We start from the raw sequence: 69,403 nt of genomic DNA, 5'->3' as shown, positions 1-69,403 counted from the left end.
AACCTCTACGTCCTGCTTTTGGTGTATTGTATTGATCGAGATTACAGAGAAGCTATGAAGCTATGATGCGCAGATAGATCTGACGTGTGTGTAGAGGTCCCCCCTTCCCGACTCCCCTCATCAGTTAGCCCCCGAGTCCCTGTTCGAGGTGCAGCCTTGGGTAGGGACTCAAGAGTTTTTTTTATTTCAGTTACTTGACTATACGTCAAGATGCAGATAGTCTTCTTGCTTTAACTGTTCACAATCAATTGATTCGAATGTTTATCAGACCCGAATTAAGGGAATTCCTGACTTGTGACTCGGAAGCCACATAGCGTTTCTGTGATTTGTACTGATACTGTGTGGGATGGTTGCATAACGTGCCTGAAATACTCGATCGGTCGAGTCCAGTTAATTGCCTCGGGGCAAAAACTCTATTAGCATACATCAGCACTCGAGTTCCTTGGCTCGAGCCTTGATAACCGGCGGTATTCGAGTCAAACCTGTCGGGGGTTTTACAGACTCGAAATCCAGTGCCGTAAGGCGATCAACCAACGCGTCCTTTGGGATCTTTCCTTCATGCAAGCGCATGGATAATCTGGAATCGCCTGATGATGCTAATTTCCAGGCCCAATGAAAAACCATCGGGTCTGACCTTCACGTTATGAACGTGGCTTCGGGTTTATTTCGCAGTCTGTGCGACCCAGATATTGCTGTCGAGTGCCCTTGAGTGAGGTACATTTTGAGTTCCTGTACCGTCGGGTGGCAACCCCGAGTCTCCTAGAGCTTGACATGACGTCTCAGCTGATGCTTTGATTAAAGAAATGGTATGGGCAGTCGATGGGACGTACCTTATGCTTTATGCACGGACTGAATTGAGTACTGTGGATGTGGTCAGTTTGATTTGACCATACGACGTGCGCAAGATTTTAGGCGCAATAATAGCTGTCGTGGGTTCCTGAACCGACGGAAGGAGAAACGGTTCGTTTCCGCTGGGGCCATGCATCATACATGGATGCGATACACGTGGCATCGTCCTAAATCATGCGGCGGTGATTCCGCTCCTTCCCGTTATCAATCGTCTTCTTCCTTCCTCATTTCACCCCTTTGTCTCCCAGATTTCACTGCATCTTCCTTCTGCGCTCTGCTCCCTTGCCCAAACCTAGCCTCCTCTCCGTCGCTCATGCTTCCCACTTCCTCCACCACTGCCATCGCATGATTCCCACCATGGGCAGGAAGAAGATCTCTACCGCCGCCGGTGCCAGCGCCGCTGCTAACGGCAAGAGGGCATCTTGCGATGCTCCCACCGCCTTGGACAAGAAATCCAAGAAGGCTGTTGACGCCGCGCCCGGCGGTGACAAGAAGACCGGGGAATGGAAGCGCTCTGGGATCATGGCGCGTCATTTCTCGGTGATGCGGAAGCACGGGCTCATTCTCGACGAGGATTCCGGCAAGGTCCGCGTCCCGGGCAATGAGGTAACTCCCCGTCCCAGGCCTGGGGAGCGAGTTGTTTTCTATGATTTCGTTATCCACGGCCTTTCTCTCCTCGTCCATTTCTTCTTCCATGCGCTGCTGCTAGCGTACGGGCTTCAGATGCACGATCTGACGCCAAATAGCTACCTGCACATTGCGTGCTTCATCACGCTCTATGAATGCTACTTGGGTGTGAAACCGCACTGGGGTTTGTGGAAGAAGCTATTCATCATCAAGCGGCAGGGCAAGGACGACTGGATCTACAAGACCGGCGGGACCAACATCCACGTCTGCGGAGATGTCCAATACTTCTCCCTTCATCAAATCGAGTAGGTGCAGCAGTGGAGGAGTTGCAAGCCAGTCGACGGCAAGGACTTCAGCCTGCTCGAGTTCTCCGCCTCTGCTCAAGTGGGAAAACTGAAGTCTTGGAATCATGAGCTGACAGCTGAGGAGGATGCAGAGGCTATTGTTCTGTTGAAGCAAGTGGTCGAGCTTCAATAGACTCCCAAGAAAGAAGTTAGCCACTAGCACTAGCAAAGGATAGTAAGGAGTATCCAGTCAAAGGAAGAGGGTACTCGGGAACTTACCCGGCAACTTGTAAACGCTTGATTTTAAACCAATACCAGCTCAGACAAGCAGGACGTAGGGTTTTACACCTTCGGGTGGCCCGAACCTGGGTAAAAACGTGCGTGTGTTTGTTCTTGGATTAACGCGCACTTTCAGTACTTCATCTTGCCGGCCCCGCAGGGCCACATCAGCAGTGCTGGCGATCGCCGGGGCGAACCCCGACGCCCCTACCGAACCTAAAAGGGGGCCGTGACCGCATGCCCCCGGTGTCGGAGCACCGTGCGACGACATCTGGCGCGCCAGGTAGGGGGCGCGGGAGTAGAGCTCCTCGGTAATCGCCGGCAGCAGCGTTAGCATCGACGTCGGCCCCGCCTTCTTCGCCGATGGGACCAGCCACCATGACCCCCAAGCGGGCTGGTGATCCACGGATGGACTCGCGTGAAGCCCCAGCGGCACACACGCGGTCGCACGATGTGCGACCCGAGTCAGGGGCTCAGGAGAACCCCGAGTCCCCGAGAGTTCAGCAACCACAGCTGCCTCCCCCGCCTCCTCGGCCGTCTGCGGACAATCGGCCGAGGGGACCGGTTGCCCCTAGTGCCGGGGCCAGTCGTGCGAGCGGGCATGGTGCCGCCCGCGCCGGCCACCGAGTTGAGTCGCGGGCCGAGGATGCTCCGCGACAGCGGCACCAGGAGCACACCGCATCGCGGGCAACCCTTAAGGGTTCGCACCCTGCGCACCCGGAGGCGTTCGGGGCCAGAGCGGGAAGCAGCCGCTCGGGAAACCGGCTGCCCCCCGCACGAACCCCGGCGGAAGCCATCATCGCCGCGCGCATCATGGTGCGGTGCAAGCCGCAGCAAGGTATGCCGGCGCACGAGACGTGGGGCGAGGAGTTAGAAGTGCTTCTCACCCTGGCTGCCCAGCGGCCGCAAGGCGAGGGCGCCCCGGTAGGCTCCGGCCACGGGCAGAACCCGGAGCGCGGGGACGCACCACCCGCCTCGCGACAGGGGGAGAGTCCTCCCCCTCCGCAGGGAGGCCAAGGAGATGGGGGCCCGGAGGGGTCCTCGAACTCATCGCCCACCGTTCAGGGGGGCGATGCACGCGGCATCTTGAATGCCCGCCAGCAGGAGGATTTGTGCCAGCGCTTGGAGTGCCGGCGCAGGTGCGAGGTAGAGTGCCAGCGCCCACAGGAGCAGGAAGACGCTCCCATGGGCCCCGAGGACGGTTGCACCGTGTTCACACGCGAGCTGCGGCGGGTGACGTGGCCCCATAATTTCCGAGCGCCCGCGCTCGGTACGTACGACGGGACCGCCAACCCCAAAGATTTCCTCCTGACCTACAGATTGGGCATGCATGCCATCGGCGCCGATGACAAGGTCAGGGCAAACTGGTTCCTGATGGTCCTGAAAGCAGGAGCGCGAACCTGGTTGCTCAACCTGCCCGCTGGGTCCATCGCCACTTGCGCGGACCTGCGCGAGCAGTTCGTGATCGCGTTCCAGGACGGCTATAAGCGCCCGGGAACAATGGCAGAGCTGCACACTATCGTCCAGAAGCCGGGAGAGACGGTTCGGGCCTTCGTCAACCGCTTCTCCAACCTCTCCTATTCCATCCCAGAGGCGGAGGCGGCGGCCATCATCAACACCTTCGCCATCAACGTCCGCGATCCCAAGATTTGCGAGAAGCTGAGCATGCATCGGATCCGGAGGATGCAGGACCTGTACGCCCTGGCGCACAAGTGCGCCATGGCCGAGAAAGGACGCCTAGCGCCCGAGCTAGCAGCTAAGGCTGCCGCGAGCCCTGGCGAGGGCTCACAGAAGAAGGGTTCCCGCAAGCGCAGTGGGAAGCACGTTCTCGCTGCGGACTCGGGGGCTCCTGCCACGAGGCCCGCGAACAAGGCCTCGCCGGGTGGCAGGTCTAGCGGGAAGTAGGGCGACGCGCCCCGCTGCCCCATCCACAGCAACTCCACCCACGACGCGCAGAACTGACGCGTCCTACAGGGGATCAAGCAGCGGCGGGAGCAGCGCCACGAAGAGCGCCGCACCGTCGGCGCCTGCTTCAACTGTGGTGACATCGGGATCTCTCTCTCGACTGCCCGAACGACCCAGGGCGGGGCCAAGGCCTGTCGGCGGCGGAGCCGGCAGGGATGAACCCCAAGGGGGGCACGGTTAGCCCCGCGCTGGGCGGGAACGCCCACCCTGAGGACGCGACAGGGCATGCGCTGAGGAGCAGCGCGAGTCTGACTGTACTGGCGGCGATGAGCCGGGCTTCCAGGAGCATCGCGGCGTCGCCTGCATCCATGGGGGAGCTTACGCTCTCTCATCCCACACCGCGGTGAAGCGCCTCACCCACGACGTGTGCGCACCGTTGCCGGATGCGGAGCCGCAACAGCCGCTGAGGTGGTCGCACGTGCCGATCACCTTCAGCGCCGACGATCACCTGGCACGACAGTTGGGTTCAGGGGTAACACCCTTCGTCGTCTCGCCGATCATTAGCAATATGACGGTGACCAAGGTGCTGGTGGACAACGGAGCGGGGGTTAACCTCCTGTCCGCTAGGCTGGGGGAAAAGCTCTAGCTGCCGGTGGAGCAGCTGACGCCCACCGACCCGTTCCGGGGGGTGAACCCCGGGATCGTGCGTCCGCTGGGACGCATCACGCTGCCGGTCACCTTCGGGTCCCAGGAAGCGTTCAGGACCGAACACATAGTGTTCGACGTGGCGCATACCCCGTTGCCTTACAACGGGATCCTTGGTCGGCCAGCGCTGATTAAGTTCATGACGGCCACGCATTGCGCCTATGGCGTGATGAAGATGCCGTCCATCTATGGAGTCCTCTCCATCAGGTGCGACCTCAAAGATGCGGCCTGGTGCGTTGGCGAAGTTGTCCGGGCCGCTGCCGTAGTTGACGCCGGCGACGAGGATGCTGTCGGGGACGACAGCTCGCCGGGCGATGCGCCGGCAACGAAGAAGGCTCGCGCTACCCTGCAAGAGCTTGCCGGGGAGGCGCAGGCTAGAGCTCGCGCCTCGGCAAGGGGCAGGGGCTTCGGGAGGAGGCCGCCAAGGTGAAGAAGCTGCCCCTCCAAGCCGGCGACAAGGAGCGCACCGTTACCGTCGGTGCGAACCTTACTGCCAAATAGGAAAGCGTCCTCATCACCTTCATCCGGGATAATGCCGAGTTGTTCGGTTGGGAACCATCGGATCTTACCGGAGTCCCCAGGGAGGTGATTGAGCATCGGCTCGCGGTGCGCCCGGATGCGCACCCCGTCAAGCAGAAGATTCAGCGGCAAGCACAATAGCATAAAGATTTCATCAAGCAAGAGGTGGACAAGCTCAAGGCTGCCGGGGCAATCAGGGAAGTTCTGTACCCTACTTGGCTGTCTAACCCTGTAGTAGTGCCTAAAGCAGGGAATAAGCTTCGCATGTGTGTAGATTTTACTGATCTTAACCGCGCATGCCCCAAGGATCTCTTCCCTGTTCCCCGTATCGATCAAATAGTTGATTCTACCGTTGGTTGTGACTTGCTGAGTTTTCTGGATGCTTTCTCCGGCTACCATCAAATCAAGATGGCGGTCGAGGATGAGGAAAAGACAGCGTTTATCACCCCTGTTGGCTGTTATTGTTATACGTGCATGCCTTTCGGGTTGAAGAACGCGGGCTCCACATTTCAGCGCGCCCTGCACGAATGTTTGGGGCCCCAGCTAGGCCGCAACGCGGAGGCCTACATGGACGACATCGTCATCAAATCAAAGCGCGGAGACTCACTGATTGATGACCTGCGGAAGACGTTTGACAACCTTCGCAGGATCAAGCTCAAGCTGAACCCCAATAAGTGCACCTTCGGTGTCAACTCCGGGCAGCTTCTGGGCTTCTTGGTTTGACACAGGGGGATACAGGCCAACCCGACGAAGATAGAAGCCATCGAGAAGATGGAGATCCCCCGCAAGGTGAAGGATGTCCAGCGCCTCAACGGTTGTGTTGCTGCGCTGGGACGTTTCATCTCCAGGCTGGGCGAGCGTGCCCTGCCTTTCTTCAGGGTGATGAAGAAGAAGGGTCCAGTCGACTGGACTCCCGAGGCCGAGGCGGCGTTCCGGGAACTCAAGCAGTACCTAAGGTCGCCGCCCGTCCTCGTCGCCCCCAAGCCGGGTGAGCCGCTGCTACTTTACCTAGCTGCGACTGACCAGGTGGTCAGCTCGATGCTGGTTGCCGAGAGGGAGGAAGATGTCCCGGGGACTGGGGCTGCGGGGCAGGGGGCTGAGCGGCCCCCGGCAACTGCCTCGGACCCGGGGACCACCCCCGAGTCGGCAACCTCGGCACCGCGGAAGCGGTTGGTGCAGTACCTGGTGTACTTCGTTAGTACGGTGCTGCGCGACGCACGGAGGAGGTACCCGCAAGTACAGAAGCTCCTTCTGGGGATTCTTCTTGCGTCCCGCAAGCTGCGCTACTACTTTCAGGCGCACCGCGTCACGGTGGTGTCCGGGTTCTGCCTTGAGCGGGCCCTCACCAACCGTGAAGCCACCGGGAGAGTGGCCGAATGGAGGATTGAGTTGTGGGAGTTCGACCTCCACTTCACCAACTCTAAAAGCATTAAGAGCACAGCCTTGGCGGACTTCGTCGCGGAATGGACGTCCACAGGCGTAGAAGAAAGTGAACCGGAGACCAGCTTGCCCGGCAAGCTGGGCGGGGACCACTGGGTCCTCTATTTTGACGGTGCATTCAGTCTTCAAGGAGCAGGCGCTGGAGTCGTCATCGAGTCACCGACAGGGGACCAGTTGAGGTTCGCTGTCCAACTCGACTTCGCGAACTCCACCAATAACACGGCGGAGTACGAGGGCCTGCTTGCAGGGTTGCGGGCAGCGGTCGCCCTCGACATTAAGCGCCTAGTTGTTCGCGGCGATTCCCAGCTCGTGATCATCCAGGTGAACAAGGACTACGACTGCCCCAAATGGCGCCGTACGTGGAGGAGGTCCGCAAGCTAGAATGAAAGTTCAAAGGCTTGCGCTTGGAGCACGTCAAGCGGAAGGATAACTTCGCTGCTGACGAGCTGGCCAAGATGGCAGCAGAGCGCCGGAAGCCTCCGGCGGGGGTGTTCTGTCAGAAGCAAGCGGCTCCTTCAGTCGCCCCCCAGGCGGCTGCCGGGGACGCCCCTCCGGCAACCGAAAGAACCCCTGCGGCAGCAGGGGTCCATGCCGCTGATATAGCGGCATGCGTTGGCAGGGAGATTCCCCCCTGGGCGGAAGAAATCGCCCGCTACTTGAAAGGGGAAGCTCTCCCGGAATATGACGTCGCCGTGGAGCGAGTAGTGCGGCAAGCCAAGATGTACACTGTGGTGGATGGGAACCTCTACCGCAGGCGTGCGAACGGCGTCAAGCTTATCTGCGTGCCGCAGGATGAAGGGCGCGCACTGTTGGAGGACATACACCGGGGCACATGTTCACACCATGTGGCCTCCCGGGCTTTAGCCAGCATGGCTTCTACTGGCCCACGGCCTTGGCTGACGCGGAGCGGCTGGTGAGGACGTGCGAAGCGTGCCAGTTCCATTCGAAAAAGAGCAATCAGCCGGCGCAGGCCCTACATGTCATCCTGTCCTCATGGCCGTTCGCGGTCTGAGGGCTCGACATCGTCGGCAAGCTACCGAGGGCGGTTGGCGGTTACGAATATTTGTTCGTGGCCATCGACAAGTTCTCCAAGTGGGTAGAGGTGGAACCAGTGCGAAAAGTGACCGCCCAGGCGGCCATCAAGTTCTTCAGAGGCATTGTGTGCCGGTTTGGTGTGCCTAACAGCATCATCACCGACAACGGCACACAGTTCACGAGCGCGGCGTTTCAAGCCAATTGCGAAGACATGGGCACTAAGCTGCACTTCGTATTCGTTGCTCACCCGAGGAGTAATGGACAGGCGGAGCGAGCCAACGCAGAGGTGCTGCAGGGGCTCATGACGAGAACCTTTGACAAGCTCAAAGGCCACGGGAAACACTGGGTCGAAGAACTCCAGCCCGTGTTGTGGTCCATCCGAACCACACCTAGTCGGGCAATGGGCGAAACTCCTTTCGCCCTTGTCTACGGGGCAGAAGCGGTGCTGCCCCTCGAGTTCAAGCACGGATCTCCCCGGGTACGCGCGTACGGCGACACTAGCCAACACGAGCAAAGGGTCGACGATCTCAACTTCATCGAAGAGCTTCGATGCCGGGCTGCTGTGCGAGCCACGCGCTACCAGCAGGGACTCCGTCGTTATCACGACAGGCGAGTCTGTCCCCGGGGGCTCGAGAACGGAGACCTTGTCCTGCGTCGGATACAAGGAACGAAGGCCGGGAACAAGTTGACTCCGAAATGGGAGGGCCCCTTCCAGGTAGTGCAGGTGACCAGGCCGGGGGCTGTCCGGTGGAAACCGAAGACGGCTTGCCGGTGCCCAATAGTTGGAACATTGAGCACTTGTGCAAGTTCTACCCGTGAAGTTCGGAGCCCGACCCTCAGGTGATGCCGCCGATGCATACCTCTCGAACTAGTGTAGCCGGGCAGCCCCCGTGTGTAAACCACTAGTTATTGTGAATAAAGATAAGTGTTTCGCTCCTGAGCTTTGAATTTGCCTTGTTTATTCACATGTTTCTCCCTCTTCTGTCTCCTGCTTTAAGTGCACAAAGGTTGTGAGCAGGGGGCTGTTGGAACCTCGAAAACATAAACCCGTTGCCGGATCGTTCCGGCACGGGGCATGCAGTTGCCGGGTCTCCCGCAACGTGCATCACTGGACATGCGGTTGCCGGGTCTCCCGCAACGTGCATCACTGGACATGCGGTTGACGGGCTCCCCGCAACGCGCATCACTAGACATGCGGTTGACGGGCTCCCCGCAACGCGCATCACTGGACATGCGGTTGCCGGGCTCCCCGCAACGTGCAGCGCGCAGTCGCTGCGCCTAGGAAGTGAAATGCTCACATCCAAGTTTGGCATCGACCCCTTTGTGCCTGGGGGCTGGGAGGCAGGAGGAGTTTGTCTGTGTTGCTTTGTGTATTTTTGTGAATTTTGAAATTTTTTGCAGCACCTCGGGCCTGGTAAGAGTCTAACCTGTAGGAAAGGATGGAATCTAGTGCACTGTGATGCCCATGGGCTGTCCACGGGTCGCGCCATGCACCGGAGCCTTGTGGTGCAGGGTGACCGCAACACAAGAGGCTCACTGCACTCCGAGGCTTCTGACTCGGGAGGGCGCCGCCACGTGTACCACAGTCGCTTGGCATGCGTGGTGGCGGAGACTGTACCGCGTTTCGAGGGAGGGGTGCCACGGGTGCTGCACGGGTCTGTCGCGCGCGGTGGCAAACCCCCCTCCCGCGCCTATAAAAGACATGCCCCAGCCATGGAACGGCTCAGAGCGAAGCCGGGCGAGGGGCCGTTAACGCGGGTGGTGCCACGGAGGCGCGATGGTGGTGCATCCCATCAACGCTTAGCGCCGACGGCTGCGCTGCCATCGCGCCCCTGCCGCATCACCCCATCGAGCCCGCCCCGAGGGGCATTGCAGAGGCACGGTGGTAGTGCATGCCATCCGTGTTCTGCGCCGACGGGTGCATTGCCGCCGTGCTCCTGCCGTGCCTCCTCAAGCGGGTGGCTCCTGGGCGAGGGTCGCCACAGAGGCACTGTGGCGGTGCATCCCAGCCGCGTCCGGCGCTGACGGGATGCATTACCGCAGTGCCCTTGGCGCGCCCCTCCATAAGACACCTCCGCAAGGAGCAGGGGCTGCCGCGGAGACTGTATGGTAGTGCATGCCATCCGCGCCTTGTACCGATGGGTGCACTATCATAGAGACCCGGCCGCATTTCCCTTGAGAGAGCCTTTTTTTTCGGGCGCGGGTCGTTGCGAGGACGCTATGATGGCGCCGGTGCCGGCGCCCGCCGCCCGTTCCGGCCCATCACCGTGTCCCTGCCACGGCCCTCGAGCAGTTTTTCTCCCGGGCAACGAGGGCAGTTACAAAAACTTTAGCCGAGTCCCAAGATCTAGCCGAGGTAGAAGGCCACGAGGATTACCACTAGACGCGCAGTTGCGGATTATCGATGCGGCGCCTTGATGCAGTGCAGTCCCTCGATCCGATCCAACCGATTCAATCCCGCGATCGTCGAAGTGCTGAACGTACAGCACCTCTGCCGGTATCCACACGTGCGAGGAAGAGCTCCGGCGGCGGACTGCTAGGTCCGGAGCGACGGTTGGACTGAATGGGGCTAGGGTTCTCAACGCATGAGAGTGGAAAAACCGTGCCCCTTCATCCCACGCCCCTGCTTATATACCGAGTGGAAGTGGGCTCCAGCACTTGTGGCCCATCCACTCTGCGAGTCCAACTCGCATTGTCAGCCCAATTCCGGTTCGGATCCAACACGACCAAATACTTGCTCCCGCTCTTAAGTGTGTGACCCCGCAGGCTCATGGCGACTTGGACACGATTGGAGTCCGACTCTCAATCGATCAATCGGTAGCGGCTCCTAGCAGAACGTGCCGACTCTCAAGTACCATCGAGTCATGACGACGTACCTTCCAATGTGACATACGTCTTAGTCCCTTTTGCCTCACGATATACCTTGTCAAACTATAGGCGATTAATCGTCATCCCTTTAATAGTTCAACTCTCTTCTCGATCTGTGATATACGATTCATCCGACTAACTCTTAGTCGATCGACCCGGTTAACAGTTAACCGAGTCGCGCATGGCCATGCTTTCCGAATCATATCACTCGAGAGGGCCCAGAGAATATCTCTCCAGTCGGAGGGGCAAAATCCCATCTTGGTTATCCACATCACACAGCTTGATTCTCAGTCAACCCGAACTCTGCCTTTATAACTGCCCTGTTACGGAACAACGTTTGACAGAACCTAAGTTGGTGATCCACAACTCGGATTGTGCGATAACCTCAGGTCTAAGGATTACATTGATTGAGACATCCAAACGACGACCTACTCGTTGCATCTCAATATGGGTCAGTCCGACTCGCTAAACTCTTTAGCCGAGTCCGTGTAAACTGGAATGACATCACCATGCTCATGACTAGTGGAACCGAGTCATCAGCCAACTTTCACATTAGTCTAGGTTATGTGTCCAGCACAACCTCAATGACTAAGGACAATTTAGTATGAACAACATGAATACATAGTTCCACAATCAAATCACATATTCAATGATACATATCAGATGTTCAAACAAGGCAACTTAATAATATTTATGAATACATTGGGAATTACATTATACATGATTGCCTCTAGGGCATATTCCCTACAGTTACACCCCTTGGGACGAGCTCCCCGGAAAAAACCAGGTCTCCCCAGTTGCGGGGGCTGTCGCCGGGAGGCTATAACTTCCTCGCCACCCGTGCCCGCCGCTCGGGGTGGGGCGCAGCTGGCGGCGAGGACGTTATAGCCGTCTTGCTGCTGCTCCCGGGGCGGAGTCCTCCTAAGCCAGGGTTCCTCCCTGAAGGCGAGGGTTGCCACATGAGCGTGGTGATAGCATCGTCGTCGGCGGTTGCCGCTGGCGGCGATCCTGCCCCCGCGTTCCTGCCGCATCCCTCAGGAACAGTTTTCCTTGAACAGGCACCTGAGGTGGATCCTTACCAAGGCAGTGCTCCAGGTGCTCTCTTCCGCCAAGCGTCACGAGGCATTGGACTGAACGGAAAAGCTAAGTGTCTGAACATGAACGCTGAACTCGCTAAGAACTGAACGAAATTGAGCACTGTCTCGTTGGGTGTGGCCCCAAATCCTGCGCGTAGCCGGAGTGTTAAAAGGACGCTTGCGGGGGGAGTGCGCTCCCCGTGTGGTTTCGCGGGTCCGTCCCGGAAGGGCACGGCTTGGAGTAGTTACCCCGCAAGTGGAGTGGCTCCTCGCTGCCGCTTGGCCCTAGGTCGGCACCGCGGGTTCGTCCCGGGTCCCTGGTCTGGTCAAGGGTGAGGCGCGCGAGTCCCCCGCAACACAAGGCAAAACACGCAAAGGCTAAAACGGCCACCCCGCTAGACAGCACTGGGAACAATGAACATGTCGAAAAACTTAATTGACTAAGAGTCGAACTTGCAGAGAAAGCATGGGCTAATCCGAAATATGATTGTTCAAATGGCGCTAAGCGCCATACTTGCAGAGAAAGCAAACTAAAGAAGATACATTGGGAGCAACGAGCACGGCAGGGGGCTGCGGCAACTAGTTGTCGTTGTCTTCGGCCGGGGGGTCGGCGGGGAGATCAGGCTCCAGCTTCATCTGCATCCGCTCGACGTCCTCATCGATGAACTCGCGCACTGCTTGGGTGTGCGTGGGCTCGTCCTCGCTGTCGGACCAAGCGTCCAGCAGGGACTTGAAGGGAAACTCCGGGTCCCGAAGATGAATCCGCGGGAGGATTGTCCCGGCAACCTCCCGGGCTTACTTGGCGACTTTGTTGACGCTGTACCGGGCGATCCAGACGTCGAGCGCCCCGAGCTTTCCCACCAGATCGGAGAAGAAGGGGATTAGCGTCGTGACATCTATCCCGTCCACTTCCGCCACCTGCAGCTCGAAATTTTTAGCCTCGATCTGGGCAATCTTCAGCAGCTTCTCCGTCTCGATCTGCCGCTGCCCGATCAACGTACCGTGATGGAGTCGAGCATCATGCGCGGCCTTTTTAGCCTTGCGGACGTTGCCTTCCATTGCCGCGAGCTCCGCGGTTTTCGCCGCGATCTCGTTGCCGGCCTTGGCAAGCTCCTCCCGGACGGCGGCCAGCTCGGTCTCAAGCCTGGCCGCTCTGTCCTTGGCGGAGTTGAGCTCGGACCCGTGCCGGGCCGCCGCCCCCACCGCATCCTCGATGGCCTTGACTTGCACCTCCAGCATGACGCGGAGGCCTTAGATTTCGCCGCGGTAGTTGGCAATCAGGACGCTTTTCTCGTCCAGTCGGGCCTGGGCCGCCGCGACCACCTTGGCATGTTCCTTCCTGGTCGCCTCGAGGGTGGCCGCCGAGCTTCCTTTGAAGCTCCATGCGCTGGCCCTCTAATTGCCGGTGGAGTTCAGCCTCTGAGACCACCAGCTCCCGGGCATCCTCCAGGGCTTGCCGGGTCAGCCGTGCCTCCTCTTCGGCGTGGCGCGTCTCCTCGCGCAGCCGGGACAGTTCTCGCCGCTCTCTCTCCACGGCCTCCCGCACCTCGCCGAGTTGATTTTTGGCGGCGGTGTGGTGCTCCCTCACCTCGTTGCAGGAGGTGACGAAGGCCAGTTGCTGGTCTCTAACGGCGTCCAGGAACCGGTGCCCCCACTCGAAGATGCTCGGATCCCAAGTAAGGGGGTTCCAAGCGACCCCGGCGAGGGTGCCGAGGTCGGTACCGAGGAGAGCCACCGAGGACAATGAAGCCCCTACTGCCGAAGTGGGGATGTGCGCAGGGTCGCCAGCCTGCTCCCGGGGGTCTTGCTGTCCTTCCCCGGCAACTTCCCCTGCGCCTGCGCCCAGGGACCCCGGGGTTAGGGAAGCCTCCCTGCTCTCGGCCGGGGCTGCCCCCTGCTGGGCGGCAGGTGAGCCCGCGCCAGCCGCGTCCGCAGCGGCGGGCGCGGTCACGGCGGCGGCGGTGTCCGCCGCGCCGCTGTCTTCGCCGCAGTAGGGCTAGACGTGAGAGCCGGTTCCGGCTCCACCTCCGCCCCCACAACCTCGGCGACCGGGTCAAGATCGACCACGGTCGCGCCTGTTCCGGGCATGGGCGCACTTGTGCCTGCAACAATGAGAAGCATGAGGATCGGCGAGTGATGCAACTATCAAAGACGGACAAGGGTGACCAGGATGGTTACCTTGCGTGACAGTCGGGCTTGCCAGGGGAGCCTTCCCTACCTCGCCTGCGCCGGCGGGAGTGTCCAAGAGGCTTGCTGCGGGCGAGCTGCTGCTCACTACAAAAAAAAGGTACGTTCATGAGTTTGGCTAACAAAAATTGCAGTTGCAAAGGAGTAACGGAGACGTACCGGCTGCCGGCCCTGCCTCCGTGGGGGCTGGGTCGTCAGGGGGCGCGCCCGCGTCGCGGCCAACCCCTGCGGCGGTGGGGTCGGCGGCGCCGCCGGCATCAGCGCGCGCCCTCTTGCTTGGTGTGCCGGGCGGGGAATCACTTCTTGCCCTCTTGCTAGCACCCGCCAGTGAGTTGGACTTTGGGGGGTTACGCCGGAGCGCGAAGCCCCGGAAGACCCCCCGAGCAGGTGGCGCCGTGGGCGCCCGCGGGGTCGTCGTGACCCGGAGAGCCCCGGGTGTCGACGGTGATGCCGCCGCGATGCCGGGAGCCGAACTTGCGAAGGCCGTTACCGGGGCACCGGCGACTCCTGCAGGCGCAGGCGCTGCCGGAGTACTGGCGGGCTCCCCGGGACCGGCTGCCGCCACGGTGCTGGCGGCTGCCACTGAGGTCGAGGCCGCCACCGAGACACCCGCGGCCCCTGTTGCCGCGGATGCCGTCGAGGTGCCGATGGGCGCCCCTGAAGCGGCCGCTGCCGCAAGGTTGGTGGCCGCTGCCGGGGCGGACGTTGCCGTCAAGGAGATGGCTGCGGCCGCTGCAAACGCCCTTGATCTCCTCACGATCAGGGGCTCGCTGTCGCTGCTTTCTTCGTCGTCGTCCACGGCGACGACCTCCGGGGACGCAGCCGCCTGGCCCGCCTCGTCGTCCAGTGATTGGAGGGAGGGCCAGCTGGGCTCGGATCCGCCCCCGCTCTCCTCGAGCACCTGCTTCTCGCCACCCGCAACTGGTAGGACTCCATCAGTGCGTGGAGGAATAGGGAGAAAGATGGCACCAGGCCGCAGAGGAGGAAGCGCGCGAACACCCGGAAGTCGTGGTCCTGGTGGTCGACGCCCGCCGGGAAGATCCGCGTCTCCCCATGCTCGTTGAAGATCGAGGCGACGGCGTGCCGGAGCTTCCCCAGCGCCTCGCCGTTGTAGCCGGGGAGGAAGAAGCATCTCCCGCCTCTTCTAGTCCTTGGCGGCGGCCGCCTTGATTGCCGCCTCGCTCTTGCTTGTCGCAGTCTTCTTCGAGACCTGGACCTCCTTCCCCTTTCTGGTGGTGGGGGGCGCCATGTAGAGTGAGGGCGAAAGCTAGCAGGAGCGCAGGGATGCGAGATGCGGAAGGGGATGGAGACGAAGGCTATGGGGGCAGAGTGTTGTTCCCCACTTGGCAACAGTGGTAGCTTTATAACACCCGGCCATTTGGTAATGGCCGGTTCCGTACCCTACGGGTGCGCGGGGATAACTTCTAATCATTAGGAGTAATGCGCGGAGTGGCCTTAACTTCCCTATTTAGGAGGGAGGGTTAGGGCGGAAAGCACGCGCCCACTACTCTGTTTGTAACGGCGCCGTACACAGGGCAGCGAAGGGACGCGGGCCCACGGCAGGTCGGGGCCCACACGTCAGTTAAGGGCGTAGCCCGGCAACCGACCAGGGGAAGACTCTTCTGGGAACGTGTGATGCCGGCCCCCGCCCGGGGGCTACTGTCGCACCAATGGCACCCGGGGTACCACCGCTGCGCGACGCGTGGGTCTTGTTCCCGAGTTCCCGGGAAGGTTTCATCCCGGGCAGCGCCTATGAGCAGCCCGGCAAGCTACTAGCCCGGATGGGGCTAGCGGGGCTTCGGGGAATATTCCTGCCTGGGCACCTCCCGGGAAGCTGCTTCCCGAGGGAGGTTCCCGGGTGCGTTGGGCCCGGGCGCTTCCCGGGAAGTGCCTTGCCGGGACAGGGGGTTCCCGGGCGCATGCCCCCTCCTCAGGCTTGGGGCCCGGTAGCCAGATCAACAGCGCGTGGCGGGCGTGGGATGCGCGGCCCCACCGGGGCAAGGAGTAAGGCGCACGGCTCATTAAATGAGCCAACCGACGGGGCGTTACGCGTCCGATCAAGGGAACAATGGCTGTCCAATCCTACTCTAGGGTTTTAGACCCCTAGCGGCGGAGGTGGCATCCATGCGCGCCACCAGCTCACCGGGGGGAGTTGCATGCCTCCCCGCTCGACACTTGTAGCCCATGCACCGTGGCACCTGTGGCATCCCCTTGAGTATAAAAGGAGGACCCTCGCCAACGGTCAAGGGGTTCAGAAGGTTCGGAAAAAAAGGTTCAGCTGAGTTTGACCAGCTCACAGTTAGCCACTAGCACTAGCAAAGGATAGTAAGGAGTATCCAGTCAAAGGAAGAGGGTACTCGGGAACTTACCCGGCAACTTGTAAACGCTTGATTTTAAACCAATACCAACTCAGACAACAGGACGTAGGGTTTTACACCTCCGGGTGGCCCGAACCTGGGTAAAAACGTGCGTGTGTTTGTTCTTGGATTAGGGCGCACTTTCAGTACTTCATGCTGCCGGCCCCGCAGGGCCACATCGGCCGTGCCGGCGATCGCCGGGGCGAACCCCGACGCCCCTACCGAACCTAAAAGGGGGCCGTGACAGCACACCCCCGGTGTCGGAGCACCGTGCGACGACATCTGTCGTGCCAGGTAGGGGGCGTGGGAGTAGAGCTCCTCGGTAATCGCCCGCAGCAGCATTAGCATCGACGTCGGCTCTGCCTTCTTCGCCGACGGAACTCAGCCGCCAGGCTTCCCGAGACGGCACCGACTCCGACTATTGCGCAACCGTCGACTTCGGCATCCCAACTTCGTATTGGGGCTTTGGCCCTGGAAAACCATGTGAGTGTTCTCCCGATGGGAGTGTCGAGTGAAACAATTTTTCGTGCTAATAGCTTTCACTTGTGCTTCTGTCAATTGCAGCCTTTCGTTGAAAGGTTGGTGGATCTTGGCGACCGCTACCTAATACTAGAGGAGGAAAACCAGCAGCTGCGCCTGCAACTAACCCAAGCGAAAGAGGCCTCTTCTCCCGCCCATGGTATGAGCTTTAACTGTACTTAATCCCTGTCCATACTGTCTGCACGGACTTGATGCCTGTTAACCTTGCCTGTTTTTGCAGGGTTGACTGAACAGGCCAATCGACTACGTGACGTGGCGGTTGGTAATAGTCAAGACTGGCGGTCGAAGTACGAACAGCTGGTTGCTGATTCTGCCAAGGAATTGGAGGCTGCGTGCGCCGAGGTGGATGCGGCTGTCAAGCAGGCCAAGTTAGAGTCACCATAGATCATTAGGCGAGTGGCACCGCATGCTTTTGCCATCCGCATGCCCTGCAACAGAGCTTCGTACTCGGCTTCATTGTTGGAGGCATTGCGGAAGTGCATCTGAAAAATATAGCGCATCATGTCTCCTTTTGGTGAAATCAATATTACTCCTGCCCCGGCACCTTCTTCCTGTTTGGACCCATCAAAATACATGGTCCAGGCTTGGAGTCTGCATCTCAGTCCACTCGGCGATGAAATCTGGCAGCACCTGCGACTTGATTGCTTTCCGACGCTCATATGTGATATTCTTGAGCGAAAGCTTGATTCCCCATTGGGCGACCCGTCCTGTTGCCTATGGGTTATTGAGAATGTTGGCGAGTGGAGCTTCACTTACTACGACGATCGGGTGTTGCTGAAAATAATGTTCCAGCTTCCGAGACGTCATGAATACTCCGTATGCCAGTTTCTGTTAATGTGGATAACGCTGCTTTGTGAGAGACAGGGCCTCACTAACATTGTATATTGGCCTTTGGACTGGCTGCGCTTTCCCTTCTTCTGCTCTTTCTACTACCAAGGCCGTGCTGACCACTTGATTTGTGGCGACGACGTATAGCAAGAGAGGCTCATTCTCGAGTGGGGCTACAAGGACCGGTGGAGTTGATAGCATGCGTTTTAGATCGGCGAATGCGTTGCTGGCTTCGGGTGTCAACGTGAATTTGTCCCCCTTCTTGAGTAGCTGGTAGAATGGTAGGGCTTTTTCTCCCAATCTACTAATGAAACGGCTGAGGGCTGCCACTCGACCTGTAAGCTGCTGTACTACATGGATGTTTGTTGGTTCCTTCATTGTTACTATTGTTCTGATCTTGTCTGGATTGGCTTCGATTCCCCTTGCAGAAAGAAAATAGCCCAGAAGCTGCCCTGCAGGTACTCCGAAGACGCATTTCGTCGGGTTAAGCTTGATCTGATACTTATCAAGATTCTGGAATGTCTCCTGAATATCCTCTAATAAAGTATCTTCAGTCTTTGTCTTGATAACGATATCGTCGATGTAGACTTGAACATTTCTGTCAAGCTGCGCCCCAAGACACGCCTGCATGCAGCGTTGATATGTAGCGCTTGCGTTTTTCAATCCGAAAGGCATAGTTTTGTAGCAGAAAACTCCATAAGGCATTATGAATGCTGCCTTGTCTTCGTCCTCCTTCTTCAATCGAATCTGATTGTATCCATAATATGCATCAAGGAATGACAACCGGGCACATCCCGCAGTTGATTCAACAATCTGGTCAATTCGAGGCAGGGGAAAATGATCTTTCGGGCAGTGCTTGTTCAACGAGGTGAAGTCCACGCACATGCGCAAAACTTTCGTATTCTTCTTCGGGACAAGCACGGGGTTCGCCACCCAGGTAGCTTGTTTTATTTCCCGGATAAACTTTGCATCGAGCAAACGATTGACCTCCTCACCAATGGCCTTTCGCTTTGGTTCTGAAAAACGCCGCATCGGTTGCCTGATGGGTTTCACATGCTCGTCCACATGCAAAGAGTGCTCGGTGAGTTCGCCGGGAATACCCGGCATATAGGATGGTACCCAGGCGAAAAATTTCCAATTCTCGTGGAGGAAATTAACGAGCGCACTTTCCTATGCAGGAGGAAGACTCGAGGACACCAGCACTGTTTTACTAGGATCCGTCGGGTGTACCTGATGCTCCTTCGTGTCGCTCTTCGTGCTGAACTCCATCTGCTGTGGCGCTTTCTTCGTCATGGGAAGTACGTCGTTATCCGTCATTTCCTTCAAAGAGACGAGTTCTGTCTGCATGCCGAATGCCTCAGCAAGTTTATGGAATTCTCTGTCACAATTGTCCGATCTTGTAAAGCTTCCTCGGACGGTGATGATGCCGTAGGGTCCACACATTTTCATTATGAGATATGCATAGTGGGGGATGGCTATAACCCTGGCGAGTGCCGGCCAGCCCAGAAGCACATGGTATTGTGATTTCCAGTCGACTACTTCAAAATCGATCTGTTCCTTGTGAAAATTAGCGGGGTTGCCAAAGACGACGTCGAGGCTGACCCGGCCCAATGGTACTGCCGGTTTTCCCGAAACAATTACGTGGAAAGATGTGTCTGTAGCTTGAAGATTTGTTAAAGATTTTTTCATCGCCCTTAGTGTATCCGCAAATATGATGTTAATGCCACTGCCTCCATCTATGAAGACTTTGCTCATCTCATAGCCTCCCACCTGAGCTTCTAGGACTAGTGCTGACTGTCCTGGCCTCGGGATCTGAGGTGGGTGATCTGCCCGCGAGAATGAAATGGCGACCTCGGACCAGTCGAGGTATTCTGGGGTGGTGGGTGGTGCGGCTACAGCTAGATGAACTTGTCGAGTGATAACTTTTTTTATGTCGGTTGGACGGCCTTCCTTTCTATATCATGCATATATTTTCCAGAGGCGCGGATACACGTTAGCGGTAGCTGGTGTTTCTGATGGCTGTGGCGCAGGCTGCGTGTGTTGCACGGATCCAGCGAAATTTGGTGGCAATGGAGGGGGAGGTGGTGCATGGTGCACGACCATCCCAGCTCGAGTGGCATGTGGCAGAGCCAAAGGATTGGGATTATTCCTCGTTGATTGCTGACCTGGCCCCCGAGCGTAATCCCTGCTTGCCGTTGAATTTTGAAACTGGCGGCATGTGTCCTGCAACTCGTGAAAACGGCGACACTCGAATAGTGTGTGACCGCACCTTATATTTCCATCGACATCCCTGGTACCATGGAAGGGGCAGGGAGATGACAACTGCTGCGCCAATGATAAAGCAGGTTGCCCATCTCGCCGCAACCTCCGAGGCTGCCACTGCTGATTCTTGTTGCTATCCCGGTAGTTGCCATGATAGTTTCTATCCCGCTGCCCTTCATGATTTCCTTCACCTCGTCCATTGCCGTTACGGTCGAACTCTGCCGCTATGAACTCGGGAGCATTAGGTTCCCGCTCCTTTCGCTTCTTTCGTCGTTCGGTGTTACGGCCGTGTCCTCTCTCGGCTTCTTCATCATCGGGTAGTGCATTGTGCTCATTTCGAATTGAATCTTCTCCATCCGCCCATTTATTTGCTATCTCCATCAGATCTGCCATTGTTTTTGGCCTGCTCCGTCCCAGTTTTTCCTTTAAAGTGACGCGTTTCAACCCACGTTTGAAGGCGTCGACTGCACTTTCGTCTGATATTTCTCCTGCTGCATTTTTTAGGGATGTCCATCATTGTATGTATGAGCGAATGGACTCACTCGACCTATGGGTGCACGCTCGGAGTTCCTCCAACGAAACTGGCCTTTTATATGTTGCCCGAAATGTGCGGGTGAAGACTTGATAGAGCTCGTCCCACGAGCCGATTTCGCCCTCCAGCAGACTAGCCAGCCCCATGTGCGAGCGTGCCCCTCGAGCTGCAACTGCAAGCATTGCATGGCCGTGTTCTTCGTTCCTCCCTGCAGTCGCACCATTGTGAGGTAATCTTCTAACCAAGCTCGCGGCTCCTGAGATCCGTCAAACTTGATTGTGCTCGACGAAACTGAAAAATTGTGGGGCACCTTCGAATTGCGAACGCGACGGCTAAAGCAGGCCGCGCTGCAAGGTTCATCCTCTTCTTCTCTGATGCGGTCAGCACGGGCTGACCGCTCGCGATCGATTCTCTGCTGAGTAATAATATCACGAGCATCTCCTAGCACGAGGGTGTTGCGGTGGCGATTAGAGTGTTCTTCCAGTCCCCATCATGGAGGAGTCGTGCGATTGTTTTGCCGTTGGGAACCGTCATCCCTATGCCGCCGGGACTCCATCTGGTTCGAGTTGGGGCCCATGAGGGCATTCCCGATGAGGCCTAAGCCGGCCAGGACCTACTTGTGAATTGCCGCCTTCGGGTCGTCATCCGGTGGCATAGTGGATAGGAGGTACCTATTTGCAGCAACCACGGCTCCTTGTGGCGTCCGGGGGAGCACCTCCCCCTGGGTATTGACTGTCATCAATTCATCATCTAGACCGCGTGTCATGCCGATGCGATCTCGCTCGGGAATATGGTTCAACCGAGATTGATAGTGCGGCGCTCTATATCTAAAGGTGCTTCGGGAGCAAGCACTGCGACTCTACGCTGAGAGCTGTCTGCTAGCACTCGAGGCGTCGGCGATCTCTCGCCGTTGCTGTAGCTCTGCCTGCTCATCTCGCAGTCGAGCATGCGTAGTATTTAGCGCATGATGATATGCCATCATCTTGTTGCGCGTGGCGTCTGCTGGTAGAGGGGTAGTGCCGTTAAGAGCGGCCTCGACCCGAACTTCCTCTTCCGGCATGAGAATGATTGTTGGGTGATCATTGGTCACGTCTCCTGCGCGCGCCTCGGCGAAGATGGTTCTGTCAACGCGGTGTCCGTCTCCACTGCTCTTGCCTACTTCCGTTGCGAAGACTTGTGCTAAGGTCATGCGAGGGATCGCGATTGCATCATTGGGGTTGATTGCTGCACTCAAACAGGTATTGACTTTGTAAGGAGTGAGATCTTCAGCGAACACCGAGTGATGTGAATCGCACCCGGTGCAAAAAAATTTGGCCAAAATTGGCCCTGTTTCACCCAGCGAACGCATCGAGGGTGAGGGATCAGTCGGCGACGCCTTCGAAGAATCGCAGATCTGCCTTGTTGGTGATAGATCTGTGAAGCTGACAATTCCCTCGCGGCTGACTCGGAGGTTAAAGCCTCTGAACGACAGGTCCAGAAGACCGTTGAGGTCACGTAAAGTGGAGCGCAATTCCGGCGGGTGAGCTGAGAAGCTCAAGGACCCGAAGCAGAACGACTCCTCCGTGGTTGATGCGTTGTGGATTGAGAACAACATGGTCAAGAAGATCGTAGATCTGATGCACTTCTTCCTCACGGTCTGCGCCAATGACGAGGGGCTACCTCGGCAATATCCTAACTCAAGGGTTTTCGACTGAAGGAGAGCACGGGGTGCACCAGCGATCTTGTCGACTAACAAATACTAGGGGAGTCGCAAGGTTTACCCAGGTTCGGGGCCCTCGGAAGGTAAAACCCCTACGTCCTGCTTTTGGTGTATTGTATTGATCGAGATTACAGAGAAGCTATGAAGCTATGATGCGTGAATGGATCTGGCGTGTGTGTAGAGGTTCCCCCTTCCCGACTCCCCCTCCTAGCCTTATATACCGGCGGCTAGGTCTCGGGCATGATTATCGGGAAGGTTACAATTGGATTAGTTTATTCTGGTACAAAAAGATTATGCTCCTTGACTTGAGCCGCACTTTGAGAGACTCGACCTGCATATACTTGATGGGCCTTCGAGTGGACCCCTGTTGGGCTGTATCGGATATATGAAGGTTGAGAACTCGAAGGGTTATTCCCTCGTCACACGCACACTCACCCCTGCTCGGCCCTATGTACGAGGCGTTACCAGAGGCACCTCGTAGCTAACGAGTACGTCACTCCCATTGAAAAATCAACGCCGGTTAAACCCGAGAATAAATTCAAAAAATGCGAGCATCAATGTTAAGTCTAGACCTTGAACGTTGGGGGGGCTGATTCTACCAAATAACCACCTGAGCTACACTCTGTTCTTCCGTATATATTTTGTTTAGTCCGAGTGACGAAGGTCTAAATTATATGGGCTCGACTCAAACACCTAACTTAATTACAAGTTCTACTATTGTCCAACCAGCATGCATATCTCACACAGTTTCTAACAAATTTTAAAATCCATCATTGAGTACAGAATGGCCCTTGGTGAATAATCTAAAGATAGAAAATTAAATTTAGTCACACTCGAGCACACGGCACTGGAAATAAAAAAAAGAATATTAATTACCCTCCATTCGATCAAGATGCGCACATGCAAATGGAATCTTCGCAAGGATCAATCCACACCCATGGTCATCATAAAAACTGGAGTACTAACTTGTAGTAGTACGACTAATCCTAATTTGCTTGTAATTCGTGGCACGCATGTGCACAGCACGACCTATCGATCGATAAACCCATCAGCACCCACCTGTCAGTCGGCACCCCAAAGTCCAAACGATGTTGGCCGCTTCTTCGCTGCAGACCATTCGTACAGAGCGCAGCCCGTCCCACTCTCTGCGTTCTGTCCAACAAGGACATTCGCCTCCGTCCCATGCCGCCCGACGGCGACGCCGGAACCAACTCCCAGCAGACGCGGTGCGCTGGGCGCCACACGCCCCGGGAGCGCGGAGCCAGTATTAAACTTTTTTCTCTCTCGCTAGATTACACGCACGCATGCCCGCCGTTCTGCGTGTATATAAACCAGGGGCCGCCAGCCAGTTCCTTGCATCACACAGCATTCATCCTCTCTGCAGCTGCGTTCCTACTTCTTAAGTTCTTAGCCGCTCGCTCTTGACGATCTTCTGAAGCGGCACGAGTCCATCGACCGGAAAGGCAGTAGTTCGCTCGATCTTCAGATCAGATGGCTGCTACGGCTACGGGAGCGGAGACCGTCAGGCCGGTTTTCCTCACCACGGATCACGAGGACCAGCGGGCGGTGGATCCGGTGATCTGGGGCGACGAGGAGCGGATGAAGAGGGAGCTCATGGCGTGGGCCAAGGCCGTGGCGTCCATGGCTCTGGACGTCGTCTCGTCGCCCGCACCGCCTCCTTCCGTGGGACAGGGGAGCCGCCTCCAGCGTACGTAGCATGATTTTCCTCATAGAAGCATAGAAGATGTGCCTTCGTCGTTTGGGACGGCACTAACCTTTTGCTCCCTCTAGCTTTCTGTAGATCTCTTTGTGATTAATCGCTTGCCAAAAGGGCTACAAACCTACAGGAGTTTTTAGGCCTCTGCTTATGATTATTGTTGGAGTTGGTGAACTAAACTGAACTTATGACGGAAGCGTGAAATACTACTCATTCTGTTCCATAAATATTGGTACGGTTTTGAACGGGAGTACTATTGTACTGAACTGCGTTCTGACCTGTGGATTACTATCTCTGCTTTAAAATTGATGATGATTAGAAATACACAGCCAAACATCTACTACCTACCCGGAAAAATAAAATCTGCCAAACTCTAAATTAGTTTTATTAAATACATCGTGATAAAACTATTTGATATTCTAAATGTTGATATTTTTTTCTATAATTTTTGTCAAATTTTAAAAAATTCGACTTAGGAAAAAGATATGATTTTTATATTGAGAACGGAGATAGTAATTGCCATATTCAAAATATTTTTTTTATCTATTTTAGAACAGGAAGATTATGAAATCACTGCAATGACAACGCGTTGGCGCTGGTACGATGCTACTACCGTATTTCATCCCTCGACACACCGCTGTCCATAAAATTCAGATGCAGTACAACAAGTAAAAGAAATGACTGCAACTGGACCTGGGAATTGATGCAACAAGAGTATATGAAAGCATGCATAATTCAGCGTCTGATTCTCAAAAGATGATTCGATTTAATAAGTACTCCCTCCGTGCCGAAAAGACTAGGCCGCCCGTTATTTTGCAAAAACGTCCTGACTTTTTTCATTTCGTCTCCTCCACCTCCTTCTCATCTCCTCCGCTCCCTCTCATCTCCGCGACGACTTCGTCCCCTCCCCTCTGTGCCGTGCTCTGCTCTCCAACTTCGTGATTTCCTCCTTCCTCCACCTCCTCTCCCCTCCACTGTGCTGCGACGCTCCTGCTTCCCCTCGTGCGGCGCGCTCCAGCTTCCCCTCCCTTGGAAAGATCCAACTCGGTGGTGGCTTCTTTGTTCCAAGAAGGCCAGATCAAGTGGCCGAGAGGCCGGATCAAGTGGCCGAGAGGCTGGATCCGGTGGCCTAGAGGCCGGATCCGGTGGCGGCGAGAAGCTGCTGGAGTACATCCCCAAGGGCAGCCACCGACTGGCCCACCCACCTCAAGGTCGCCGCCGGTAATTAAGTCATCTGTTTTCTCTTCTCTCTTCTTGTTTCTTTCCTTCTACTCCTTGATTTGTCCCTGTTCTTGAGCCTATTTACTTGTTTATGTGCACCCACTGGTATGGGAGGGGGGAAGGAGAGCACCGAGCAGGTCACCAGGCGCCTCGATGTGGCGGCCCCAGGACCCGTAGAGGCAGAACTCTGCCTGAGATGCGGGAAGGCGGAGGAGCCTACAAAGGCAGAGGCCGAGATGCATGGTGGCAGGCGATGGAGATGTCAGGCGGCGGAGCTCGTCAGGCAAGAGGCAACAACAGCGTGCGACGGCATCGAGGAAATTGCAGATGCGTGTAATTTGATATTGCCAAATGTAATTGTACTATTATGAAAACTGTAGGATTTAATTGTAAAGTTGTGTTGTGAATAAGACTGCGCCAATCTTTTCCGTACGGAGGGAGTATGTAACCTGCTTAAAAAAGGAGGTAAATGCACTGGTGGTCTATGAACTTGGCACACATGTGCAGATTAGTCATCGTAATTGAAACTTGCTAAAAACGGATGTTATAACTTGGCAGGCTTGAGCAACCGTGGTCAAAAATACGATTTCGTAAGAATGGACGCTGACCTGGCTTGGCGACGTGGACTAAATGGCGCTGACCGGCCATACAATTTTGCAAAAAGCCTTTCACTTTCAGCGAGACCCCGTTTTCAGCAGAGGAGCCCCCCTCCCGTCCACTTCCCGTCTCCTCCAGGCTCCGGCCATCAAGAATCTCTCGGGCAGGAGCACATTGGATCGAGCACGAGTGCCATGAAGAATCTCCTGAGCAGGAGCACGAGTAGCAGTCAAGCGTCGCCCCTTCGCCTTCCTGCACGCCTAGCCCGCATTGCCACGGCCTCCCTCATCCCGAATCCGTTTCTCTACCACGCCATCCGCGCCCTGGGCGTGCGCGTCGTCGCGCCAAGGAAGAACGGGCTCGCTCTTTATCTGCTCTCACCTGAGCTCATTTGCGGCGGCCGCAACAGGTCCAGCCACGCCACCACGTGCAGAAGCTGCTAGCTTCTTCGCTCTTCTAAGAGTGCTCCGGCCTCACTAGGAATGACAAGTACGGGCGCTCGCCGCTGCCGTTGGCAACGATGGCATCATCATTAACATGGCGAAAAATTAACCAAATCTCGTTTTACGATCTAGTCCCTGCCTGAAACAAGTGAAGGGTTTTTTCGCAAGATTGTATGGCCGGCCTGGCCCATTTAGTCCACGTCGGCAAGCCACATCAGCACGCGAACTTACAAAACCGTATTTTGACCGCAGGTGCTCAAGCCTGCCAAGTTATAACACCTGATTTTAGTAGTTTTCAAGTACGATGACTAACCTGCACGTACATCCCAAGTTCATAGACCATCGGTGCATTTAACTCTTAAAAAAGTTGCTTAACGCTCACAGTCTGGAAGTTACAGACATTCAAGTTTTACAGGTGCAGCTAATATAGCAGCCGATAGCTATACAAGTTCGATAGCATTCGGCATCTAATTGAGATGTTATCGACACGCGTACTTGTTTGGGTTAAAAAAACACACGTGTACTTGTTACACTGAACATCTGACTCATTCTGGACATCAAGGTTTCGATATAATTTCATCGGTCGATGATATTAAACTGATCAACACTACTGCTGTATCCATTTTGAGTTGCATCGATATATGATATACACTGATCAACAGTTCGCGGGAAAAAAAAACCGATCAACAGTTCGACACTACTCAGAAAAATCTGCTTGGACAAAGTTGATTTCAGTCTTCAGATTCATTGGCACTAAACTAGCATACTGCTGAACGCCTGAACAAGAAAGGTGCAGGTTTTCATGAACAACCCACAACATTGTTGGCTGGAATTGCTGCCTTGGTGCTCTCAGCATGCACATGCACCGGGAGAGCTCAGAGAAGGAAGGATCGTATGGATCTCGTGGTGGACATCGTGGCGCTGGAGCAGACCATGACGGTGGTGGACATGAACGTCATGGTGCCAACAAAGCACGGGATGGTGCCAGCAGAGCACGGAAGCCAGATTTGGCAGGCTCGAGGCCAACTAGTGCAGGCAGAAGCCATCGCCTTGAGGACGGCAAGTTGCCGCTCATCAACGAGGCCTTAATTGAGCGGGCTTGGCGATGGCCAGCAGACACTTACAAATTTATGTGGGGTGAGAATATTCGAGGTGGTGGTGTTGTTTACAACGTGCTGATGTCGTGTTGTTTATGACAAGATTGTTGGTTTTTGAGAAATATGTTGTTGTTTATGACTATATTGTTAAATTTTAACATGGAGATTTTTACCCGCATGTACCAGTCCCTTTGGCAGGTACGGGTACGGGTAACGGTAAGAAAATGAGAGAAACATATGACACAATTTAGAGGATACACAACCAGGCCAGTTGTTTATTGGGGATGCATCAGAGCATGAGAGTTTGCAATTTCTTTCAATTTACAAACAAGTCAATTTTCAACCATGAACTATTGTGTTTGATCTGACATCAACCAAAAAATATTTATATTGCATTTTTCCTCAAAAAATATATATTTATATTAGACCCTAAACTCTCTGAAACTGTTTGAAATGAACATTATACTGGTTTTGAAAGTTGTTCTATTTCAAAACGTGTTATGTAGGGAAGGCTATGAGCTTATAACATGAAAAAATTATCAAGAAATATAACTATTTATGTCATGTACTAAAATGACAAAAGAAAACTATTTGTCTTCGGTGTTGTTGCTATTTTTGCTTATAATATATGATCATATTGGTTGATCATTTTTTTCTAGTTCTTACTTCATAGCATTCTCAAAACCAGTGAATTGTTTCAGATCTTTTGAGAACCCTGGAATGTGAAATCCTTCTTCAAACCTTAATCGGTCACTTAGGATGGTTCTATGTTTGCAATGATCGTGAACACATGGAATATTATGCATTGGAAACCTGCAAAAACTCAACGAAAGTTAATTAAGACAATTTGTCTCATGCATAAGAAATTGGCATGAAGAATCTATTTATCTCATTTTATTTAAAGACGTGACCTAAGTAGTCATATTTTTAATATCTATGTGTTTTTCAAATTTCCAAAAACACCAAAATTTAAAACATTAATGGTTTAAGTTAAACTATTTTTGAAGTTCTGACTTGAATATGGCGGTTTCAGAATTTAGGGTTCAGATTGGACTTGGGACCATATTTCAGGGTATCAAATGTACTTATTCCTTCATGTTAACTCAATATTTCATTGTTTTGAAATTGTGTTTTGTTTTATCATAGAAAACCAAATTCTGGATCGAACTGTCCAAGCTTGCATTACTGTGTGATCCAAATGCGATAGCATTCTCAATCTTTTATGTCCGTAGATTGTTTGTCAATCTGAGAGATCCCACATATCCCATATTCAAAGTCCTTGTCTAAATACTTGCTACATTTAGACTATTATTTAAGACACTAAGAAATGTTACTTGCTCCAGGTGTGTGATTTGGGCCTATTGAAGGTCAAATACCGGACGTTAGTTTCTGGTAGAGTGCGTGGGACACTCACGTGGATGTCAACTGAGCTGTTGGATGCAGCGGCGAGAAGATCAATTATATATGCCTAGTTAATTGTAAAATTTGACAGACCGGGGGACAATGCCACCGGTGACTGTCGCAAGTGATTTGTTCTTAAAAAGGTAATTTGTTCTTTTTCATAACTAGTGACTGTCGCAAGGGGGTTAGCAGGGCCCTGCCCCCCACCCCCTAAGATTCAGAAATTTTGTTTAGGTCCCTATTTTTTATACTACTAGATGTGTATTTTTATACTTTGGCCCCCTAATAATCGTCTTTTCTGCTCTGCCTCTCTGATAATTCTCTCTATTACCGTAGACAATTTTTCTTGCCTCCGCCCCAGTTGATGTGATAGCTTCTCATTGGCAAAGAGCCTTATGCCGATTTGCACGAAGGTGCCATTACAAGTATGGTTTTCTCGATCTTTGCTTTCACATATTGTTTTATAGCCGGGTGATGTGTATAACATTTTCTCCTATGATGAAGGTGAGGTCGTGAGTAACACACTGCGGGCTCAAGTGATCGAGGCATGTTAGCCTGATGCGGTGTTGGTCTAATGAACCATCGGATAGGCTGACCTTCATTTAGATCGCCACTAAGCTACGCAAAATAGTTGCGTTATTAGAAGAAGAAAATGTTACTTTTTATTATGTGATCATCAAATAGAGGTTAAACAAATAAAATTCACTCTTTATTATGTGATCATCAACCTTACATGGGCGGAAGATGGTGTGGTCTTTGATCTACCGATGAAGGAGGGGTGATAGCGGATGGCGACACTTCATCATCGAGATGGTCCTCCGACCTCTGATTGCCTTCGCGACGTAGACCATACATCGATTCCTATCGTCCCCTCAGATCGGCGAAGTTAGGGTTTCTTGATGTGCATGCTCGGCGAGATTTGGTGTCAGATTTTTATATCGATTCAGACACACATAGTTCTTAGAGGCACATGAAGAGGACTTCCGGCTATCATCGACAAGGTCAGGCTGGCTCCGACAGGGGAGCGACGACAACGCACGTTATCGGCTCGCTGCAGCAGTGATGCTTCGGTGCTTCAAGGACTTCAATGCTCTCTTTTTTTTTGGATAAAAAATATATGGTTTCGGAAAAAAAAAGAGTGTCTATGTTTTTTGACAAAGACGAGTACACAAAAGATCGGCACGTATAGGAAAACTGAAGAAATCATCCGGTATTCCGTAGTCCGGACACGAAACTATCTACCCAGTTTATCACTGCTCTGTGGCCCTTCAACGACAATTCACATGGCACGGCAGAGCTGCGCTGCTCCGCCTCCTCCCTTGCATCCTCCACTCAGTTCACGTTTGAACTTTTGAATCTCGCGGCTCTTCGCCTGATACCTCTGTGAACTTAGTCCATGCACCCAAATAAGGTCAAGGCCCGTCCAGGCGCTGGCGGTCCATAAACCAGCTCCATATGGGCACCTCTGGCTGGCAGCCAGTCTAATTTATTGGCCGCCGCAGCTTTCCTTTCTCGTCTCCTTCCCCATTCTGCCCTGTTCATCTCCAAAATCTCCCAAACAGCTGAAGCAGAGGAACAAATCGAGGGAAAAAAGAGGCAGGAAATGGCTGGAGCAATCCCGTACGAGGAGCAGCGCAGGAGGCAGGTGGAGGAGAACAAGCGCAAGCTGGAGGAGCTGCGCCTGCACCACCTCTCCGCCGCCGTCCGCGAGGCCGCCGCCAAGCCGTCACCGGTCAGATCGGTCGCCTGAACTCCGGTTTATCTTCCTGCTCGATTCGGGTTGTTTTGACTTGTCTGTACGTCTGGTGTCGCAGGCCAAGTCGCTGAAGCGGAAGTCGCGAGCGCAGGGGGAAGCCGGCCAGGACGTCCCGCTCCGGCGGTCCGGCCGTGTCGCCAGCCTTCCGGAACAGCCCAAGTACCGCTACGAGGTAGTATAACGTACTGATACTACTAAGGATTTCGATTATTTTTTCTGCTTTTTAACCAAATGCTAAACCAAGAATGCATTTTTATGTATATGTACATGTACATGTAGGATTCCTTGGCCTTCGAGAAGAAGCCTAGGAGGTAATATCTCAACAGATTCTACTGTTCTAGGTCTGTACTAAAAAAAATCAATTCATACTTAGTACTGTAGTATCTGGTTTTTGAGCAGGACGTACAGCACCAGGAAGGACTTAACAAATCGAGTGTACGCGACCGACGAGGCCAGGGACTATACCATCACCAAGGCCGAAGAGCTGCAGGACAAATTGGGTTCCGACTATCCCATTTTTGTCAAGCCCATGACGCAATCTCATGTCACCGGAGGGTTCTGGCTGGTAAGCAAGAGCATCCACGATTGCATCAGTTCTTTCCCTGTTTGAGACTGATGATTTGATTGCATCAGTTCCCTGATTGAGACTGATGATTTCTTGTTGCCTTGTTGGGTGTACTGTCAGGGCCTTCCGACGCAGTTCTGCCGGAAGTATCTACCAAAGCGTGATGAGAGGATAATTTTGGTGGATGAGGAGGATGATGAGTCTGAAACGCTCTACCTTGCGCTTAAGAGGGGCCTCAGTGCTGGGTGGAGGGGGTTCGCCATTGATCACAAGCTGGTTGATGGTGATTGCTTGGTGTTCCAGCTGATTGAGAGGACAAAGTTCAAGGTGAGATTCTAATATGTTCTGAATACCCTGTTCGGAACTGAGAATGGATGCGTCATTTTGTATAGCGTATACAACTAGTTCCAAAAAAATATCCTGAAACTTGCTTGTTGGGTTGCTGATGCCAATTGCATGATTGTTTCACAGTATTCGCACATCCAACTATCCAAATAATGATGTCAGTGTTGATTGAATTACATGAGAAAAACTGGTAATGGTCATATTATAACTGCACTTCAATATGCATCAAACTTCTGTGGTTCTGTGTGTTGTTGAATTAAACTGTTTACAATATGAAACTTGCAAGCAGTGTCTTGTTATTCACACAAAACAACAAATTGACCTGGTTTTTTTTCTTTCTATAATACAAATGGACGTGTTTGGTATACTAACATTTTGTATGCAATTTACTGGAAACAATACTATTCCTTCAGCATCCCTACCACATTCCTCCATTCAAAATGGATCGAAGAATACTTGTAAATATCAGTTTGTTTGTAGCCTGACTTTCAATTCTACACGAGTCAGGAGGGATTCTTTTAAGTCCTAATAATTGGGAAAATCGTGTGCGCCAGTGCTAAGTGCTAACAATGCAGCCTCTGTTATATAAATAATGCAGGTTTACATAATTAGAGAAAGTTCCTACTATGAATGACGATTGATCAAGGCATGAGATTGTAGAATTGCGCTTACAGCAGGTAAATTATTCATATTACTGTTGGCATATACTTGAATTCAGGGTTTTAAAAGTTCAGTCCCAAATGTCTAGTTGCTGTGTCGTAGCCTGGTAGGTACTAATTCATCACTGTCCAATTTCACTTGGCACATGAAACTTACGGAAATTCTCATGTTTAGTCAAACTAGTGCCCCACATTGCAGTTAGTTGGAGACATGTACAAAAATAATTGGCCATTCGATTCAGAGTTTTATCACGTGGAAAAGCTAAATTTTGATTTTATTTTGTTATTTCTGCCAATTGTGAAAATAAAAATAAAAATTGGGTATTGTCTTAAGAGCGGTTGCTTACATCTTATAGGCCTTTAGGGCATTATCTTACGTACGGGCAGCATGCCTTAGATGCTCCATATTAGCAGTTAAACAACTCTACCTTTGCATGTACATTTTTTATTTTCTACTACTAGATAAGGTACTCTTGTATGTTTTACTTCATTTGTGTAGACTTCTACATGAAAAACATGTTTTTGTATTCTTAATGGATGGCACACCTGTAGTTGATGTTGAGAACACTACCAGTTAAGGACGCTACATTGCTTACTTTGTTGTGTTGGCAATTATTCAAAGTACGGCAGAACCATATTGGTTGAACTATATGTTCTTGAGCCCTGATATGTGATCATAAATGTGTCATATCTGAGGGGAAGCCTCTAGGTTACCAGTTAATACATGTTCACTGCTTGCTTGTCAATGAACACTAGCACTAGCTTTTCTAATACTTGTCCACTTAGCTACTGTACCTGATATATTGTTGATAGTGATTTGTTTCCTTGTTCCATTTTCACTAAGTTATGCAAGTCTTCTACTGGATTAGATCTGCCTGGAGGGATTGGATCAAACAAGTTCACAAGTGGAGATCGTGAACCGTTTTTAGCCTTTCGGGTGACAGGCAACATTAAAAATATTAACTTATCGGATTCGCCTATTAGTTATGTTGGACTGCAAGTGTAAGACATTCACAGTTGAGAAGTCTGAACTGTGTAAGGGGTTTCTATGGAAACCGATGACACTTGCAAATTGTATGTAACTGCTAGTGCAACCGACGACAGTTGTGAAGTCTGATGCCACATCCTAGTTTTCGTACAACCACTCTTTGTGATGCCCAATTTAATGTACTGTGCAGTTTGCGAGATTTCTTTCGCTCCTGATTTACCTTCAATCATTCCGTGATCATATGTGCAGTCCTTGTTTCTCTGTCTGATCTTAGTCTCATGACTCTGAAATTATATGGTGTTGTAAGCTGAAGTGGGTACATTCCCTCTGCCCTCTGGCTCTCATATAGTACTCTCCCTGATCCATAATAACTGTCGTTGATTTATTTGTGATTTATTATAACTTTGTACTAAAAACGACAAATGTTTGACATATCTAACTAATTTAGACTCCATAGAGGTTAATGATGTAACATTATTATCCAATCAATAAAGTTGCCAGGATGGCTTTCCCTAAAAAGAAAACGAAAACTTATATAGACTCTGCAGCTACTGAGTACTGAATCCTCACCTCAGAATCCAAGCCATGTGGAAAAGAAGAAAAGTTTTTTTTTCTAGAATACATCCAAGTGGACTTATATATATTGAAGGAGTATTGCAGAGAAGTTACAACGCCTTTAAGGCGTGATTACAAGAAGATTACTCACGCCTACTCCACATGTTGCCTACTAAACTATCCTCACCCTAACCCTTAAAGAGTCCACCACTCCTCCATAGGCTACCATCCACCACAATCGACCGGAGAACACGCGCCACGTCCGGACTAGCTCCATCAAAGACGATCGCATTTCTGTGCTTCCAAAGCATCCACCAAACCAAGACTATGGCCGTCGCCAGGTCGCACTGAGACGACACAAGTCTGGACGCCCACCACTCAGCTGGCAAATTGTCAGTAGATGGAAGCCAGTCTGGTTCCTCCCATCGTGCAAGCACCGCAGCCCACACCGGACGTGACATCACACAACCAAAGAGAAGATGTGCAATCAATTCCGACTCCTGATCGCACAAGGGACAGCGTGCCGGATGACGGGATGAGGCAGCCCACGTCGAGCCAATCTATCGGCCGTCCAACAGCGAATTTGAAGGACCAATCAGACAAAGAATTTGCAGCGCATAGGAGCCCTCGAACTCCACAAATCTTCAGAGCATGGGACCATCTCATGTCCACCATAGAAGGCAGCGTAAGCAGAGGCGTGGAATGCTGACGACCACTTCATTGTGAACCCCTTTCAGCGTGTTGCTTCGAGATTGCGTCGCACGGCGAAACGGTTGAGGAGTTGGAGTGATTGTTTTATTGGCAACACAAAACACCAAAGAAGAAAAGTTTTGCAATAGCAGGGGGTCAGATCAGATATCCTTTTAGCCTCTGTTCCCAAAACTCAAAGGACGGGATCAATCTATTGCCTCCTCTCCTGCTACGAGTAGATATTTTCGTATAACTAAACACTTTTGCTTTCATATCACGAGCCGCTGAGCTGGATCTCCAATTCTCCATGCATGTGCAGTTCGGAGGACGTGGTACTTTCTTATTGTGTTTGTCAGTGTTAGTCTCGTGGCTGTTAGTCAAAGAACTAATGTCACTAAAGCTATTCTGACAGATTAACCATCTTTGACTTGTGTTATTGGTGAAACATGAAAGCACGAACATACTAACCTTGTGCTGCATGTACGACAAGCTAGACTTTGTGTTGAGAAATATAAACATATGAAGATCAGGGGATAATTGTTCATTTATTCTTATTTGCAGCAAAACAATAGTAAACAATACCGTGTTCCAGCAATGTTGGGTGTAAAGCATAATACTAGTGTGGACAACGAGTGAAGCAGTGCTAGCCAAATAAGAAGCTAGCACTGTTATTAACCTTTTGTTCCTGCAAAGTTGGGTGTAAAACAGTTGGGAAAAACTGGGTCCAACCCTGTACTTTGCCGAAATGTCAATAGGGGGTGAAGCTAAATTGCTGGCTGCTGCTGAACTGTTTCTGTTTTTTTCTCTTTCGGGATCTTTTTGGATTTTATTTGCATATATAATATACTAACAAGCACTTCGTTTTCAAACAGTTCTTTTTCCAGAGAAAGTAGTAAATATTACTTGTTCACTAATATACATAAATATATATTATAGCTGTCAAAAATCTTTCATAGTATTATATTGGTTCTGGTCAATTTGACCGAAAATTGGAGAAAAATGTGGTTACATGTATACTAGAGAACAATAAATCAATCATGAAAATGTGTAAATGGAGGTAGTAGTAGTACTCAGATTTGCCATTAGCATCATACTGCAAACCCCCAATGAGGAGCTGCAACAGTACAACAGTTTCCAAACACTCCAAGATTTAACAAAGAATTGGAGGCTGCTATTACAGGGTGCCAGGAGCAGCAAAATCTGTTTTCGATGAAGGATAATGTTCCTCACTGGACGCAGATACCTAAATTAAAACGATTGCTCCAGGTGCTACTGCTACCCACTTGTCTGCACCAACTTTTGTTTTCATGTACACATGTCAAAGGCTGGTGTCATTGATGCCATCATCTTGTGTTTAACTTATATACTTATATATGCTGGTTCGGTTCTTCTCTTCCATAACATATACTTGCAATTCATAGGCTTGTGCACCATAGGATATAGCTGAACTACCCATTCATGTGCTTGCTTATGCAAGGTATATGAGCTTGTGGATGTTCGACCGCCTAATTATGCAATGAAAGATGTACCCCTGAACAATTAGTCAAATGATACCAAGCATAATTGTGTTAAAAGGTAAACCATTTTTCTTATGAAATGTGTAAATATATTGCTCTTGTTCAATCACAATTATTTTATCATGTACCATCATTTCAGCTACGCATGGCAACTTTGGAAATGAATAAGATCCTAGCATTTGGTATACAAACTCACCAGTAGGTCACCTGTTCTTCCTGGTAGAAGGTCCCTGAAATCGGACAACAACACATTACAAATTAGAATAGCCTTCTTCAGTACAGTACTGCAAAACCTATATCCGATGAAAAAACAGTACCTTTTTTCCCACGTGATTTCTATATCGTCGGGTAGAAGACATCAGCAAAGATCTTGGCAGATTATGGATTAATAAATGGAACCTGCAAGGAAAAAGCAGCTGGCGAAGGTTTGAACCTGTTGGATGGCAACCCACGGAAGATGAAAAATATTTGTCTTCTACCCACAAGCTAACGTAGGATCAAAAGGCTTGGGAAACTGTTGTACATGTTAATTCACATAGGTTTTTCGAAATTTGAAGGAATAAAAAAATGATTCTGCAATTTACCCAATAAAAGATGGGGATAGTTGTGGTAGAAAAAGGATATACTAAAATTGGTCAACTTTTTTACTGAGTGTTCGTACAATGAATAATTCAGAATCACATGTTCCACAGTCATTCCTTCAAAAGATTTATGTACACGTGCATAACACAGACTGGTTTGGCAACAATATTATGTATTTAGACATGGCATGGCATGAAGGGCTAACCAAGGAGTGGCTTAAGTAAAGATCATAGGACTTTCATGTGATGAGATCATCAAGGACGACAGAATCAACCAGCTTTGACTGGGACAGTGGGATTCCCTATTTCTTTACAAACAATAAACCTAAAAAGAACCAATAATGATGCAACACTACTCATAAACATAGGGTATGGAGACCAAATTGGACTTAGCAACCCAAATTAACCTTCAATATGTCTCCAAACTGAACCATTTGATCTGATCAGTCAAGTCCTAATGAAGTTCATATAGCGTCTGGGATGTGCACTAATTGTGTCTTGCGTGTGTTTGTACCCGGCCTCTCTAGGCTTGTAAATACTCTTCTACCTTTTCAATACAACGAGACGCAATGCTTTTCCGGCTTTTCGAAAAAAGTTCATATAGCGGCCAGGCACAGTTTCTGTTTAAGCATTGTACTGAGTTGCTAAAGATCCAAAATGGACTAGAATACTCTAGACAAACAAAAATAATCCAGTTAGACAACCTAATCAGTAAGATACTAAATCCAGGAGTCATGGGACATCAGAAAACAGACAACATGAATTATCAACAGAAAGGAGCATTTGTTTATGGACCAAAAGAACAGGACAGGAGGAAGACATACAAGCTGATGAGAGCACTTTCGTTCCTTATTTTTCTCTCATGTTGCATGCATGGATGGATTTCAGAAAGAGTGAATACACCATTAGTCCATGAACTTGACAAAAATGAACACTTTAGTTCACAAACTCGGAAAACGCGCACTTAAATCTCTAAACTGGGACTACTGTGTCACTTTAGTCCAAAAACGGTTCAGCGAGGCTTAATCTCGCCACGTGGCCGCCACGTCGGCTTCGGTGACCCCTTCACCTGCGTGCTCTCGTCAAAATTGAGCATTGTGAGCTTCATAGCAACCTTAAGCGAGGCGGCGGCTGCAACGGCGTGGTTCTCAGGGCCCCAAGATGCGCAGCCGCCTTGCCCCTTGGGAGCGGCTTGGACACGGTGATTTTGCAAAAGAAAATCTGAGAAAATCTTGTAGCTGCCCGCGGTTCTAGCAGCTGACGTGGTGGCCACGTGGTGTATTTAGGGTGTGTTTGGTTCACAGGGTCGGGCCGCCCCGCGCAGTGCTAACTGGCCCAAAACAATTTTTTCTCGTGTTCGGCTTAGGGGCATGGTCGGCTTGGAACGAAAAAAAACTAGACAACCAAACGCCAAACTGGGCCGACCCATTCAGTCTGACTAAGACAACCAAACACGAATTGGGTTCACCCCACCCACACAACCAAACACTCAGGCGGTTGGCCCCAACCAGAAAAAAGTGGTTGGCCCCAACCCGCCAACTTGGCCGCCCAACCAAACACACCCTTAAGCCTCAACGAATCGTTTTTGGACTAAAGTGACACAGTAGTTCCAGTTTAGGAGTTTAAGTGTGCGTTTTCCGAGTTCGTGGACTAAAGTGTTCATTTTTGCTGAGTTCATGGACTAGTGGTGTATTTTACTTTTTCAGAAATGTAAAATCAAAACCCACCCTTGCAAAGCACATGGAGTGATAGTTATGAAGAGGGACAAGCAAATGGATTCTCTCTTTTTTTTATGAAAAGGCACAGTGTGCTCTTTATCTATCGAAGGAGGTCGACAAAGTCGACTTTGAAGTAAAGTTACAGGCACAAGTCACAAAACAGAAAAAGAAGAAAAATAGGAAACTGAAATTACCATTATTGCCTTTTTTCCATTGCCATTATTTTGTCGTGCGTCCAAGGACCTTAAATCTAGGATTCCGTTTGTTTAAACTCAAGTTGAAGGATGATGTGTTTTAGATCTCCCTGCAATCGTTGAACTCAGAGCGAACATGTGACACGATCTGGGCCTCACCATTATACAGAACTTGGTGTGGTCCAGTAAACTTGTTCCAGGGTTTATCTTTGTCCAATTCGATGTCCTGCAAATGGCAGCGACAAGTAAGCTGAGTCTGATTCTCTGGTGTAGTGTCACTGAACTATCCAAATGCATTACATGCCAGGTTAGTAGCTAGCAGCCACGAAGTTTCTTGGTTAGTTGCTGTATTCCTTGCCTTGAGCATGGATCCCAGACCCGTTGTTCCCTATCCTCTGCAATTTCAGTAAGGAAATACAAAGTAAGCATAGAAGTACGAACACAAAATTTTCAAGTCAAAGCATCCTGAGTTGCAGCTCCATCATTTGGTTACCTTCCATTCCATAATAAAGTATTATTTACCTCAGTTGAAAAGGGAAAGAATGTAGACAACCTATTATTCAGAACTTGGCGATTGTTCAAAAGCAAACGTTCTCATGGAACTCTTGTAAAATATAAATTATGGTATTCTCGTTGTGGTCATGTCAATTGTCCAAATTACACACAGAAAATAACAGGAAAAAATTGTAGACCATCTAACAGAACCAAGCACAACATTACACACAGAAAAGTACTAGAACACAGGACAAGGTAGGGAAAAAGAAGCCGGTGAGATTTCTGTCGCCATCTCATTGTGGTCATGTCGATTGCCCAAATCGCCAGCATTCTCAAGTCAAAATACATTATAGTATGGACGCAGCCAAGACCCTTGCCCAAGACCATGCACATGCAACTGCATGCACCAGTAACAAGCTCTCTATTAGAAAGTGACATGAAATGCGAAGGGCATATCAGTTTTTTGCACTTGTATAATTATGTCTAGCATGGTGTTATTCCTCTAAGAAACAGTGATCAACAAGCCATTATATATAGGAAAGCTATGTTCTGGTGACCAGCAATCTGGAAGATAAGAACACCAAGATACGAAGGGGAGGCAGATCATCTCCCCCATCTTGCTGGCATTGACCTATCCTATTCTTATCCGTCAATGGGGAGGCCACCTTGTAGTGATGATAATGGCGTCAAGAAGGGCCCCTGGACAACTGAAGAAGATGAGAAGCTCATGAACTACATTCAGAAGCATGGCCATGGAAGCTGGAGGGCCCTACCTAAACTTGCTGGTACTCATACATCTCTCTCCCTCCCTCCTTCCTGTTTATGCACATGCCCTTCAACGAAATTTTGCTCGGTATATTTTGTGTTGCAGGCCTGAACAGGTGTGGTAAGAGCTGCAGGCTAAGATGGACAAACTACCTAAAGCCAGACATCAAGAGAGGGAAGTTCTCTCAGGAGGAAGAGCAAACCATCCTTCAGCTACATTCCATCCTTGGAAACAAGTACTGACTGCACCTACCATCCATTGCATAAATCTCACATGAAGTGCTTTGACTAACACGTAACTAAACCAGGTGGTCGGCTATTGCGAAGCATCTCCCTGGACGGACAGACAACGAGATCAAGAACTTCTGGAACACTCACCTCAGGAAGAAGCTCATCAAGATGGGCATTGATCCGATGACCCACCGCCCAAGAACAGACTTCTTCTCTGCACTCCCTCAGCTCATTGCACTTGCCAACTTTCGCCAGTTCCTCGAGCAGCAACCTTTGGATGACCAGACTGCTTGGCTGCAGTCTGAGGCAGTCCAGGCTGCCAAGCTCCAGTACATGCAATCTCTGCTTCACTCTGCAGCTTCCATTGTCGCCAGCCCCACTACAACCAGCAGCAGCCTCAACCCTCTGACTACAGACCTGGAGCAGATCAGCTTCCTGAGCCCTCCGCAGATGCTTTCTCCAAGGGTACTGGAGGGTATTGGTGGCACTGAATTAGCTGGGCAGGCACCACAGAACCAAATGCCTAGCATTACCTATGATCACTCAATTGGCAACATCAATGTGAAAAGCGATGAGCAGCGCCACGGTGAGGGAGAGAACATTAGCCAGAAAAGGATGCTTCTGTCTGAAAACTCCCTTCCACCACTCGCTGACATGCCGGCTTCCAACACTTGTGATATCAGCACCTCAAACTGCAACTGCATCATTAGTCCCTTGCCCAGTTGGTCAGAAATCCTACTCGACGAAGAGCTCATGAGTGATTGCCTGATGTAACCTGAATGCATAGCTTGAATAGCCTTTGGCTTGCATTTTCTGGATTTTAGGCTTATCCTTTACCACATTTTACGTATTTTGTTTTGCTTTTTGCATGCACTTGTGGGCTCAGATAGAAATAGTAAACAAGCCTACACATATGGAGTGTATACATGTACATATAAGGTTTTTTTCTTTTTGCAGGACGTACATCTAAGGCTACTGTTACATAAATATCCCATGCTTGGATTGTTTTGCCTCTCTTTTTCCTTTTTATGTGCCACCATATCTTAGTTCCTGCAGTATTGTTTTCCTAATTGCTTGGAGGCCCCTTTGAATTTTGATACAATGGTGTACATAACTTCCTTTCTATCAATGTGTCAAGACACAAAGCTTTAGCATTTTCTCGAGAAAGAAAAATGCTTTTCCTGAATTAATCATTGGTATCTAGGAATGAACGAAGCCATCTAGATATATGCACATAGTGCAAAAAATTAAAAAAATATAAATAATACTAGCATGCAGAGGGTATAGCTATAGCTTGAGTGACAACATAAATGAAGAAAAATACTGCTGACTGCTGCCACACTAGAGGCCATCTATCCTATGCCAGACGTAATATAAAGAAATGCTTCCCTAGCTGCATTTTATGCAAGTTCTAAATGTTTTTCCTGAATTACTCTTTGGTGATCTAGGGATGGATGAGGCCATCTTCTATAGCCTCTACACAGAGTGCAAGCAATAAATTAAAAAAAAAATACTAGCATGCAGAAGAGATTTGCTGTGTCAGGTATTAAGAGGGTTGACTAAAATCTGTCATGTCAACCAACAGTGACTCAAAAAAAGTAGGAATTACAGGAAAGACCCAAAAAGGTAGTTGAAAGACATGCTACTGTCACTAGTAATATTTGATTGTCACAATCATCAGCTTCCCTCAAGAATCACTAGCAAATGTTTCAGTCAGTGATAGCATATCATTGCCTTAGAGCAAAGTATGCTTTCTTATGAGCAGGTAAGAGTCCGCACCCTTTTCCTCCAAGAAATTGACTGCCAAAACATGTTTTTAAAGAGGTAGCATGCCTAACACTCACATCAGTACTGAGATGTGTGTTTATATGTTTTCCATGTGTGAAAGGCTCAAATCTAAAGCATATTGTGCGTACAATTTGCAATCACCTACTACTTCACTTGTAATAATACTTGTTTAAGATTTGTGGAAGAAAAAAAATTAGAGCCTCTACTTTATTCATATTGAAAATGCCAAATAACAGAAAGGAAATCAGTAAAACAAGGGAAACAAGTTTAGAAGAGAAGATCAAATGCATTTACTCACTCTATGTTAGACAGAGCAATACGTTTGCTCTGCCACTGATAAAAATGAAAAACAAATCTAGTCATAGGCACCAACTACTACACCTACACCTAAACTTGCGTGTTTGGTAGAACTGGAAAAAAAAATAGAGAGGCCATGATCAATCCTATCAGATAAATTGCTTTCGCTGGTAAGTGACTAAGTGTAGCTAGCCAGGCTAGTCTGCCGGTATGATACAAAGATAATTACGTAAGTAAACTCTGCTGATGGTCCAAAACAATAAATCATCATAAGTGCACTTGCAGTTGCTCTGGAAATATTCTTGTCCCAAGTTCTGTTTTCATGTTAGAAGTTTGAACATGATACAAGTAACAATAGTATCTCGAATTGTCAAACATGTCATGTTTCATTTGATTCAACCCTCTTTAAAGTCTGAGGCTGAGCCTAAGAATTGTATTCCGTTGACTTCGGGTCAAAATGTAAAAAATAAAAATAAATCATTTCTTAAGTTCCATTTGGACACAGGGAAACCTATATGGAACAGAAAACGGTGGGCACAGAAATATGCTAAAGTCTGCTTCCTGCCATACACAGCCTAAGCAGGAGCTGGTCTAAAATAATGTACTAGCAGCCAGTACCTACGATATGGTGTACAGATAATACATCACGCTGGTGAGCTGGTGTATCTTTAGAATGGTGGAAAGTCAAAAGGACAATCATATGACGGTGTACATCACATTATATTTCCTCCCTGCCCTGCCCAACCAATGCACAGAAAACTCTACATCTCCTCCCTACCCAATCATGCACAGAAGGCCAGAAGGGGAATCATGATAACCTCGTAATGCCAAGTCAATGCCAACAAGATAATTTTTTTCCTAAGCATAATAAGGGGAATCGCCGAATCTACAGAAGTGTTGAAGTAGTCCGAGCACATTGCTATAGTTTGGCGAAATATTACCCTACTAATTTGCCCCAAAATCGTCCACCAAAATGAAAATATATTGTATCTTACCTTATTTTTATGCATTCGGAGGGATTCGGTGGACTTGAATTCCTGCGAGCGGAGGGCTTCACAAGGTCCTCCATGCACGTGCACAGTCGCAGTCCGGCGCATTCCCCAGCCATATACTGCTCCCTCTTCACCATATCCAGAAAGAAACCAAGGAACCATGGCTTCCTCAAAGCCTGCGGTGGCCGGTGCAGAGGCCAACGGTTCCGGCGCGGGGAACGGAGAGGGAGGGAGGCGGCCAGCGCCGAGGACGGCGGGTTCGGCACTTCTGATATGGCCGTAAGTAAGGTGGGCCATACATGGGCCAGTCTAACCTGGTCAGATGGGCTCTATATTTTAGAACTAGTATCATCTAAACTCACTCTCTTCTATACTGTACTAAAAAAAAACTCACCGTATTCTAGGCGAGCAAACAAACGAAATGCGAAAAACTTCTGAATTTTAATTATATTTAGAGAAATGACATCCAAAAAATAGCATAAGAGATAGAATATCTGTCTGTATCGACTGATTCTGAGGTATTGTAAATTGTAATCAATATAATTTATTTTATTTAATTATCCAAGATAAGCTAACTTGGTAGTCCACCCACGTAGTCCAGGTCCCCTGTTGATCTATGTAATCATGTCTCTCATTACGTTGTATTTCTACAAATTTGTTTGAGAAACTGCATTCGTTAGGTTAATTTCATATTTTTGTTTAAATTTAGTTACTACCTATATGTTATACATGTTATCAAATGGCTTAAGCATTCATGTGGCGCTATAACAAATAGAAACCATATATGCATGCATAAAATTTGCTCGTAAACTTCTAATTTACTTGTTTTATTTTTGAGGAAAATTTTAGTTGTTTTTTTAGAACCTTATATGATAGCTGATCTATTTTTTAAAGATCAGATTCCATTATCGAGATAACGGAATCCCATCTTGATTTATGCATGACGTTGTCCATGGTTTTATGTTTTTATGTTAGACCCGGCTAAATATTCATTACCAAAACTAGCTATACTTGATCAATTCACTATTTTTGAACAATAACATCTGTATTTGCATCCCACACTATGCGTGTCATATTCTAGAAAAAAAAACACTATGCGTGTCTGAGTCCAAGTTCAAGAAAACATGTTTACAACACGAGATGAGCAATATGTATTTCTTTACCGCTATCAATGATCACCATACGCCATTTCCTACATGTTCTCATGGAGAACAGCATTATGCACTCTTCCCGCATGTTCTCGCAGAGAGAGCTCCTTCCACGAGGAGAGTTGGCGAGGGTGTCACATCTTTTTTCACTGAATCATCGTCAACAAGAACGAGAGGACTACCACTGAGTAGGGAGCGGCAGCCGTCAGGGCAAGAAAACAAAGAAAGGAGAGGCAACCGCTGGCCACACAAAGAACTCCCTCCTTTTCCAGAACCCACGTGTTGTTGCGAAAACTTTTAGTTAACATACCTCAGTCAAATTGTTTAGCAACGAAAGATTATCCAAAATTGAAAACATACGATGAAATTGTATTGTAGAAACTTGACATGAAATAACATGGATGTGCAAAATATATGAGTTTTTACTAAATAGGTGTGAACACATTAATGCTGTGATGACATGACATGCTTGCATGTTAAGCGAAATCAATTAGTGGGTCCCTCCTACTTAGATATAGAAGATATCAGATTTAACAAATGTCAGAATCAAGATGAGCAATTGTAGGGTCGACTGAAATAATATGATCGACTCAAATCACAACACTTATTATTTATTTTTATTTTGCTAGCCCATGCCCATGCAGGACCAAAGGTGCTAATGACCATTCCACAACGAAATAACAAATTCCTCACTGCTGTTCGAAAAAGAAAAAAAACTGCAGTTATTTCTACAATATTGGCAAGAGAATACAGGACAATATTTGCGGCTAAGTTGCTTTTGTTTCACCTAGGAATCCATTAGCGAACCTGTTTTCCTACTGACGTTTTGCTTTACAACTTCCAGTCAATCTAAAACTTCTGTACTTACGAAACTGTACAAGTCACCGGCATGGACTGGCTTCAAGTATCTACGAGCTCAGAAAGTTATGAAACGTGAACAGTCACAAATTCCAAATTCCAGGTTTCTCGGTGCGGCAGAGCGTGAGCACCTCATCATACTTAGAAGCATTGACGAAGCCCCACAACTGCATTTGACGTGTTATTAGTCTCAACAAGTCTCACTTGAGGAAATATAAATGATAAGAATTAAAGTATATGCATAATAATAATCATGTACCTCGATATGTTTGACTTCAAAGTCCTGGGACCGTGATAGGCATGGATTGTTAAATGTCTCTGAGGTGGAACTTGAACCATTCAGACTGCAAAGATCAACAGAACAGTGAATGTCACATGTGAGATATGGTATAGAATGCTAACTCGGTAGACACTCAAAAAAAGAGTTTAAAAGGCACATGCTTACTAACACATAACATGAATCAGAAAATAGAAGTTATGCGTGACAATAAGGGAAGGATAGAGATTACAGGTCTTCATCGAGATACAGTGCAAAGTGACCACCACCTCCCATTGCCAAATAATCGGGCGAGCAAAATGTGAAATACTTATTAGCACCTGCAATTGAAAATTTAACAGTAATCCTAAGGAAGCAAGGAAGGCAAAGAGCAAGACAACTGATAGTCACTTCTAGAGATGCGATGGATCCCAGTAATAGAACAACAATATTACCACAGCATTTTCTTTAGAGAAACATCAATTACAATTGGATCAACAACAACTTATAAAAAAGGACGCCCAAGAGGTTTTAACACCTAGTTGTTAAAGAGATGGAGACAAATGCAGAAAAAATGTGTATTTTCTGTTTTCCATGCCCCCATGCAAATCCAATTAAAATAGATAAATGAAGTACCTGTAGGACGATATATAACTGGCCGGCCAACCACATTGGTGAAAACGAAGCAGTTGTTGCTCCCCTGAAAGATTAAATGTAAGCTCAAATCAGTGTAAGCCTGTAAGGTATAACACACATCCAAGAAACATCATCAGAATAGACGTGGAAGTGGAACCTGATACTTCCGTTGAATGATCGGCTGCAAAGGGGCCTCGACCAAACCACCAAAAACTGCTCCCTGTTTATCCCCAACCACCTGTCACAGCACAAATTAGAAAGTCGACATCAGCAACAGATTATACGAAAATCACGAGAAGCTCTATGCCTAACCAAAACAAATACGGTACCTACAATGTGATACAGCAATTTCTATAACTACAAACTCCCAGATCTGCAATGTCCAATGGCACTCTAAGCCTGAAGGTAGAAAAACTATGTTATCAATTCATTCCCTCTATTTTTGTTCGCGTGGGAGGCAATTTTTTTGGTCTATGCTGCTCACACATAAATTGGAACCAGAAATATAGCTAACTTGTGTTCATAGCTTCATAGGATGCTGCCATGTTTTGAGCTTCCAACAACCTGAACCTTTACTCCATTGGATTGTGCAGACAGAAAAGTTGGAGTATAAAACATTGTACTATCGCCGAAGTAAGCTATATTTGAACAGGCAGACACGATCAATGTTGGATAGAACATTGCTGGAAAGTGTCAGATGCAACCAAAGCAAGTTTGGTGCTCATCTGCTTGGAGACTCGGACCAAACATATCGTGTGGGGGAAATTTGGCATGCACAAATAGTTTCACGATAGTTCTGGCATGGGATTCAAGTTTCCACAACCCAAGTAGTAACTTACTAACTTGAATAATATTTACACTTGTACAGATTTTCGAGTTGTATCAAGACTGCTCCTTAGCTTGATGGATGATCATCACTTAATTGCCACCCATTCAATGTGGTACATATATATATCACGATCTTTTGATTATAATATAATTTAATTGGTTTGACGTATACTTTTGAGATAATTATTTTCTCAAATAAAATATTTTGGGAGAACTCTTATTTAGCATAGATTTGGAAAATATGATCACATAAATATTTAAAACAACTCATGTATGTAATATATACTTTAATCATGTTGCAATGCACGTGCATTTAGCTAGTTGATAATATAAAAATCAAGTTAGCATCTCTCGACAGGCTGAATAGTATTGGAAGCGAATTATCAACGTTTCCACGGTCCACCGTATAACACATCTTAACTCTTTAACTCCTATAAAGGAGCCATTTGGTGGTGGCGGTACGTCACCACCCTTTCCCTCTCTTACATGTGGGACCTTTTTGCCCTCAGCGCTCCGTTTCGTGCCTTCCACTCCCTATCCCGAATTCAAGCATTATCAAATCACATCCGATCCGAGTTCTCGCCCCTGGGCAGCCGCCGGTCTCCCTTCGCGGTGCCTCCCTGTCTCCCTCTGCCCTAGCCAACCCAGCATGTGCCTCCCTTCACCCGGAGCCTCCCCTCACCGCGCCTCCCTCCTCTCTCATCTGTAGAAGGCCACGCAGCTGGCAAGGATCCTCCAGGCGCCGACCTGACCAGACCAAGAAGGAGTAGCGAGCAGGGAGAGGAGAAGGGAGGTCGCCGGCGCCGGTGAGTTGCCGTTCGGTAGGTGCCGATGCAGCAGGCTCCGGCTCCCTGCCCCTCGCCCGGCGGAAGAACACGCAGCCACTGAGCTGGCTCATCTCCACCACCGGTGCAAGTGAGTTCGCCACCGCTTCCGCCTCCTCCGTCAGTGAAAGGTCTGATCCTTTGCTTGGCTGCCCTAATATTGCTAAGTCAAGTTCTTACTAGCTGCAGTGATATAGAAGTTAATTCCTTTTAAGCTCTAGGTGCTCACCAAATGTTGTTTTCTCAGTCTGAACTGCAATTGATTGAAAAATATTTGTCAGGTTTATTTTTTCTCATTGCCGCCATATAGCAGGTAAATTATTACTCCCTCCGTCCAACAAAGGATGTCTCAACTTTGACTAAATTTAAATGCATATATACACTATACACTAAGTCATGTCTAGATACATTCAAATTTTGAGAAACTTGAGACATCTTTTGTTGGACGGAGGGAGTATTTGATTTTCAATGGAAACGTTTCTCAGGGTAATATTTTTTTCTCTATAGCTTTAGGTAGTCCTGTAAATGTAATTCTCATGTAAAGTCTTTTGAGTTAATTAACCAGTTAAGATAGGACTAACACATGTGGCTTTTGTAAGCATTACTATCTTAAATCATTTAGGATGCAACTTTTGATGAATGGCCTTCCTTCACTCATTAACCGGTAAGCATTGCTATCACTATTCACTAAATCCTTTAGAACTATCCTACAATACATGAATTCTTTGGCTTACAATCAAACTATCTTTTACATAAAAAGCTCATAACTGTTGTGTGTCAGATAAAACTTGATAAGACTTGCTTGTGAAACCTGATTATGTATATCAAACGTGAAATATATGTACAGGTTAAAGAACTTTTGTGCATATCAGACTATCATTTAGCAGAGAACAGGTCCTGATGAAGGAAAATTCCATGCTGAATGAGAGGTCAAGATTTTCAGAGAAAAGTCGTGGTAATGTAAAAGGAGTGTGTGCATGTGACTGATTCATCCCATTTTAGTTTGGTTTTTGAAGACATGAAGAACAGATATACTCCCTCCGGCCGTAATTACTTGTCTCAAATTTAGTACAAAGTTGTACTAGATCAACGACAAGTAATTCCGGCTGGAGGGAGCACTACTTTCCGATATGGATTATATGGCATGAATGTTATTTTTTTGTCATTTGTAGGGTATGAAGTAATCTGGTTTAGTTTATATGATGAGATTACAAAGATTTTTTTTGGCGAGGAGGCAATTACTGATTAACTAAACAAGAAGATCGATTTTCTTTAATCCACTTCAATGAAACTTAACTAAAACTCAACTATGGCTATGTCTGTAGAGGCCAGAGGGGAACTCATGCCTTGGTACATAGGGATTAACAAACTGCACTTATATTTCCTAGGGATACCACAAGGCCAAACTGCCCTGTGAATGCTAGGAAAATATTGGAGGCTCAGTGAAACTTGAGGCATGTTTATACATGTTTTCATCATGTTTCCGTTGTTGGGTCAGGGAGGTGCTCGCTGAACCACAGAGGGTGCAGATCAGAAACCTGGGGAAAAAGACTTTTGATGAATGGTTATGTTAGCACGGCCTTACAAAAGTGCCAAAGAACCACATAGTTGCTAGAATGCATTTTTTTTGCATAAACCGTTTGATAGGGGTATTTATATGTTAATATAGACTGTTGTAAATTTTTTATTCCCCGGTTTGTGGCTAACATCATCTCAGCAATAGGACAATTCGGGAGCGGCTTTGTGATAACATAACAGTTTCATTGTGTGCCACCAGGACATAGGAGGGCGAGTTGCTTTATTCTCAACTAAAAATCGTCAATGGCATGGAGCTGCTTGCAGGACTTGCCTCTGATGGCTAAACAGAGTTTGCTTTTTTTTTTCACCATGTCTGGAATAGAGACTCAAGGTGTTGAATGGGATGTGCACCGAGGGTTGGTATTGAAGCATCTGTTTGATGAATTGGGAGTCTGTACTCAAACCAATACAAGCTGTGTTGGGAGTCTATCCATTTAACTTTTTGATATCTCCTGTGAACTATTTGGCAAACCAATATGAACTTCGTGTCGACGTGTGGTGAAAGATTTATGCTGAAATTTTAGGGACTGAATTCCTTATTTCCTTGTGTTAACCTATAGTCTTTAAGCACTCCCAAAATTGAAGCTACCAGTTTGCTTCAAGAAATTACAAGGGCATTCTGCTCTTGGGGACAGTAATTTGACAATTAACCCGTTAAATATATGACCTCGGATGATTACTCGAAATATCTCATCATGTTTCAAGTCATATCTCAGCTTATTTTATTACTACCTCATTGTCAAAATATCACATCTGAGATGATGTCAATGATCCGAATGAAATACTTTAAGAGAGTGTTAGGATCCCGTAGCAAAGCACGAATGAAAATAATACTCAACTATTCCTTATATTCCGTAGCAGTGCACGGGCATCTTACTAGTAATCTTAAAATATGGAAAACATCTGGTTCTGTGAAATGATATTACAGGTTTTTGACTTTGCACCACCGGAATGAGGGTAGTTCTGACTTTACTTTTTGGGAGAATGCTGTATTGACATGATGTTGCATCATGTACCGGTTAGTTAGCAGTGATACTTGAGTACTGGACAAATCATGTATGATGTGGCATTTGATACTACATAAAAATACTACATTGCATTCAAGGGCGCGAAACGTGAAAGCTACACAAAAGCACAGCATGCGGCATACCAGAAGTGAATCACCAGCACAAAGCATGCTCCTTCTATACAGAGTAGACAATGATATTCCATGCCTCCAGGTACTGCACCATTATGAACGTAGACATCAAAGAATGAAATGTTGGCCAAAATGATAATAACGAGGTCATATTTGGTCTGGAGAGATAACCTGTAGACCAACATCCATTTCCTTCCTTGAACAAGAACAGGAAGAGATGTATAAAGAACAGTTCGCATCGTTTCTGACAAAAGCATCGATGGTTCAGACATAGTTGGCAACTTATCATTTGAAGCAGACTCCATTGATCTCTTAGGATCAAAACCAACAGAAACTGACTCTGTTTGACTTGCTATTTCACTCTTAATGCCATGGCTGGGTTTTTGTCTGAAACCACCAAGTCTACCTGCCTTGCTAAAAATCTTCCCGACAGAATGCTTGCCTCTACTAAGTAACCCTTTCCTTTCCTTGTTTCCCCTCCCAACAGGTGTTAAAGTTGGGTATTCCATATCCAGATTCTGCTCAGGTATGATCTCCATCGAATCATTGCTGGAGCTTGATGAGGACATGAATGACATCAGAAATGCTCGGAAGGAAGATGTATCTGGCCCAGGAATTTCAGAATCTTCACAATCATACAGATTTTCCTGCCCTTCAGTGGCCTCCTACAAGATAGAGATGAACTTTAAGCACCTATAAAATGATTAACAGTGTGTATTTCCCATTCTAGTGCCAGTTGCTCATAAACAATTTGTCATAAACCAGGTTAAGTTTATTTGTTTCACAAACCTATCATACAAACAAAACTTGGATGACTTGCGGGCAGTGGAGTGAAGAGGTGCACAAGCATTGTCCCCTGAGTTTGATCCCCACCGAGGTGCTCACCCAGGGAGTGGAAAGTGGAAACATACATTCTCCAACAAACAAACAGCCTAACAGGTTACAGCATGATGGGGATCATAATCTTTTCCCATTAAACCATAGCCTTTGGCACTTGACGATCTGCCATTAGCCAGTCACTCATTGCAACAAATAATTCTAAACGGACAAATCCAAATACCGTAACACCTTAAAATGGACAATCAGGCTGCGTTTTGTATTGATAATCCACCTGCTTCAACCAGTTTTACCTATTTCTTTGTTTGGTAACAAAAGAATGCTGATGTCCATGTTAATTTCCCCGCGGAAGATTATAAAATAAGTTCAGCACAACACAGCACTGTTCAGCAAACGCAAAACAGGTACCAATCTAAGTAAAAAAAATTCTCTCAGGGTTCTCCGAAATACCTATAGTAGAACTGGATTAGACATCACTTATTAATCCAAAACCATCGATTGGCTGGCCGGACACACGCTATTACTATAGTTTACTTATAGAGATCAACTCCAAATTGAAAAGTTTATGTTTAGAGAACAACAAACCTAAAACATCCAGATACAATTTATCACACGGGTGACTGAGTCTGTCATCACGATTAGCAGACTGAGTCTGCCATCACGATTAGCAGCACAACGGCAAAGGAGGCCATAAATCCTAAGAAATGGGGCACCGCGTAGGCGCGTAGTACAGAAACATGCAGATGTCATCTCTCTGCTCGCAACCCATAAACCCTAAGAATTGGCTAATTGAGTCGCGGAGGGCGAAACCTACAGAGGGAAGAGATGGGAGGGGGGTTGCTCACAGGGAGGTAGGAGCAGGGCTCCCGCTCGTGGCCGGAGACGGGGTTGAGGATGACGGTGGCGAGGTCGGACACCAGGTGCGCCGCCTTGCCGCCCAGCGACGGCAGGTACCCCATCGCTGCTCTCCGCGACCGGCGCCGATCTTAGGGACCAGTCGAGGGGGTCAGGTCACCATGGACACCCCGGCTTCGTCGTCGTCCTCCTTCGATTGCTGCTGGGATCGAGAAGGATTTCGGTTTGGGACTAGGTCGAGGTTGGGTGAGAGGGGGAAGCGGTGCATGCCGGAGTGGTGGATTTCGGGGGGCGGACAAGTGAGGTCTTGGTGAGGTGCCCGGTCTGGTTTGCTTGCTTTCCCGGCGGTTGCCACGCGGCAGGGAAGAAGGGGCTTCGCTTGGGGCGGGCGCCAGGCGCCGCGCCGTGCGAGACCGGCAAGTGGGACTGGAACATTCGGTCGGTCGGTCTCGGAAGGCCCAGGATGGCCCAGGCCCAAAGGTCAAGTGCGTGAGCCCATGGCATAAACGGGTCGCTTCTTTTTTTTTATTTTTTTTTGACCACTAAACGGGTCGCTTCTTGATCTGCCACTTGGAGCAGCCCAGCGCACTTGACCGTAGACAGTTTTTTTCATGTCCATCCAAACCAGTGCAGTCCAAAAGAGAAGGAACCAAAAAAACGAGAAAAAAGAGAGGAGGAACTACTACCCGAACACATGCCTTCACTGACACCACTCGATCGCTCGCTTCCTTGGATGATCTAGGACCATTTTTATGTCATTTTTTAAGATGGAGGGGAGCTATTAGCTGTATACGACCACTGCAGCACCATCCCAATTTACGCTAAAATTACACATTTCCATTAGATTAGACTTAGCTGACTTAGCCCTTAAGACTCGAGATCTTCCCAGAATACACAGGCCGGCCCCTTTGCAGTACGCGCCCATACAAATCCAGATCAGATTCGTCACTGCTCCTCCACTAGTAATTTACACGGCACCCACCAACTAATAACTTTCCTTAAACCCCTCGTCCGGCCGCGTTCCTCCCCGCATTTTAGTACCCCTCGTCCAGAGCTACAGAAACGCGCAATCCCTCGAGATCCCGCATTTGCGTCCAGTCCCCGGCAGCGGCAAGCAAAGCGCCGATGGCGACGCTCACGGTCCCTTCCTCCGTCCCGGCCATCACCGACGACTGCGAGCAGCTCCGCAAGGCCTTCCAAGGTATGCTTTGCTGGCGTACTCCCGCACATCGATTCCCTCCCCCGTTTCCCCATTTCTCCGTGTGTGATTTTCTCGATGACGTGCCGCGATCGCCTGATCTGTTCTGTTTTGATGTTGTTGCGCCACGCGTGCAGGGTGGGGCACGAACGAGGCGCTGATCATCTCCATCCTGGGCCACCGCGACGCTGCGCAGCGCCGTGCCATCCGCCGCGCCTACGCCGAGACGTACGGCGAGGAGCTCCTGCGCAGCATCACCGACGAGATCTCTGGCGATTTCGAGGTAACAGCAACTCACCGTCCAGCATAGAGCCTTTCCTTTGCATAAACCCCGAGCCTTTTCCAGATCTCTGTCTGATCGTGTGTTCTGGTTTGTTGTGGCTGGATGGGATTGGGTTCAGAGGGCCGTGATCCTGTGGACGCTGGACCCGGCGGAGAGGGACGCGGTGCTCGCCAACGAGGGGGCCAAGAAGTGGCACCCCGGGAGCCCTGTGCTGGTCGAGATCGCGTGCGCGCGCGGGTCCGGGCAGCTCTTCGCGGTCAGGCAGGCGTACCATGAGCGCTTCAAGCGGTCGCTCGAGGAGGATGTCGCCGCTCACGTCACCGGCGCCTTCCGCAAGGTAGTGCGTTGTCTCGTTAGTTCGCATCTTCTTTATTTACGATCACTCCTGATACCATGGTCTGCCATGTGGTGTGTCCTTATGAATTCAGAATAATTTTGCCGTCCGCTGACTTCATCATGGCTGAAATGGACCGTGCAAACCTTGATATTCTCACCCTATTTTTTCTAATGTTAGTTCGAGCTTCTATACCATGTGAAATGTGACCTCTACTGATTTTGCATTGAAGTTTGTAGAAGTCCAAGGTTTTTCAATGGCATTGTTTTGGTACTATGTTTAATTCGAAATCTGTTCCGAAATGTGCTATCACTTTCAATGCCTTTGCTACCCAGCCGACACCGTAATGAAATCGCAATAATGTTTATGGATCTAAATGTATTCACTGATATGAATATTACTATGGATACCTCTATGGAAGATTTTGTTCTTGTTTCCCAAAAACTCTGATGAAATTGTTCTTTCTATGTTGCATCTGAGGTTATGAAATTTAAAATTCCAAAATGCAGTCTCAGATCCCTTTACCCTACATTCCAATCAAATCAGAATGCAGTGTTGACTTTTGTTATGTAGCCGCATACCATTTTCTCATTTTGGAGGTGTTATTCTTTAAAACAAGCTTGATATGCATGAACATTACCACGATATGCTACTTTAGAAGATGGCACAATTATTTCAGACTAATTTACTTTCTTATTTGGCATCCATTTCATTTACGCTACCTCGAGTTTTGAACTAAGAAAAGTAGTGCTAACATGGATAATATTGGTAAATGGAGACCTGAACTTTCTTTCTTCGTTTTCAGCTTTTGGTGCCACTTGTTAGCTCATACCGCTACGAGGGGCCAGAGGTCAACACAAGGTTGGCCCATTCAGAAGCCAAAATACTGCATGAGAAGATTGAGCATAAGGCTTATGGTGATGATGAGATCATCAGAATCCTCACAACTAGGAGCAAAGCTCAGCTGCTTGCAACATTCAATCATTACAATGATGCATTTGGTCACCCAATCACTAAGGTGCACACAGATCTTACGCCCTGCTTTGTTTCCCTTTTTTGTTGAAAATCAGGATGTTATACCTACGGTTTCTGCCTGACTTCCTGTTAATTAACTGGCTAATTCTCTTCTGCTTTATTATTTGATTGAGATGTCTAGACTCTGGTTAAAAAGAAAGGAACTTGTACTTATCTTTGCTCTGCATTGTATTCTATTATAGTTAGATTCAGTCATCATATTGTATGTCAGTTACACATGAGACATGAGTCATGATCTGTGCTAATGCTACTTCAACTCTTCAAATTCTGGAAGTAATCAGCAATTAGATTTACCTTCTCGGTCTGAAAGGTGTATTCAGGCTCAATATGTTATTCTGCTGTTAGAACTCAGCTGAATTTTACCAAAATAAATCATGTGGATGTTGTCTCCTCTGCGTTCTTCAGCTTTGTTCTTATACTCTACATATCTTGTCATGATCAGACTTAACCAATTCTTTCTAGATTTGTTTATGCTTCCATGGCCTTCTTTGAAACAATTTCTGCTATTTACAGGATCTCAAGGCTGACCCCAAAGATGAGTTCCTTAAAACCCTGAGGGCAGTTATACGGTGCTTCACTTGCCCTGATAGGTACTTTGAGAAGGTTATCAGGTTGGCCATTGCAGGGACAGGAACAGATGAGAACTCCCTTACTAGGATCATAACAACCCGTGCCGAGGTGGACCTGAAGCTGATAAAGGAGGCATACCAGAAGAGAAACAGCGTTCCCCTGGAGCGGGCAGTCGCAGGAGACACCTCTGGTGACTATGAGAGCATGCTCCTTGCCCTTCTGGGGAAGGAGTGAGTCTTGTCTCTGACCCAATTCTGTTACATCCGTATGTATCAGTCGAAAAATAAACTTGGTATCAAAGCTGTGGTCATGCTATATTTGAGGTTGTGTTTCTGTACTGGTAATAATTACTGCAGCTTCCTTAACAGAGATAATAAAATAGTGATGTACTTCGTGAATCATGATACAGTTAATTCTTTTGTTTGTGCTGAAATCTAGAACAGATGTTCGAAGGTAAACTTGTTTTAAACCTAAAAGATCTAGCACGGTTATACTATCTGACTAGAAGTTTAAACTAAACTGTTACGGCTTACAGTTGCAGAATTAAACTCAGTCGCAAGATATAACAGTTTGCAGAATTATATCTGACTAGAAGACTGGCATGCCTCTGCTCACGTCTGTCCTCTTTTCATACAGCCAAATCTATGCATGTTAATACATCTGAGTATTTCATACATATTGGTAACTTAGGCATGTTTCTGTCTCCATGTTATCGAGCACAGTTGAATTGCATATTTCTTATATTCTCCATTCCATATTTTTATGGCTGATATTATCTTTGTTTCAAAATTTAGCTATTTATTGATCTTGTATGGAATATGTATAAAATGTTTTAAATTTTCCTATATTTTAATATTTAATTTATATAATATAAATAAATATATTCCTAAATTCACCTTCTAATTTCGTGTAGAATTAATTGTGAAATTTAGCTGTATATGGGCATCGCATGGAGTATGTACAATAATCAAATTTTCTTATATTCTCTGTTTCTAACTATGAATTCCAGATATAAAACTGAGAAAGCATTTATTCAAGATTTGGAAGCATTATTTGTACAATAATCCAACATGCTGCCTCGCGCTACCCGCCGCACCGGCTCTCATTCAACTCGTGTGAATAAACCACACCATCGCCAGTTCCCCACCCACCCCAAAACCCTAACCCGGAAACCCCCTGACCCTCTCTTCTTAAGAGAATTGACGGAGTACCGCTAGTCAAAACCAACTATTCCAAAATACCATTACAAAAACCAAGTGTGCCAAAAATACCACTACCATCTTAGGTTTTCATGCTACCATACCACTGTCCTCAGTTGATTGACAGTCAGAGTGTAGTTGAGCTTGCCATTTTTGTAGTTCACAAAATTACCCCCCGTTCTAAGCTGAACACACACATTGTCTTTCTTCCTCACCCAGCTCACACGCAGCCGCAAGCCATGGCGTCACACCCAGCCACCACCAAGCTTCGCCGCCACTCACTTCCATGCGTGGCTCCTGGCCCTTCCTCTTGCTGCCGCTGCCGTCTTCTTCCCTGCTGGCCCCACCGCGCGGTTCTCCGCCATCGCGAGCCACAGAAGCGATCTGCCGCGCCGGCCACATTGAGGTAATCGCAGACCTAGTTTTGATTCCTGATTTGTGCAGTGACCTAGTTTTGATTCCTGATTTGTGCAGTGACGTGCAGCAAAATGTTGTCCACAGTCTATCAAAATAACATGAAACTCTGCCAGGATGCTGTTGGAATTCGGTTGGTGCCGTTAGTGCTGGTAGGCTCTATTACTTATAGTGGTATGGTGGCATGAAAACCTGAGATGGTAGTGGTATTTTGGCACACTTGGTTTTTTTAATGGTATTTCGGAATAGTTGGTTTTTACTAGTGGTACTACGTCAATTCTCTCTATCTTCTTCCATCTTTGCTCCATGTTGATAGTGGCTGACACTTCATGCCTCACTCTGATCCCTTATTGTGTGACACTGACATCAACATTGTCTTTGCCTCGGCGAGTTCACCGCGCAGCCAGACATAAAGAAAAATGGAAAACGATATGGTAAACAAAAAATGTGTGTTGGCAGTTTGGAAAATAATTGATACAACATGTAATTATTAACTCTTGGCACATCAGAAAAGTATTCACATTCATATGCTTTCTACCTAAAACTCAATTTGTGATTGGATCACGTAGTAATTATTATCCATTGGTTCTTATATATAAGTTACATTTTACTGTAATGACCTGGTCACAGTCATGCATCAACAGATCACTCGTCATACAGGGATGAACCACCAGTCTCTTGGGCTGAGTTAAGGGTGGCGAGGCAGCTTGGTACAAATCGAGTGAGGTGATCATGATACGTACATAGGAGGGTTATAACAAGGCGTTACTATTAATTAACTAACCGACTAGTTAATTAAACATGCTCCAACTTCTTGAGAAATCAGAGCCAGAGTCAGCTTTGAGATCTGTACGCACGTCACTGCCCCTAAACCCTTGCACACATCGCCGACGAAGATGGTCGGCACTTCCACTGTACCAGTCGGAGAAGGAACTCCAGGACCTGAAGAAAACAACAAGAACCAAGTTAGTTACAGCTTCTTGCTTCGTTTATCTCACGCTTATCGCAATCACCAATGGATAGTTAAGTTAAGCAGTTATCCGTTGCATGCTATGCATCGATATGTACCTCGGTGGGGTCCTGAAGAGAGTACGAGGCATTGGTCTCCCTGGGGCACTTGGAGACAAGAATGCCTACACCATGATCTCTCTTTCCCAACACCTAATTGACAAACATATTTCATTTTGTAACACAAAAAATGTATAGCAATACTAAGTCTAGAACAGACAAAACCAATGCCATCACCAGGTCGGTAGCAAGCAAATTAAAGACAGTACAATATGTAGACTTGATAATTCTTTTGGGTTTGTGCAGCACCTTGAAAGCATCCTCGTCGGTCCGGTCATCCCCGAGGTACACCGGCAGGACGTCACTGCGGCCGTCGAATCCTAGACATGGGGGACAACAAACAAACAAATCGTACCTCGTCATATACATATACTCCTATATAAATTGGCCAGACAGGGTATCTACTCCTGCGGTATCGCCCACGCGACGCGATGACACGGCCATGATCGCGTCGGCGATGGTGACGGCCATAACGAAGAGGGAGGAAGACGACGGAGGCGGCAAGTATGAACTTACCGAGCGTTTGGAGCAAGAACTCGACAGCCTTGCCCTTATCCCACATGATAGACGGCCGGATCTCCAAAACCTGCAGTAAGTTAGTTAAAATGCACGCATGCAGACTCAGTTAAGTGAGTTGATTGAGCACTAATTAACTCCATGATTGATCATGGGGGAACGGAATCACTCAAAATGAGTCACCTTTCTGCCTTCGGTGAGCTTCAGATCGGGGTAGTCCCGAAGCACGGCCTTGACCTGCTCGGCCAATGGACTCCATCTCTACAGTTTGAGATCGGTGATTGATGCACGTCAGGTCAGGATTTGATTAGCTTTTAAAACCTTCTTGTTAATTTGATTGGTTTACTTCTAATTATACATTTTCGTCAACGCATCTGAAGTGCACGGAGAGGCAGAACTTGTTGTTCTCCACCCTGGCCCCAGGCGTGCCCTTGGTCTTCTCCACCAGCGCCTCGTAAGCCTGACATCGGACAACAAAAGGTGCAAAATTAAAGGTTAAACTCGTTGCACATGACAGTGACATGTGCCGTTCGTCATGCATGGCATGGCTCAACTAACTAACCTCGGCGATGACCGGGAGGAACTCGCGAGCAGGTTGCAGCAGGAGTACCGCCGCCGCCGTCGTGTCCTGGAAATTAACCGAGTAGCGAGTAGCAAATGGAATCAAGCAAAAATGATTGGAAAGATGGAAATAAGGGTGTACGTTGGGCTATATGCATGGCAAGTTGGCTAGTTGGGCTAAGAGATGAGGAGCTAGATTATGGCGTACCTTGGAGGTTGGGCCCTTGATGTCCATGCCGTGGCTGCCTGCGTAGTATAGCTCGGAGAGGCCAACGAAGCTGTGTACCTTGTCGACGCTCCGGCCAGTGACGATCGCCGCCGGGAAGTGCTTCGTGACATCACGCACCGCCTCCCTCATCTGGAATATGCGCGTGCGTACGTACGTGTCAGCCAGCGCAAAGAATTAGCTCGTGCGCACGGTAGGCTAAGGCCTGTTTGTTTGGACTTCTGCTTCAGCTTTTGGCGCATCCGAGTGATGACTGACCTCGTTGCTCATGAAGGCCATGTCGGGGTCGGCGACGATGGGGGCGAGCGTGCCGTCGTAGTCCATGAACACGACCACCTGCTTCCCCTCGGCCGCCGACGCGATCTGCTGATCAAAGCTGCCCAGCGCCGACGGGTGCCTCCTCTGCACATATGCATGGGCAACCGTTAAACGCTAGTAGTACTACGTACTGAAGTACTGATATACTCAAAAGTGCCACGACACGCAAGTGCAGGCAAACTCTCAACTCACCGTCCAGGCGGCGTGCTCTTCGACGGCGGGGGAGCGGGCCGGGGAGGACGCCCGGATGGCCTCGACGACCCAGCTGCTGCTGGTGGACGGGCGGGGGGCGCGATACTCGTCGTCGACGGTGCCGGGGATCAGGCCCTGCCTGCCAAGGTGGGCGCTCCGGAGCGTCGACGCGGCGCCGCGGCAGGCGAAGAGCGCGCGGGCCGCCCCGATGCCGCCCATGTCCGGCGGGAACACCACGTCCTGGTTCGCCATGTCCGACCGGCTGCACCCAGTGGCAGCGAGGAATACTGCTGTGGTTAATTTACAAGGGGGAGTGGGAGCGGTCTGCTCGGGCGAGAGAGAGGAGGCCAATGGTCAAGTGTCCGGTACTTATAAAGGCGGGCGGAGGCGCGCAGCGGCATACTGGCATCCTTCCGCGGCGGCTGTTCGTTACTACTCCAGGGCCGCAGAGATGGCATGCACCCCGCCTGGCCGTCCGATCGTGGTACCAACTTAACGGGGTACGCTTTCTCACAAAAAAAATACTCCATCAGACTTTGACTCGTGCAGGCGGGCAGCCATACATGCATCCACGAAATGGGTGATATAGATATGACAAATATCGGCCTAAGGATTGCGCAAAAATGTACGCGTCTTTAGAGCCAAAGGCCCGCCGCCCCGTTCCATTTTCATGAAAATGAAACAACGGTCTTACACGTTAACGTCCAGACAGCTCAATACAGTGCACTTATCCTAAAAGATCGACCGCAACAGCAAATGCAGAAAGTACCAAACAAGCTACAAGCATAGCAAAACAAGATTTTTGACATCCAGCTTCTGAATCCACACGCCAGCTCAAGGACATCAGGTGATCAGCACTCGGCGTGGTCCAGTAGCCTGGGGTGTTCCCGGTACCAGCACAGTAGTCAGTTTCCGCCTCTTCAGCACAGTAGGATCCTGGGGGCTTCTTGCAGTTTGTTCTCCAGAGCAATCACGCAGTTGTCCATTTAACCAAGTTTTTTTCCTGGGACAAAGCACGTTCCATCTTTTCACCAACCATAATAACCGGGGCCAGATAACCTGAAGACCGACCAAATTACACGAACAAAATGAAGATCGTTTCGAAATTTCCACATCGTCTACGTAAAAGCAGAGGATATTATATTAGAAACAACATGATTATCGTTACTAGGCCACCATCTGGCAACATCTTCATAGCAAGAAACTATATAACCTCCCAGCATATCTGCTATCTCATACCATAGTTGTTCGGTAATGTCACAGGTGAAGAACAAATGTTCTAGGATTCAGGTTCACAACACATCAAGCAAGTTTAATCTTCTACGTGTTGTCGTTTGTGTAAATTATCTCTAGTAAGCACCCTATTATGAGATAAGAGCCACAAAAAGAAATGTACTCTAGGGGTAATGTTCAGCTTCCAAATGGAAGGAATATACATAGGGGCAATCCCCTAAAATTGATGACAACATATAAAGACTGAAAATTGCATACACTAGAGTTATGCAACTTCCAAATTAATTGATCTTGATCCACAGAGAGGACCACACTTTCAATTATGTTGATTAGTTCAAACCATTTATGCATCATTCTATCATCAAAACTTTAGTTCATTCCCATCCCAGACGTCAGAAATAACCACATTTTGTTCATTACAGATAAATATAATTCCCAAAATTGAGTGGCCAAACTAGAGCTTCCCACCCATTGGTCCTCCCAAAATCTCAAAGCTTGCCCATTACTGCACGCGTCTTTCTCCGGGTAAAATCCCTTGATTTCGCCGGATCAGGCAACATTGACATACATGGCCACGTGGGTTTGTGTCTTTGACTGAAAACTACGTTTCAGAGATTTTATTTTAGTAAATTTCACAGAACCACACTTTTTGTGATAGTTGTCTCACAAAACCATGATTGTGTGTAATAGCCTCACAAAACCACCACTTTTGTGGCAATGGTCTGAAAAAACTCTAATCTTGGAAATCAAAGTGGTTGATGGTGTTTTCGACAACTTTGGGCCCACCAGTCAGATGCCATGTCATCTTTCCTGACTCGTTTTTGACGCTACGTCAGTTTCTACCCAACCCGACCCGTTAAGGGGTCTATTACCCCCGTTTTGGGCAACCCTCGGCATTCCCCATCCGACTGATTCCCCAAAAGTTGTGGCCCCGAGTTGTTGTAAACACCATCAACCACCTTAGTTTATGAGATTAGGGTTTTCTAAGACCCGTCGTCCAAAAAGTTGTGGTTTTGTGACTATTACAAACAACCGTGGTTTTGTGAGACAGCTGCAACAAAAGGTGTGATTCTGTGAAATTTACTCCCATTTTATTTCTACATGTTTGGTTAGATTGGGCAACAACAACATATATAGGTGGCGGTTCCTTCTTGAAGACGTTGCTTTGAAATACCTAGCTTCGTGTTTATCTGATGTTTCTGTCGGTTGATTAATTTTGTCGCTGGAAATTGTTTTGTCGTGGATGATCGAGAAGAAGGTTGTCGTGAGGCTAGTGTAAAGAAGATAGCCTTTAGATTTGTTCTTATGTTTATAAGCTACTCCCTCCGATCCATATTAATTGTCGAAATATTACATGTATCTAGACGCATATTAGGCATAAATGCATCCATATTTTGGCAAATTTGAGACAATTAATATGGATAGAAGGGAGTAATGTGTACGGTCTTGATGTGTGGCATCTTTTTTCAGTGAAATTTTGATTGTGTGCATTCGAGAATGCAAAAGCTTTTGTCTCCCTTTTATAAAAACTATATTATTATAAAAGCATCAAAGCAATGGTAGGTATATACAGATAGAAGCGACATTGAAACTTCAAATTTGGGTCATGGTATGCCACTTGGCGTTTATAATAGCTTGCAAGTTGTGTTTACCGTGATATTAGATTAATATTCGGAAATGAAATTCAGATCGTTAGAAAGGCAGAATTGATCAACCTGACACACCTCTCGGTCTTTATTGTCAAGCTCCGCTGATGTTAACTCGTGTCGCATGTAGTACCTTCGTCCAAAACCTTTGTGAAAGGAAACCTAATATGTCTTTGTATTTTTAGACGGAGGTAGTATGAAAGAAACACCAAGCTTAGACCAGGTGCATAATCAGTTAATTGGCAAAACAAAGACAAACGACAAGATTCAAATGGCAATACTTAATGATGATCAAACATCAAGTGCTATAAAAGAAATTGCTTTGCTGTCGATGACTAAATGAAGAGTTCACTATTATTGCACATGTCACTTGTCCATTGTTGCCTAATGTTGTAAACCACTCCGGGTGTCAGCTTTATTCCCATGAATATGGAGACCACAAATCTGGACGCCAAAGAATCAAATTTCTTGAATGTGATTGGATGATAGGATCTTTTTCATCCATGCTGTCTAGCTAAAAATATAGTAACAACAATTTACAAATACCATTAGATATCGTAAAGGGAAAATAAAATGACTGCTTTTATATACGTCGCTGGTTGACAATTGGGAATCAGTGATTTGTTAACCACATGAGTTATCATATCAATTCAATGGATTGCATCTCTACTCCTATTTACTTGAGGCCGTGATGTGTTGCTCGTGATCCAAATTTATCATCAATGGAAAAGGTTATACACAACACTAGGCTGATGAGGACATATGGTAGCGTGTTGGAGAAGAACAACTATAAAACATGTGAATACAATGATCAATAAAACCTACTTCTCTAGGCAGATGCTCAGATGCGGAAGAGGTGGAGGCCAAGGCCTGCAGGGAAGGCCTGCTGCTTGCTGACGCGTGGGAGATCCCGACTGCCTCTCTGTGGTCAGCTCGGTCCAGGTGGAAGGAAGGAAGGAAAGAGACCAGGCTATTCTCTGTCTACAACGACATCAAGGCTTGATTCACTGGGCATCAGGCGTGTAGCATTGAGAAAATCGGAAGAAGGGGAAACACTGTAGCGCATAAGCTAGCTGCTTTAGTTGTTGACCAAGGTGTGTCACGTGTTTGGACGGAGAACCTGCCAGTAGCTATTAATCAGCTTGTGTTAGATGATTGCAACCCAGAAAATGTTGTGGTTAATTGAATCCCCTTTTCCCCTAAAAAAAACCTATTGCTTGCCTTTGTAATAGCGACCTCATGCAAATCGTATAACCCTCATTACCACTAAGAAGCTCCCACATCACGATTCCAAATGAGCAAGCATCAATGAACGTACCAGACACGGGAGGTAAAGAGTAAATGAGCAACAAAAACAACTTGCTAGTCATGAACTTAGGGTCACAACAAAAAATACACAACCTAGGGCGCTATTTTTGAATCTTATTTGGGGGGTGGGGGGGGGGGGGGGCAGGGCCCTAGTCCCCTATCTCTGCCACTGGTGCAATGATGGACTTGCTATGATGATAAAAAAGGCTCGAGGTCAGGGGCTGATTGAAGGATTGGTCCCAAATTTAGTGGATGGCGGGCTGACTATATTGCAATATGCCGATGACACAATTTTCTTGCTTAAGGAGTATCTAGTGAATGCTAGAAATCTCAAGTTTATTCTCTGTGTCTTTGAGCAAATTTCTGGATTAAAAATTAACTTCCATAAGAGTGAGATCTTCTGTCTGGGAAAAGCTCAGGAAAGGCATGAGCAGTACAATGAAATCTTTACATGTGGGATTGGCCAGCTGCCAATTTCCTATCTAGGAATTCCTGTTGATAGTAAGAGATTGGACAGCTCTAGGTGGAAGTCTACGGACGAAAAAGTGGAGAAGAAATTGGCTGGTTGGAAAGGTAACCTTCTGTCAATTGGTGGCAGAACTATATTGAATAATGCTTGCTTAAGTAGTGTACCACTATACATGCTATCTTTCCTGGAGTCACCTAAGGGTGTGGTGAAGCATCTGGATTACTTCAGAGCCAGGTTGTTGTAGCACGAACATCATGGTAAAAGAAAATACCATCTTGTGAACTGGCCCACAATCTGCCTCCCCAAGGACTATGGTGGGCTTGGTATACTGGATCTAACCACAATGAATATAAGTCTACTATGCAAGTGGCTCTGGAATTTGGAGAATTCTCAAGGGACTTGGAAAACAATGTTGAGCAGAAATATCTTCAGACCAAGGTGCTTTCACAGCTGAGCAGTGGGGTGGGGGGGTCACATTTCTGGCAGGGGTTGATGAAAGCTAATCACACTTTCCAACAGTTTTCTGTTAGGAAGATTGGGGATGGAGCTAAGACCCAGTTCTGGGAAGATGTTTGGATTAACAATTGCTCCCTGGCCTCCCAGTTCCCCAGGCTATATAGGATCACCTTCACAAAGCATGTTACTGTGAAGAAAGTTAAGGAGGAAGGCTGGAACTTCATCACTTTTAGAGGAACCTTATATGATGAAACTCTTGATCAATGGAATAGAATGTGTGCCATGGTTGATGAGATACAGTTGACAACTGAACCTGATTCTGTTACTTGGGTGATAGGTCAGCAGGGAAATTCTCTGTCAGATCTCTATATCTGCAATTAAGATCTCGCAGTGTGGTGAGCTATCGCTTCATGTGGAAGCTGAAGATCCCCCTGAAGATCAGGATTTTCCTCTGGTTGGTTTTGAAAAATAATATACTAACAAAGGATAATTTGATTCGCCGTGGCTGGACAGGAAGTGATCAATGTCACTTCTGCTCTTCGAAGGAGTCGGTGGAGCACCTCCTGTTCCAATGCTCTGTGTCCAGATTCTTATGGCATGTGGTCCTATGTGCATTGGGTTTCTCTAGAGCCCCGAATGATTCAACAGATCTGTTTGGGGCCTGGTATAGCTCCTTCCTTGGGAGTCAGAGGAAGTTGATGCTGGTAGGAGCAGCTGCAGTGACCTGGACTATCTGGCGCACGCGAAATAACGCTTGTTTCCGGCAACAAATGCCAAGTGATCCCTTAGCTATTATCTTCTCCTTGTGTAATACTCTTATATCCAGGAACATCCTGCAGAAAGAACCAAAACGAAGAATCTTTGAAGTTGGTGTCCACAAGATCAGAAGGGTGGTTGAGGAAGCTTATTCGCGAAGTCATGGATGGACGCTGACACGTCGACGCCTTGGTGGTTGATGACAGGAAGCAGTTTGTGACGAATACAGCTGTGATTGCGCGTTTGTCTGGTGTTTGCTGGATAGTGCTCTGGCTTCCTCTCTCTTTTGCGTTTTGCCAGATACAATGTATGCCTGATCGAGCTGATCGAGGCCTTTACCTGTAATCTGCAGCTTGTTTTAGCTTTGTGACAAAAACTAAACGCTGTATTAACGTTGGGCGGTTTCTTTAATAGAAATCGGTGGGGAGACCCACTGTTTCAAAAAAAAAACCCAGCTATTTAGGAGTATCACTACTACAAAACAGTCTATATCTCACGGCCTATCAGTAACGGGTCTAGTGCGACCGTTAGTGATGAACACCATCATGATCGCGGTCCCGACCGTCACCGAAGAACAGACGGGGTTCTGCCCGTCCCCGACCAGCCAAACATCAGTGACGGTCACGCGCTGTGGTTTAAGTGATCAAGTCTATGGGCTGATTAAGAATTTTAGCTTAGCTTAAGATAATATGAGTCGTAAGAAGTGTGGTTTATCTAGATGAGCCAGATTCTCTAGTCTGGAAATGTTCTACCAAAGGACTTTATTCCACAAGTTAATTTCAGAGTTGTGCGGCCTGTTCATATTCCAGCTATTTGGTCCGTGATCTCACCTCCTAAAGTTCAGTTCTTTATCTGGTTAGTAAGTAATAATAGGGTCATGACTGGACAACTTAAAGAAAAGGAATATTGACACGCACCTCGATTGTTTTTTCTGTTCTGAACATGAATCTACCCAGCATGTGCTTTTTCGATTGTGTTGTGGCCAAGGCCACCTGGAAAATTGTTTCCTCTTTTTTCAATAAGGATGTTGGTTTAGACATGCTCTCAATCTCTAGTCGTTGGATTGCGAAAAAGAAATTATCTTCCTTAAACTCTATTAATGCAGCTGTGCTCTGGAGTTTATGGAATTGTCGCAACGATATGATTTCTAACCATAGACCATGTTCTGATCTGAAAACAGATATGGTGGCTTAGTCTGAAAACTGTTTCTGCTCTTGCCTCTCAAATCTGCTGAGGCACCCCCACTTCATTTGCTGATTCACGAGGACCTGGGTTTTGCTCCTATGACTCGAGAAATGCTGGCCGGCAACTGCTCCTCCCTGTTATCTCTGTCTGCAAAGGGTGACGAGAAGAATAGCCTGGTGCAAGTTTCAGTGGTCTCATCTGGCACTTTGTGGGTCAAGCGGCACAATGTGTAGAGCATTTTGCCGTTCGCCCTGGGCACTTTGTTTAGCCTGCTGCTGGTAACCTGTTCTGGTCGCATGTGACCTTTTGTCTTTTAAATTTCTGTATGACTGGAGATGTGGTTTCAATATATACTAGCTAAATGTCCTTTGCGTTACTACGAATAAAACATATTAGATTGGTCGTGAATTAATTTTTTTATGTCATTTTATCTTAGCTTCGATGAAACATCATTTGTATCTTAATTATTTAAAAGATTTAATTGTTGTGTTAGGAGGTGGTAAGCTTTTTTTTTTTTTTACGATAGTTGAGGCAAAAAGGTGATGGACCGCCGACGCCAATTGCCTCCTCTTTTATAAGTAAAGATTCGGACCGGGGGATTTCCCTCCCCTTTCATCTAAAAAAATATATAAGTCGTATGCAGGTTTGTTTACGGAGACACTGAATAGTTTTCGGATGAACAGAACTTATACTACCTGAACGTAGAATTTGAGACTCCTACTGCTAGCTATACTCAGAAAAAAAAAAGGGTTATTGATCTGAAGAAAAAGGAAAGTTGTGGAAGCTTATGTTTAATGAGAGCGGACATATAATTAACAACGCACAGTAAACCTGTCATAAAAAAGACACCTTAAACTGAGATCAAAATTGTCTGCTCTGAAGTGAACGAGCGCCATGAGTGAAGTCGAGAACTTGGGATTTTCCCCATCAGGTTCATTTGCGTTATTTGTCCAATGGGCCCTCGTAGGCAAATGGCATTTCATTCTCACCAGACTGCAATTCACATGTTGCTACTTGCAAGTAGTAATATGCTCGTATGCTGGTCCAACCGTATCTAGTTTCACCACCGCGGAGTACTTGGCAAATAAAAATAGCAACGCGTTGTGCTTAAACTGAAGCAAATAAGGGACGATAAGGGCAATTCAAGCACGGCGACCAAACAGACCATTTTTCTGTCCACTTTGGTCCGTTTGGATCGCGGGACGGACTGTAAAAAGGCTTTTGTCTGTTTGGATCGTGTGGTGCGCCCACCAGGGAGGACACAAATCGGGAAAAAAGAAGAAGATAGAAACGAGTTGCATTAATAGTAGATAGTTTATACATGCAAATCTAAAATTACCACACAAAATATGAAAAGTAGTACTACTGCTATACTAACTAGGGATCCTAGCGATCCTACTCGGAGTCGGTGTTGACGACGATGACGGGCGGCGACGAGGGAGTCTAGCACTCCACCGGCGGCGACTGATCCGTCATCTGCTCGTCCTCCGGCAGCAGGTACTGCTCCTATTCCCGCCGATGCCACGTCGACCACAGCACGTCCTCCCAGACCCAGCTCCCGTCGACGTCATCCTTCTCCTCCTCGACCTGCACCCCCCACGGTGCAGGTTCTTCCTCCGCGGCGGGGGAGGTGCAACTGGAGCGGCGGGACCGCGTTCTTGGGCGCTGAGGTGCAGCGCCAGGCCGAGCTCCTCCTTCGCCGTCCGCAGGCGGCGCCCCGTTCTCCTTGGAGGCATCGATGGCGGCTTGGAGCGCGCCGTTGTCGTCGTCCTCCTCCTCCTTGACGGCGGCGGGCGGGTCCACGTCGACGCCCTCGTGCTAGAGCTGCTGCTCGGACTGGAACCACTGGTCCCAATACGAGGACTCTGGCTGGTACATATCCAGCCGACGCTCCTCCGACGTGAGGGCCTGCCGGCGCCGCATGATCTCGGCCAAGCGCGCATGGCCGGTGAGCGGCGCCAGTGGCACCGGCACCCACTCCGGGCTCAGACGCCACACGTGAGGGAGGTGGACGTCAGGCCATGGGCATGGGATGCCCTGCTCCTAGAAGCTCCTAGCCATGGCGACGCCAATGTTGCGCCGCGCTGGCCATGAGCGGTGAAGGGCCGGCGGGAGTGAGCCCGCGCACCTCGCCGGCGCTGCAATCCTTGTGCGTGGCCCTGTCGAGGACGACGCCTCGGCGTCGTGCTTCGTCTTCCGCGACCAGAAGGGCAGCGCCATCGGAGGTGGGGACGGCGGTGAAGGAGGAATGGGGACGAGTAGGCTAGGGTTTTGGAACTGGGGACGGGTGGGCGGTGAAGGGGGGAATGGGGACGACGCGGTCTCCATTTAATATGACCGCAATAGGGAGCATTGGGCCGCTGGCAGGTGGGGACAGGGAAGGCGAGGGGTTTTTACCACGCGGACCAACCGGACCGTGCGGCGCTCTGTTTCGTGTCCGTGGAGACGCAAACCCGTCTCAGATTTGGAGCCGGAATGGGTCGACGGACCAGAATCTGGACCGCCGTGCTGGGTGACACGTTTTGTCTGTTTCGGGCCAACCGGACCGCGCAGGCCTAGATGCGTCGTCCTGCTGGAGTTGGCCTAAGTGACCATGCTTAGTACAAATAAGGGACGATAAGTGACCACCGATGAAGCAACGTCCCGGCACGCTAATCGATACGTCGACGTCCAGTCACTCTGCATTGCACCCCAGTTTCAAGTCATCAAGAAATGTAGAAAGATCTGATGAGGAAGCCTGCAGGCATGCCTGACCGTTCAGAGGTACTCCCAAGTCTCTAGAAAGGACAGTCGCCGGCTTGCCGTTCGTCCAACCAACAGGCTAGGCCACCGTGAAAATCCTTAGCAGGCAAAGGGAGAGCAAGAACGGATGCA

The 69,403-nt window shown here is 48.5% G+C and overlaps 5 protein-coding genes and 1 long non-coding RNA gene across 9 annotated transcripts; 4 read left to right on the top strand and 2 right to left on the bottom strand.

Moving 5' to 3' along the window:
• Positions 1–23,316: 23,316 nt before the first annotated feature.
• LOC100840802 lies at positions 23,317–23,975 on the top strand. Its single transcript, XR_729642.3, has 2 exons — positions 23,317–23,700; positions 23,784–23,975. It is a non-coding gene; the product is annotated as an uncharacterized LOC100840802 (long non-coding RNA).
• A 5,968-nt stretch (positions 23,976–29,943) lies between these two features.
• LOC100840502 (B3 domain-containing protein Os06g0194400) lies at positions 29,944–33,029 on the top strand. 2 transcript variants are annotated; one of them, XM_010229542.3, is made up of 7 exons: positions 29,944–30,200; positions 30,283–30,396; positions 30,504–30,535; positions 30,624–30,789; positions 30,910–31,116; positions 31,733–31,811; positions 32,663–33,029. In XM_010229542.3, the coding sequence occupies exons 1-6, from the start codon at positions 30,072–30,074 to the stop codon at positions 31,766–31,768; spliced, it is 684 nt and encodes a 227-aa protein (XP_010227844.1). In that variant the 5' UTR covers positions 29,944–30,071; the 3' UTR covers positions 31,769–31,811; positions 32,663–33,029. The 2 variants fall into 2 exon arrangements, with proteins under 2 accessions (XP_010227844.1, XP_010227845.1); XM_010229543.3 differs by having other exon boundaries at positions 32,638–33,029.
• A 5,972-nt stretch (positions 33,030–39,001) lies between these two features.
• On the top strand, positions 39,002–40,546 carry LOC100842092 (transcription factor MYB93). Its single transcript, XM_003560854.4, has 3 exons — positions 39,002–39,316; positions 39,403–39,532; positions 39,605–40,546. Exons 1-3 carry the CDS (start codon positions 39,184–39,186, stop codon positions 40,299–40,301), a joined length of 960 nt encoding a protein of 319 aa, XP_003560902.1. The 5' UTR covers positions 39,002–39,183; the 3' UTR covers positions 40,302–40,546.
• Positions 40,547–44,334: 3,788 nt separating this feature from the next.
• On the bottom strand, positions 44,335–51,914 carry LOC100840193 (oxidation resistance protein 1). 3 transcript variants are annotated; one of them, XM_014897850.2, is made up of 9 exons: positions 51,553–51,911; positions 50,660–50,802; positions 50,042–50,535; positions 49,883–49,955; positions 45,660–45,740; positions 45,503–45,566; positions 45,120–45,207; positions 44,870–44,954; positions 44,335–44,777 (listed from the first exon to the last, which is right to left on the bottom strand). In XM_014897850.2, the coding sequence occupies exons 3-9, from the start codon at positions 50,446–50,448 to the stop codon at positions 44,694–44,696; spliced, it is 882 nt and encodes a 293-aa protein (XP_014753336.1). In that variant the 5' UTR covers positions 50,449–50,535; positions 50,660–50,802; positions 51,553–51,911; the 3' UTR covers positions 44,335–44,693. The 3 variants fall into 3 exon arrangements, 2 of the variants coding, with proteins under 2 accessions (XP_014753336.1, XP_003564068.1); XM_003564020.4 differs by lacking the exon at positions 50,660–50,802 and having other exon boundaries at positions 51,553–51,912; XR_002962104.1 differs by lacking the exons at positions 45,120–45,207; positions 50,660–50,802 and having other exon boundaries at positions 51,553–51,914.
• Positions 51,915–52,567: 653 nt separating this feature from the next.
• On the top strand, positions 52,568–55,402 carry LOC100841794 (annexin D1). The gene is made up of 5 exons (XM_010229541.3): positions 52,568–52,763; positions 52,898–53,043; positions 53,162–53,380; positions 54,183–54,395; positions 54,926–55,402. The coding sequence occupies exons 1-5, from the start codon at positions 52,688–52,690 to the stop codon at positions 55,214–55,216; spliced, it is 945 nt and encodes a 314-aa protein (XP_010227843.1). The 5' UTR covers positions 52,568–52,687; the 3' UTR covers positions 55,217–55,402.
• A 1,749-nt stretch (positions 55,403–57,151) lies between these two features.
• LOC100841489 (probable trehalose-phosphate phosphatase 8) lies at positions 57,152–59,795 on the bottom strand. Its single transcript, XM_024457999.1, has 10 exons — positions 59,477–59,795; positions 59,225–59,368; positions 58,949–59,098; positions 58,742–58,807; positions 58,538–58,639; positions 58,363–58,440; positions 58,180–58,249; positions 57,913–57,983; positions 57,664–57,756; positions 57,152–57,537 (listed from the first exon to the last, which is right to left on the bottom strand). Exons 1-10 carry the CDS (start codon positions 59,726–59,728, stop codon positions 57,463–57,465), a joined length of 1,101 nt encoding a protein of 366 aa, XP_024313767.1. The 5' UTR covers positions 59,729–59,795; the 3' UTR covers positions 57,152–57,462.
• Between the last annotated feature and the right edge of the window lie 9,608 nt (positions 59,796–69,403).

The sequence above is a fragment of the Brachypodium distachyon genome, chromosome 1 (assembly GCF_000005505.3).
Source record: "Brachypodium distachyon strain Bd21 chromosome 1, Brachypodium_distachyon_v3.0, whole genome shotgun sequence".
In the NCBI taxonomy this organism is placed as follows: domain Eukaryota; kingdom Viridiplantae; phylum Streptophyta; class Magnoliopsida; order Poales; family Poaceae; genus Brachypodium; species Brachypodium distachyon.
The sequence above is the reverse complement of the archived record's forward strand: the minus strand, read 5'-3'. Positions and strand labels throughout refer to the sequence as shown.

Excerpts from the sequence above, each read along its gene's own strand:
- LOC100840502 (XM_010229542.3), top strand. The coding sequence starts at position 30,072 with ATGGCTGGAGCAATCCCGTACGAGGAGCAGCGCAGGAGGCAGGTGGAG. Across the intron at positions 30,201-30,282 it reads CCGCCGCCAAGCCGTCACCG|GCCAAGTCGCTGAAGCGGAA; the intron begins GTCAGATCGGTC and ends CTGGTGTCGCAG. Across the intron at positions 30,397-30,503 it reads AGCCCAAGTACCGCTACGAG|GATTCCTTGGCCTTCGAGAA; the intron begins GTAGTATAACGT and ends ATGTACATGTAG.
- LOC100842092 (XM_003560854.4), top strand. The coding sequence starts at position 39,184 with ATGGGGAGGCCACCTTGTAGTGATGATAATGGCGTCAAGAAGGGCCCC. Across the intron at positions 39,317-39,402 it reads GGCCCTACCTAAACTTGCTG|GCCTGAACAGGTGTGGTAAG; the intron begins GTACTCATACAT and ends TTTGTGTTGCAG. Across the intron at positions 39,533-39,604 it reads CATTCCATCCTTGGAAACAA|GTGGTCGGCTATTGCGAAGC; the intron begins GTACTGACTGCA and ends TAACTAAACCAG.
- LOC100840193 (XM_003564020.4), bottom strand. The coding sequence starts at position 51,666 with ATGGGGTACCTGCCGTCGCTGGGCGGCAAGGCGGCGCACCTGGTGTCC. Across the intron at positions 45,208-45,502 it reads AGTTATATATCGTCCTACAG|GTGCTAATAAGTATTTCACA; the intron begins GTACTTCATTTA and ends TTTCAATTGCAG. Across the intron at positions 44,955-45,119 it reads CTGTATCTCGATGAAGACCT|TCTGAATGGTTCAAGTTCCA; the intron begins GTAATCTCTATC and ends TGATCTTTGCAG.
- LOC100841794 (XM_010229541.3), top strand. The coding sequence starts at position 52,688 with ATGGCGACGCTCACGGTCCCTTCCTCCGTCCCGGCCATCACCGACGAC. Across the intron at positions 53,381-54,182 it reads TCACCGGCGCCTTCCGCAAG|CTTTTGGTGCCACTTGTTAG; the intron begins GTAGTGCGTTGT and ends CTTCGTTTTCAG. Across the intron at positions 54,396-54,925 it reads TTGGTCACCCAATCACTAAG|GATCTCAAGGCTGACCCCAA; the intron begins GTGCACACAGAT and ends TGCTATTTACAG.
- LOC100841489 (XM_024457999.1), bottom strand. The coding sequence starts at position 59,728 with ATGGCGAACCAGGACGTGGTGTTCCCGCCGGACATGGGCGGCATCGGG. Across the intron at positions 58,640-58,741 it reads TCCTCCCGGTCATCGCCGAG|GCTTACGAGGCGCTGGTGGA; the intron begins GTTAGTTAGTTG and ends GTCCGATGTCAG. Across the intron at positions 58,250-58,362 it reads AGCTCACCGAAGGCAGAAAG|GTTTTGGAGATCCGGCCGTC; the intron begins GTGACTCATTTT and ends AACTTACTGCAG.